The sequence below is a fragment of the Astatotilapia calliptera genome, chromosome 15 (genome assembly GCF_964374335.1).
Source record: "Astatotilapia calliptera chromosome 15, fAstCal68.1, whole genome shotgun sequence".
NCBI classification, from domain to species: Eukaryota; Metazoa; Chordata; class Actinopteri; order Cichliformes; family Cichlidae; genus Astatotilapia; species Astatotilapia calliptera.
The window spans coordinates 32,198,108-32,270,196 of NC_137436.1; the positions used below are offsets into that span (position 1 = coordinate 32,198,108).

General features: G+C 39.3%; 2 protein-coding genes across 3 annotated transcripts; one reads left to right on the forward strand and one right to left on the reverse strand.

Moving 5' to 3' along the window:
• The first annotated feature begins 31,601 nt into the window (after nt 1–31,601).
• Nucleotides 31,602–37,246, forward strand: LOC113007128 (uncharacterized). 2 transcript variants are annotated; one of them, XM_026143563.2, is made up of 9 exons: nt 31,602–32,542; nt 32,740–32,889; nt 33,772–34,446; nt 34,565–34,658; nt 34,961–35,078; nt 35,217–35,440; nt 35,570–35,741; nt 35,917–36,044; nt 36,533–37,246. In XM_026143563.2, exons 3-9 carry the CDS (start codon nt 34,430–34,432, stop codon nt 36,848–36,850), a joined length of 1,071 nt encoding a protein of 356 aa, XP_025999348.1. In that variant the 5' UTR covers nt 31,602–32,542; nt 32,740–32,889; nt 33,772–34,429; the 3' UTR covers nt 36,851–37,246. The 2 variants fall into 2 exon arrangements, with proteins under 2 accessions (XP_025999348.1, XP_080146199.1); XM_080290073.1 differs by lacking the exon at nt 31,602–32,542 and having other exon boundaries at nt 32,618–32,889.
• A 14,066-nt stretch (nt 37,247–51,312) lies between these two features.
• LOC113006959 (uncharacterized) lies at nt 51,313–53,260 on the reverse strand. Its single transcript, XM_080289391.1, has 6 exons — nt 53,167–53,260; nt 52,936–53,047; nt 52,532–52,620; nt 52,247–52,419; nt 51,906–52,083; nt 51,313–51,524 (listed from the first exon to the last, which is right to left on the reverse strand). The coding sequence occupies exons 1-6, from the start codon at nt 53,258–53,260 to the stop codon at nt 51,388–51,390; spliced, it is 783 nt and encodes a 260-aa protein (XP_080145517.1). The 3' UTR covers nt 51,313–51,387.
• Between the last annotated feature and the right edge of the window lie 18,829 nt (nt 53,261–72,089).

Here is a 72,089-nt window from a genome sequence, read left to right on the forward strand (position 1 = left end):
CACCAAACTCATTCACACAAAGAAGAGGTGGAGAGAGTGACAATTGTGGTGAAATTAGCAGAAGCTGCTTAGAATTGTGCTGATAAGAGGTGAAAAAGCTAAACATTTGGCAGAAAAGAGGTGAATCAGAAGAATTTCTGCTGAAAAGAGGCAAAGAAGCAAAAAGATGAGCTGAAAAGAGGTGTAGAAGCAGAAGTACTTGCTGAAGATGGCTGTATGTGTAATGACACACTGGAGAGCAGTGACACACAAGAAAGCAGAGCACATGCAAGCAGGGAACATGTGTAGCAACTGTCACAGGTAGGATTCAAACCTCTGCCACCGGGTCTCACGGCAGATGCCCTACCCTCTGAGCCAAATGAGTTCTGGTCACATGATGAGAGGGACAATGTGCACTGTGGAGCAGAAGCTCAAATTAGCAGAAAAGAGGTGAAGAGGAAGAAGTTTGTTGTGAAATGAGGTAAAGAAACTGAAATTTGTGCTTAAAACAAGTGAAAAAGCTGAACTCTGAAATCCTGCTAAAACAGCAGAAGAGGCTGACATTTTTCAGCTACTCATTGAGCCAAACTGGTTCTCACGTAACTGAAAAAAGGTGGAAAAGCTTACAATTCTAATGAAAACAGCAGAAGAGGCTGAGATTTGTGCTGATAAGAGGTGAAAATGCTGAACCAATCAGAGGTACTGCTTCTGTCTGCTTCATCAGGCTGTGTACTTGTATGTATTTCTGCCATAGACTGTTAACAAGAATGTGAGGTCCATATTAGAAAAGCTGCTAAAATCATAAAACTTTGCAGAATTGTAATAAATTATCAATATGAATTACCGGTCTGTGATAGTGTATAAATTTGTACTCAAAAACTAGGTGGGATAGAAGCATAATTCTTGCACTGGGTGAATCAGCGGACTTTGGTGTACTTTGACTACGATTTACATAGCTCTTTGTATCTCCGTCGCGGAGACATGACGAGAGAAGAAATGGCTTAATTTTCGGAGTTTGAAAAATGAGAGGAGGACAGATTTCCACCCCTGAAACATGTTTTTGCAGAAACACTGTAATTCCGCTGAAATAGTATGAAAGAGCAGTAATACTATGATTTGGCAGAAATACTACTTTTTAGCACAAATACTATTGTACAGAATGGTGTACGTCAGTTTAATGCTGGGTGGTGCTGCAATAGTAACTATCCTCGGTCAGAAGGAGAGGCTGACATCCAGGGATTAGATTACCACAGGTGGAGTTTATTGGCGGTCAGATGGATGGTACAGGGAGGCATGGCATACAGTAGGAGGATGTGGAGAGGTGATATGGTGTGGTTTCTATGATTAAGAACACTGGCAACAAATTCCTCCACTACAAATCAGTCTGATACCACTTCTTACAGGGTTCACGTTTACTAAGGCACTACCCAAAAGGCGCCACAAGAGGGCACTCCAACACAAGAGATGACCTATTTACACTGTAAACACCCCCTACTTAGCCACTACATACTACAGTGATATTATAGTATACAAATTCACACAAATACTATGATTTGGCAGAAATACTATGACTTAGTAGTAATACTATAACATAACAGTTCAATGTTCTTGCACAAATACCACAATATGGCAGAAATACTATGTTTTAGCATAAATACTGTGATTTGGTATAAATACTACGATTTGGCACACATACTATATTCCGCAGATACACTATAACATAACAGATATTCTACGACTTAGTAGTAATACTATAACATAACAGAATTATTAATTGGGCACAAATACCACAATTTGGCAAAAATACTATGATTTGGCACAAATACAATGACATGGCAAAAATACTATGATTGGGTACAAATACTATGATTTGGCAATAATACTGCATTTTAACACAACTACTGAGATTTGATTGAAATACTATGATTTTGAAGAAATACTATTACTCCATACAAATACGATGCTTTGGGACAAATACTATGTTTTGGTTCCAATACTATGATGTGCAACAAATACTATGATTTGGCACAAGTACTATGATTTAGTACAAATACTATGATTTGGCAGAAATACTATGCCTTAGTAGTAATACTATAACATAAGGGATATACTATGGTTTTGCAGACATACTATGTTTTTGCACAAATACCATGATTTGGCACAAATGCTATGATTTAGCAGAAATACTATGAATGGGTACAAATACTATGATTTTGCAATAATACTGCGTTTTAACAACAACTACTGAGATTTGATTGAAATACTATGATTTAGAAGAAATACTATGACTCCATACAAATACGATGCTTTGGCACAAATACTATGATTTGGCACAAGTACTATCATTTAGTACAAATAATGTGATTGGGCAGAAGTACTATGTTTCAGTACAAATACTATGATTTGGCAGGAATACTCTGATTTAGCAGAAATACTATGTTTTAACATAAATACTATCTTTTGGCAGAAATTCCTGCTAAAAAGGACTATTTCTGCTTTTTAGCAGAAATACTGTAATTTGGCATAAATACTATAATTTGGTATAAATACTGTGATTTGGCACATATAATATATTCAGCACATATACTATAACATAACAGAAATATTATGATTTGGCCCCAAAACCATGATTTTGCACAAATACCATGATTTGGCAAATATACTATGATTTTTCAAAAAATACTATGATTTAGCAGAAGTACTAAGATGTAGTAGAAGTACTTTGCTTTAGCAGAAATACTATGATTGAGGAGTAATACCTAAACATAGGAGAAATATTGATACACAGACACACATACACAGACAGTAAAGGGAACAGGAGCTGTTGAGAGTCTGGGCTTGGTATATGTAGGTCAGTTAAATTAGCTGCACCTGCTGTAGTCAGCCCTTACACACGCAGACATAGAGAGAGGTGACATAGAGAGAGGTGTGAGTTTTCTTCAGTGTATTTCTGACATTCAGGATTCCCCTCGAACAAATGGCCATAATTTCCTAACCGTAGAGGCTAGAACGGTCATTCAGACATTGTTTTGTTCAGAAGAGATGGGGGAATCTTCAGGTCTTCATAATTCAGAGATAAAATATAAATTATTAAAGATATATGACTTGTAATACACTGTAACTGAGTAGAGGCGAAGCAAAAACTGCCTTGACTTGCTCTCAAACAACCTTTGGTAACTCTAAATCTATATGGAGCATCAAAATCATTCTTTCACCGTAAGAAACAGCAGGCTTTGGTGAACAGTCATGGAAATTTTCAGGGCTCTGTGGAAATCCATCAAAAAGATATGATGAGAGAAAATAGTGACTCATTTCCAGAATTTGAAATCTGATGAAATCTGAGCGAGGGACAAATTTCCTACCCTCAAACAAGTCCAACTCATCTCAGAACGGTAATAGGTGAGAAAATAATTCTTGAATTGTGAGCATCAGGAGTGTCTGAAGATATACCGGGACAAGCCTCATGTCTTAACTTCGCTTCGTTAAGGAGATATGACAATTTGAAAATGCCTCTCATTAGAGAAATCCAGCGGTGATTTTGAACAAACTCTCCATTGAGTTTATATGGAGAGTTTTCTGACTTTGTGTTACTCTGAGGAGATTTGCAAAATAACTATGAGTCCCACAACAATGATAGGGACATTTTCTGAAAGCCAGCAAAAATACCTACGTTTTGGTGTATAATCTGTGGGGCTTGAGTGGAAATTGAGCGAGTAGCAAGAAGTTGTTTGGACATGAAGAGAAAATTCAAACAGTTTCACTGTCCCCTCTGAGTTAATTGCATAGCAACCATAGCAACGCATGTATTTTCTGAAAAATCACAATTTTGCAACTGAAGACTTAAAGAGAGATAAGATGAAAACAGTAGAAGATCTGAAAAAGCTGAATCATACAGGAATAGCCCAATCATTTGAGAACGTTTTAAAGTTTGAATGGAGTTTCTAGGTGAAAGTATGAGGCAGTAGTTAAGTTTCAAAGACAAGAAAGTTTTAGCAGAATTGTGGAAGTTTCCCATTCATTTCAATGGGACAAATTAAAGGAAAAAAGTGTAATATTTTAAAAAGTATAATAGTAATAAACACCAAAAGTCATAGCCGGCATAAGCAGAAAGAGCAGAACAGTTTAGAGTTTGAACGGTGAAAATAGCACAAAAATTGTGGAAGTAGATCCACGGCGAAAAGTGTACGGAAACACCCGGAATAATAAAGAATAAAGAGAAACAGGAACTCAATAGTGTGGATGCCTATTAAGGCATCCACACAACTACTGCCTCATACTTTCACCTAGAAACTCCATTCAAACTTTAAAACGTTCTCAAATGATTGGGCTATTCCTGTATGATTCAGCTTTTTCAGATCTTCTACTGTTTTCATCTTATCTCTCTTTAAGTCTTCAGTTGCAAAATTGTGATTTTTCAGAAAATACATGCGTTGCTATGGTTGCTATGCAATTAACTCAGAGGGGACAGTGAAACTGTTTGAATTTTCTCTTCATGTCCAAACAACTTCCTGCTACTCGCTCAATTTCCACTCAAGCCCCACAGATTATACACCAAAACGTAGGTATTTTTGCTGGCTTTCAGAAAATGTCCCTATCATTGTTGTGGGACTCATAGTTATTTTGCAAATCTCCTCAGAGTAACACAAAGTCAGAAAACTCTCCATATAAACTCAATGGAGAGTTTGTTCAAAATCACCGCTGGTTTTCTCTAATGAGAGGCATTTTGAAATTGTCATATCTTCTTAACGAAGCGAAGTTAAGACATGAGGCTTGTCCCGGTATATCTTCAGACACTCCTGATGCTCACAATTCAAGAATTATTTTCTCACCTATTACCGTTCTGAGATGAGTTAGACTTGTTTGAGGGTAGGAAATTTGTCCCTCGCTCAGATTTCATCAGATTTCAAATTCTGGAAATGAGTCACTTTTTTCTCTCATCATATCTTTTTGATGGATTTCCACAGAGCCCTGAAAATTTCCATGACTGTACACCAAAGCCTGCTGTTTCTTACGGTGAAAGAATGATTTTGATGCTCCATATAGATTTAGAGTTACCAAAGGTTGTTTGAGAGCAAGTCAAGGCAGTTTTTGCTTCGCCTCTACTCAGTTACAGTGTATTACAAGTCATATATCTTTAATAATTTATATTTTATCTCTGAATTATGAAGACCTGAAGATTCCCCCATCTCTTCTGAACAAAACAATGTCTGAATGACCGTTCTAGCCTCTACGGTTAGGAAATTATGGCCATTTGTTCGAGGGGAATCCTGAATGTCAGAAATACACTGAAGAAAACTCACACCTCTCTCTGTGTCTGCGTGTGTAAGGGCTGACTACAGCAGGTGCAGCTAATTTAACTGACCTACATATACCAAGCCCAGACTCTCAACAGCTCCTGTTCCCTTTACTGTCTGTGTATGTGTGTCTGTGTATCAATATTTCTCCTATGTTTAGGTATTACTCCTCAATCATAGTATTTCTGCTAAAGCAAAGTACTTCTGCTAAATCATAGTATTTTTTGAAAAATCATAGTATATTTGCCAAATCATGGTATTTGTGCAAAATCATGGTTTTGGGGCCAAATCATAATATTTCTGTTATGTTATAGTATATGTGCTGAATATATTATATGTGCCAAATCACAGTATTTATACCAAATTATAGTATTTATGCCAAATTACAGTATTTCTGCTAAAAAGCAGAAATAGTCCTTTTTAGCAGGAATTTCTGCCAAAAGATAGTATTTATGTTAAAACATAGTATTTCTGCTAAATCAGAGTATTCCTGCCAAATCATAGTATTTGTACTGAAACATAGTACTTCTGCCCAATCACATTATTTGTACTAAATGATAGTACTTGTGCCAAATCATAGTATTTGTGCCAAAGCATCGTATTTGTATGGAGTCATAGTATTTCAATCAAATCTCAGTAGTTGTTGTTAAAACGCAGTATTATTGCCAAATCATAGTATTTGTACCCAATCTTAGTATTTCTGCTAAATCATAGCATTTGTTCCAAATCATGGTATTTGTGCAGAAAACTTGGTTTGTCTGCAAAACCATAGTATATCTCTTATGTTATAGTATTACTACTAAGGCATAGTATTTCTGCCAAATCATAGTATTTGTACTAAATCATAGTACTTGTGTCAAATCATAGTATTTGTTGCACATCATAGTATTGGAACCCGAACATAGTATTTGTCCCAAAGCATCGTATTTGTATGGAGTAATAGTATTTCTTCAAAATCATAGTATTTCAATCAAATCTCAGTAGTTGTGTTAAAATGCAGTATTATTGCCAAATCATAGTATTTGTACCCAATCATAGTATTTTTGCCATGTCATTGTATTTGTGCCAAATCATAGTATTTTTGCCAAATTGTGGTATTTGTGCCCAATTAATAATTCTGTTATGTTATAATATTACTACTAAGTCGTAGAATATCTGTTATGTTATAGTGTATCTGCGGAATATAGTATTTGTGCCAAATCGTAGTATTTATACCAAATCACAGTATTTATGCTAAAACATAGTATTTCTGCCATATTGTGGCATTTGTGCAAGAACATTGAACTGTTATGTTATAGTATTACTACTAAGTCATAGTATTTCTGCCAAATCATAGTATTTGTGTGAATTTGTATACTGTAATATCACTGTAGTATGTAGTGGCTAAGTAGGGGGTGTTTACAGTGTAAATAGGTCATCTCTTGTGTTGGAGTGCCCTCTTGTGGCGCCTTTTGGGTAGTGCCTTAGTAAACGTGAACCCTGTAAGAAGTGGTATCAGACTGATTTGTAGTGGAGGAATTTGTTGCCAGTGTTCTTAATCATAGAAACCACACCATATCACCTCTCCACATCCTCCTACTGTATGCCATGCCTCCCTGTACCATCCATCTGACCGCCAATAAACTCCACCTGTGGTAATCTAATCCCTGGATGTCAGCCTCTCCTTCTGACCGAGGATAGTTACTATTGCAGCACCACCCAGCATTAAACTGACGTACACCATTCTGTACAATAGTATTTGTGCTAAAAAGTAGTATTTCTGCCAAATCATAGTATTACTGCTCTTTCATACTATTTCAGCGGAATTACAGTGTTTCTGCAAAAACATGTTTCAGGGGTGGAAATCTGTCCTCCTCTCATTTTTCAAACTCCGAAAATTAAGCCATTTCTTCTCTCGTCATGTCTCCGCGACGGAGATACAAAGAGCTATGTAAATCGTAGTCAAAGTACACCAAAGTCCGCTGATTCACCCAGTGCAAGAATTATGCTTCTATCCCACCTAGTTTTTGAGTACAAATTTATACACTATCACAGACCGGTAATTCATATTGATAATTTATTACAATTCTGCAAAGTTTTATGATTTTAGCAGCTTTTCTAATATGGACCTCACATTCTTGTTAACAGTCTATGGCAGAAATACATACAAGTACACAGCCTGATGAAGCAGACAGAAGCAGTACCTCTGATTGGTTCAGCATTTTCACCTCTTATCAGCACAAATCTCAGCCTCTTCTGCTGTTTTCATTAGAATTGTAAGCTTTTCCACCTTTTTTCAGTTACGTGAGAACCAGTTTGGCTCAATGAGTAGCTGAAAAATGTCAGCCTCTTCTGCTGTTTTAGCAGGATTTCAGAGTTCAGCTTTTTCACTTGTTTTAAGCACAAATTTCAGTTTCTTTACCTCATTTCACAACAAAGTTCTTCCTCTTCACCTCTTTTCTGCTAATTTGAGCTTCTGCTCCACAGTGCACATTGTCCCTCTCATCATATCTTTGCTTGTGACCAGAACTCATTTGGCTCAGAGGGTAGGGCATCTGCCGTGAGACCCGGTGGCAGAGGTTTGAATCCTACCTGTGACAGTTGCTACACATGTTCCCTGCTTGCATGCGCTCTGCTTTCTTGTGTGTCACTGCTCTCCAGTGTGTCATTACACATACAGCCATCTTCAGCAAGTACTTCTGCTTCTACACCTCTTTTCAGCTCATCTTTTTGCTTCTTTGCCTCTTTTCAGCAGAAATTCTTCTGATTCACCTCTTTTCTGCCAGATGTTTAGCTTTTTCACCTCTTATCAGCACAATTCTAAGCAGCTTCTGCTAATTTCACCACAATTGTCACTCTCTCCACCTCTTCTTTGTGTGAATGAGTTTGGTGCAGTGAGGTGAATTGCCGCCTTTAGACCAGAAGGGCCAGGTTTGAATCCTGCTCTGGGCAATGTTTTTTTTTTTTTTTCAACTTTTTCAGCTTTTTTCAGCAGACATCTTCAGCATTAAGGCATCCACACAGCATTTTCGCAGGAAATGCAAATTTTTCTAGTTCTTTATCCTTTATTATTCTTCAAGTTGCCACTTTCTTTGCCGCTTAACTACTCCCTCAGTTTTCAGCCGTTTTTCACCATTCAAACTCTAAACTGTTCAGCTCTTTCTCCTGATGCCTGCTATGACTTTTGGTAGTCATAACTTTTATACTTTTTCAGATATTAAGCTTTTTATGTCATTTTTTGGCCCATTTTGCTGAATAGGACCACATTATCAGTGTGATCACAAGTTTTGCTTGCTTGGCTAAGCCATGTTTTAGCTCAGTGAGATAAGCAGCCGTTCTCAGAGTAGGAGGCCCGGGTTCAAATCCAGGTTGTGGCAACATTTCTTTCACTTAACAGTTAAACTTTTTTAACTCTTTTCAACACAAATTTCAGCTTTTTCACCGCTTATCAGCACAGTTTTCAGTTTTTTCTGCTGTTTTCAGCACAAATCCAAGCTTTTTAAGCTGTTTTCAGCAAAAAACCTCTTTTCAGCAGATTTCTGCTCATTCAACTCTTTTCAGCAGAAATTCTGCTCATTCAACTCTTTTCAGCAGAAATTCTTCTTATTCACCTCTTATCAGCACAATTCTCAGCCTCTTCTGCTCATTTCAGCACAATTATCAGTCTCTCCACCTCTTCTTTGTCAGAAAGATGTTGTCGCAGTGAGATGAGAACCTGCTTTGAGTACCAGAAGGGCCAGGTTTGAATCCTGCTCAGAGCAACATTTTTTGCTTTTTTTTTTTCAATTTTTTCAGCTTTTTTCAGCAGATATCTTCAGCGTTAAGGCATCCACACAGCATTTTCGCAGGAAATGCAAATTTTTCTAGTTGACCTTTGCTTCAAAGTAAATAAATGCACTGTTATTAAACCAGTTCTAACTACTAACTACTTTAGCTATCTTTGTTTCCTAAAATAGACAGAGTCACAATTTATATTGATCCAAACTTATTTAAACAAAGGTCTGAGACAAATTAAAAACTAGATGTTGCAGTACTTGGCTCATTCTTCTTCTCCTTAGTGGGCCTCACCACCACTGGTGCAGGGCCATTAGCTTGCAGCTACTTTTTCAAAATTTGAAGCAGAGCATCTTAGCAGCTGACATTTAAGATTACCTTTGGACAAAATAATGCAAATGCTTACACACTGCCATAGAGCTGCCTGACCTGACTGACAAAACCACAGAACTGGATACCCACCTCTATGGATCTAAGAGGGTGTCAGGGGAAGGCAAAACATTGTGAATGTCCCTATTTTTTCTTTTGTGAAGGTATCAAAATTTTAACACTTAAAATTTTAACACACTTAAAAAATGAAATATCTCATTAATGAATAGCAAGTATGTTTATTGTATCACTGAAAAAGCAAGATTCAGGTTTTCATTTGTCTTACATAGGCCAAGTTCAGAAGCAAGTGGTCCTGTGTATTAAAAGTGGACCAAGCACATGGAGAAAGCAATATTTTTGAAGCAATCATACTCTTGTCATTCACTCAATCAATCATTCACTCAGGGAAAAAATTCTCTCTACCTTTCTCTTTGCTGTTAACATGCAGAGTGTGGGGAAAAAACACAAATAAGTGTTTTGTGTTTTGTCAGGCTAGATTTTGAATTCCATCACAGATTACTCTGCTTGTGTTCATCCTTGTTAGGAAGTAGGGAAAAAAAATGAAGATTTTTACAAATGAAAGGTGACACCTGTCTATAATGAGATAGAGAGAGAGATGAGTGATGAGTAATAAATGATTGCCACAGTATCCAATTTCCCAAACAAGCTTATATGGATGCATCATGAGAAAAGCAATGGCTGGGTTTTATTTCTAGCCAGCGCATGACTGATATGCATGGCTTACTTTTGTAATTGTCTAGGTGCATTGGACCCAAAGACGGACATAGCAATCTTTTCAGCCTAATAATGTAGTATTTGCTAAAATGGCTTCAGAAGTGAATTATCACTTTGGTCTCTGGCACAGGGATTCAGTCCTCTCTAGAGATGAACATTGTAGTCACTTTACTTCTAATGCATCATGGAAGGCACTAAATAGTACGGACATATAATACATTCTCAGAATGTGAGACAGCATGATGAAGGGCAACCTCCTGTTTAAGCCGACCGTCCTGTAAGTAGAAGGTCACTTTTACCTCTCTGGGGAAATGGGTACAGCTACATGTGTCTCTCTGGGACCTGTGATTGAACAAATTCCTAATTATTTTGTGCAGTAATGGCATTGAAAGCCCTCTACAGTCCAGCATGGGTGTCATCACTAGTGTAGCAGTGGTGTTTTTGAACCACATAAAGAGCAACTTTGCTGGGGCACCTTATCACATCTATTCAAATGAATTAGGTTGTTCACTTAAAGTGAAACACTTGCCAATATGTGCCCTAAATCGTCTCAATGGTTGGAGATTCCATAGGCTCCCTCTCCAGTGTCTTTTAAATTTTGACACAATGAATTGTGCAAATGGGGATAAAGGGGTTGTGGACTTGTTTGTGGACATGAAAAATGACTTGTATGCAGTCTCAAAACAGACTTGGGAGTAAAGTTAAAAAAAAATGTTAAAATCTAACATTTAGAATTCCACAGCCAGAGTCATTATTGTTGCTGTTTATACCTCTGATGTCTACTTCGATCAGAGTAATGCTCCATATGTAGAAAAAGCAAAAGTCATGACAAAGTGGGTTCATGAGTGCAAGAGTGAGTTCAGTGGCCTTTGTTGACCTTCCCAAATCTGAATCAGTAGAAAATGACATTGACTGAAACCAGCTCACTGAATGAACAATGGGCTGTGAGGTCAGTTCCTTGATCATTAATATGCAAATTGTCATGACCATTGATCAACGACCACTGATCAAAGGCCATTGATCAATGAACATGAGTACCATTCACAGAGAGTTGGGGAATGGTTGCTATCACACCCACACCCACAATGTTGTTAAACACATCATTTATCAGCAATGAAAACAATAATATGCTCACTATGCTTCCTTGTGGCGTTCCATTTTCTATTGGCAAACTTCCTGAATAGCTCAGTCTTCCAACCAAAATAAAATCCTTAATCCATCTGAACAGTCGACTATTTATACCCATTTCCCTAATTTTAATTATTAGACCTTCTTTCCACATCATATCATATGCTTATTCTGTCTTTGTAAACGGAGTATTCAATGCATCATTTGTGTTGTCTACTTGCTGCAGTATCCCCCTATTTTCTGCAATTGTCATTTCTCTTCCCCTTTGACCTTCTTTACTAATATTATTTAAGCTGTGAATTTCATTTATCACTATCCCGGGTCTCTGACCCAGCATTTTGTTTACATTTTGAATTTTTAAGTTAGCCCTTTAATTATGTGGTATAATAGGATTATTTTTTGGTTGCCCTAAGTTTAGTTTAGTTCAGTTATGTTTCACTTTGGTCTTCTGTGTTAGTCTGTCATGTTTCTTGTCTTCTTGTCCATGTTGTCAAGTTCACATTGTCATGTCTGTGTTCCATGCTGTTTCCTGTTTTATTGTGAAAGTCCCTGTCCTATGTGCACTGTGTCTAGTTTTTCTTCCCCTTGTCTCGTTAGGTCTGATTTGTCCTAGCTGTGTTCCCACCTGTTCTCCATCCCCTCATTATCCCTCTGTGTACTTAAGTCCTCTGTCCTCCTATGTTCAATGTCAGGTTGTCTGTTGTCCTTTGTGCCACGTTTCCAGGTTCCAGGTATCTTTGGATCCACGTCAGGTTTCATGTTTTTTTTTTTTTTTTTTTTTTTTAAGTTTATCTTTAGTTTCCCCAGTTTAGGTCATTGTTTAGCTTCGCCTCTGCCTTGTGTTTTGTAATGTTTTACCAGCCTTAATAAACGGCTCACTTTCTTTAAATATTCAAGTTTTCGTCCTCGTTCCATCGTGTCTGCATTATGGGTGCTCTTTGTCACTCCATATAGTCTGCCTCTGCCAGACTGTGATATCACTGCTATAACTTTGACATCATTTAATACTGGATACCCATATTTATCCAGTATTATACCCAAAACACCATTTCTGCACACCTCTTGTACCATGCCTCTCTATTTTCAGTTCTGTCTCAGTCCATGCCAGATAGTGGTCACTCCCCATCATTATCTCTTTGACTACCTGCCATGAACAAACACCCGCCAATGAATCTGATACTAATGTGAGATCAATTGGTGATTATGTACCATCCCTAGTACTGATTCTTGTACTGCTTCCATCATTTAGGCATAGCAAATTTTTAACTTCCATTAACTCTTCAATTACTGCTTCATTTTGGTCTTTGTAATCTCCCCATAATGTTCTATGAGCATTAAAGTCCCACACCAAATTACTTTCCCCCCTAAGTGTACCCCAAGTTCTTGATGCTTCCATTTTCTGTCCAAGTTTCAACTACAGTATACTCCAACTGTGTTCCTTCTCCCAAAGCGCTATACTAAATTATTTGTTTCATAAATATAACACAACCTCCTCCTCTACCCTTCCTTCTACCACTTCAAACACTCTCATACCCTTTAATAACAAAGTCCAAACTCAACAAAACTCATGCACCCTATTTTAACAGAGGAACCTGGAAGAAACGGTTCTTGGAATTCCAGCATTACAGACAGTCTATCAACTCTTTCCCCACTGACTGTTCTCAGCAGTCTTTTAATCCTGCTGACATCACTGCCAGAAATACTTTGTGTGATTTTTTTTTCTAGATCTCCCTCTACTGGTACCTTTGATTACTCCCCACACCACCTTAAACTCCCCCAATGTTTTCCTTTCTCTGACACACTTTTTGCAAGTACTCTCACAATTTAACACTTTATTTTTCTGCGCTTCCGTCTTAATGGCTATGAACAAACTTCCATCTCTTAGTACTTTAGCTAGTGTTACATCTCCAAACTTCTTTTTCAGCTGTCTCGATAAAACTATCAGGCTTAATTGCACTCCCTTATCCTCCAGCGTAAATCTCTATATTATTTTAAACTCTTCTCTGACAATCTTTTTCTGAATTACACCCCCGTCATCTGAGATATTCCCCTATAAACTTTGTTTGCTACTCTGAGTTCCTAACATACTCCCATCCTCTCTTACTCTTCTTCCTCTACCTGACCCTGTCCTATAACCGGCTTCCAGTCTCCTAAATCCATGTCATCATCGTCCTCTACCTGTGTGCCATTCTAGTCCAGTCACACACCAACTTATGCCAATCGCCAAAATCCGTGATCCAAATCTGTATTCCAAAGCCAAAACTAAACAATCCACTCAAACAGTCTTCCGATAATCCACAAAACCTCCACGTGCTGCTTCCACCCGACAACTGCCAACCACTTCACAGCAGGCCTAGCTGGCTAGGAAGCTGCCCTTTTGTAATGATCCATGGCAGGGGATTGGCTTACAGTGTCGAGATCAGCCAATACACATGTGCCAATTAACTGTGAATGGGCCAATAGGTGGAAGTTTGACACCTGAAAAACAAGAGCAACAGAAAAACAGCAGTGCCACTCATCGTGGCATGTAACACCCTAAAATGTTGATACCGCAAAGTACTCATGTGGGTATAATTTCCTTTTGCTTTCCCCCCCTTTAATATACACCACCTTGTATGTGTTATATTTCTTTATGAAGGATGTAGACATTAAATGCCAGTGCACTTAGAAATAATAAACAATCCACTATTCCTTTGGATTCCTTGGAACAGCAGCCATTCAGGTCTCATCAGCTTAAGTTTTGTTTGTATGAAATTATTTCAGGAACATTACTGCTTAGTTTCTTTTATTACTTTCCACTAGTCTGACTCTGTCCTCAGGGGTAAGAGCTGGCAGAAAGAGCCTACTCTAGATTATGTTTGTCCTTTAAAATTGATAAGTGAATCAAAAGAGTATTACATATTAATAATTAATTTCACAATGTGAGGTAGAAAAAAAGGGTCCTGGATCAAACTTGCTTAAGTGAAACAGAATGCCTCAGCAAAAATGCAGCAGTGCAGCTCTGGCATGCTAATAGAATGATTTAAGAAATCACCAACTGCAAATAAAGTGATCCTCGCTGAACTCCACTCTGCTTACTTGTCACCTAATGGCCCAATACATCAGTTAATAAGGACTATCACAGCTGCATAGAGCCTTATCCAACAAACATTACAAAAAAACCCCAAACATGTCAGGACCAAAGTCAGAATGTGAGGTGGACCCAAAAACAGACTCAAAACGGAGGCTCAAAATTATGTGAACAAGAACTTTATTTACAGTGACGCTGTGACAACAATATTTGCAAGTGTTAAAGCTAGAAATGAGGCTAAGGCAAATGAACGTCAACTATGAAATATCAGATTACGTGAGTATGATGCTATGAACATGAACTGGGAAACACTATGAACATGAACTATGGAACTAGAAAAAGTTGCATTTCCTGCGAAAATGCAGTGTGAATGCCGTGTAGTGGAATCTGTTTAAACAGCTGAAGAAGTAGAACTATCTGCTGAAAACCGGTGAAGAGGCAGAAATTTTTGCTGAAAAGCCAAAAACTCGGCTGAAAAGTGGTGTAGAAGCTGAAATTTGTACCGAAAAGAGGTGAAAAAGTTGAACTGTCTGCTGAAAAGAAATGTTGCCATGAGCAGGGTTCGAACTGGGTCCTCCTGGTCTCAAGGCTACTGATCTCACTGAGCCAAACTGGATCTCAGGTAACTGAAAAGAGGTGAAAAAGCTGGAAATTCCGCTAAAAAGAGGTGAACTTTTGAACTTTCTGCTGAAAAGAGGTGAACTTGTTGAATGTTCTGCTAAAAAGAGATGAAAAAAACAGAAAATTCAGCTGAAAACAGGCCAAGAACCTGAAAATTCTGCTGAAAAGCGGTAAAGAAGAAGAACTTTCTACTGAAAAGGGGTAAAGAAGCAGAACATTGCGCTGAAAAGAGGTAATGAAGCTAAAGTTTAAGCTGAAAACAGCTGAAGAATCTGGAATTTTTGCTGAAAAGGGGTGAAGAAGCTGAAATTTGTGTTGAAAAGAGTTTAAAAAGTTTAACTGTTAACTGAAAGAAATGTTGCTATAAGCGGGATTCGAACCCAGGCCTTCCGCTCAGAGAATGGCTCCATATCTCACTGAGCTAGGTTGTGATCAGATCTGCCCAGAGGAGGGAGAGGTGAACTGTATGCCTCTTCTGTGTTGGCGTACAGTGAGTCCAGTGTTCTATTGTCTCTGGTTGGGCATGTTACATACTGGGTGAAGGTGGGCAGTGTGGAGTCCAGTGAGACATGATTAAAGTCCCCTGATATTAGGAGAAGGGCTCTCAGAGATTGCGTTTGCAGTCTGCTGACTACGGAGTGGAGAGAGTCATAGGCTGTATCCGCGTTGGCCGAGGGGGGGGGGGCATACGCTGTTATCGCAATAACTTGCCAGAATTCCCTGGCGATGTAGTACGGATGCATGCTAATGGCTAACAGCTCAATGTCTCTGCTGCAGAGTTGTTCTTTCACAGTGATGTGCCCAGGGTTACACCATCTGTCGTTCACAAAGACTGCCAGTCCCCCTCATTTCCTCTTACTGCTTTCTTTCATCCTGTCCGCCCACAGCAGCTGGAATCCAGGTAGCATCACACTCGTGTCCGGAGTTAGCGGTGTTAGCCAGGACTCCGTTAGCATCATGATGCTATATTGCCGGTACTCCCTCTGTGACCAGGTTAGCGACATGAGCTCATCCATCTTATTGGGCAGCGATCTTACATTTCCAGTGATCACAGAAGGAATAGATGGCCTGTAACGTCTCCTTCTCAGGCGACGGCGCTCCCTCCCAGCACGACACCCCGTCTTTTCCTCCTCAGCTTGCTGGGAATGTCGTGCCTGTCCGGCAGCCACACCGCTGCGGGACACAGAGCTAACAGCTGATCCCTACTTTAAACAAAGGATCTATGCACTGGGTCCCCAAATACGGGTGAAAAAAGTGGAAAAAAACAGAGAAAAACGACCAAGACTAGCACAAAACCGTAGTCCATGATTGTAGAATGTAATTGCTAAAACTTTAGTTACAAAAAAATTAAGAGAAAATAAAGAGATAAGAAAGAAGCTCAGAATGAGCGGAGCTGCTGTAACAGGCTGCCACACATGGGGGGCGCCGGATAAGTCTGCTATTGAATACCAGGTTCAAGTTCTCTCTAGGATATTGTAGACAAGGCAGAACGAGGGCATGTGCAAGATGCAAAATGTGCAAATATAATATAATTTAGATGTTTATGAGCAGCTATGTGACTGGGGTGTGCAAATAAGCATATTGTTTGCAGGTCCAGTTTATAGTGCATTTGTGGAAGTCTTGTGAAGTTGTTTTTGAGTCTTTTGGTGAGTATTGTAAGGTGTTTGTAAAATTGTGTGTTTATCAGTCCTTTGTCTGAGTTGAGGGCCCTGACTGCTTGGGGGGGAAAGCTCTTGCAGTGTCTGGCCATTACAGTTTTGATGCTGCGAAACCGTCTACCAGACGGAAGAAGGGAGAACAGTGCATGTGAAGGGTGGAAAGTGTCCTTCACTATGTTGTTCACATGTTGGATGATGTGTTTGTCGTAGAGTTGGGAGATGGGTGGGAGAGGGCCTCCAATAATCCTCTCTGCTGTTCTCACTATCCGCTGCAGAGACTTCTTTTCAGTGAAAGTGCAGTTCCCGTACCAGATAGTGATGTAGCAGCAGAGGACGCTCTCAGTGGTTCCCTGGTAAGATTTATGTGAGGATGGGAGGAGGGAGACTGGCTTTCTTCAGTTTCCCAAGAAATTGAAGACATTGGGTGTCACAACGGGACTGAACGGACTCACGCGCAGGCTCTAGGTCTTGAAAGCACAAGAGTCTTTATTATGATACACCAGGTGATTATTTACAAAAGTGAGGGGAAAGCCGGGCTCCGGGGGTCCACACACGAACGGGAAAGACGCCGATAGTCACACACACACACACACACACTCCGTCCACTCCTCTTCACACTCCACTCACTCGGGTAACACAGGGGTAGGTCCAGGGAATCTGTACACAGAGACACGAAGGGATAGTAAGGCAAATCGCTGTGAAAACACTTTAGAAGTAATTGAGCTGGGGTTACACTGACGAGGGTCGGCAACGGTCCAGCGACGAGAAACACAGAGCTGCCATCTTATAAAGGAGCTGGATCACTCGTGATGAGCCACAGGTGCGTGGGCCAAGGGCAGGAGCCCACAGGTGAGGGAGGAGGGAAAGAGGGGAAGGGAGAGAGCAGGAACAAATAAAAAAAAAGAATACAAAACATATGTAGCCATACTGAGCCGACTGGGTAGGCACAGGGACCCTGACAGTGGGCTTTCTTCATGATGGTGGGTGTTCAGGTTCCAGGAGAGGTCATCTGATATTTGCTGAGACAGGTTGTTATTCTGACACTAGTCCACCAGGTGTTGTTATTTCTCTCTGCATTCAGACTCATCATTGTTGGTGATGAGACCCACCACTTATGTTATCTGCAAACTTGATGATGTGATTTGACCTTTACTGTGAAGTACAGGCATGTGTTAGCAGGGTGAACAGCAGTGGACTAAGGACACAGCCCTGCAGTGAGCCTGTACTCAGTCCTTAGACTTAAAGCCAGAGTCTCTGATTTTCACCAGGTTGGAACCAGGGTTTATGGTTTGCACAGGTGATGACGGTCTTTGAGACAGTGACATCCTCAATGCATTTGCTGATGTAGCTGGTCACTGAGGTTGTGTACTCCTCCAGGTCCACGGTGTGGACAGAGGGGCCGATGGCGTGATTCTGTCAGCCTGCCGCAGGGCAGCTGTGGCTACACCTGTAGCTTGCCTCCACCAGTGTGTGAATGTAAGAGTGAATGAATAGTGGAACTGTAAAGCGCTTTAAGGGTCTCGAAAAGCGCTATATAAATGCAATCCATTTTTATTATTGTTAACAGGTATGGCCCCCTCTGGCCACATTCTCACCTCTCTGAATGTTGTTCTAATCCGTTTGTTGATGGGTCTGTAGACTGGGGTGAGAAGTATGGAGATGTGGTACAATTGTCCGATGTGGGGGAGGGATGAAGCCTTGTATGTGTAAGGGGCTACTATGTAAGGGTGAAGAAGTGCACAGGCTGCCCTGAACGACTAAAGTGTGGTGGGATCTGAGTCCGTGAAGTGTCATACTTATGTATTACAATTAAAATACTTCATGTTCTATACTGTATGGTGACTTCAGGTATTGATAAATATATTTTATACACTGCTGTACTTTACCTAAGCCTAACTATAACAATTAACTCTTAACTTTTTGAAAACAGTAAGGTAATAAACAACACATTTGCTAAGGTAATCTGTATTTCCTCAATTTTAGATGGTTCCAAAGTATAAAAATAAACATATTGACTTCACCAGATTGAAATGTGATATGCACAAACTAGAGGTGGGTGGATCAATTCAAATATTGGTGGTATCAGTACAGTGACTAGTATTAGTATCCTACCGATACTAACACAACAAGATCAATACTTTGTTTCTATCCTCTAAGTTTAGTATGTAGCCAAATGAATTACGTTAAATTAAATATATTTAACTAAAAATATATATCTCAGTCATACACTATGAAAAATGTCTGAACCTTTTTGTGTTGACTGTCATATCTATTTTATTTATAGCCTATAGCAAATTTAAACAAAGGAAGGTAAACTAGGGAGGCATATTTATATTCCAGCTCTCCCAAAAATCTGTTTCAAAATACATAAAAAGCTGAAAGGTGTGATTTGTTGTATTAACTAATTATTGTGGAAAGTAAAAATCACCAATTATGTCGTCATGAAAATTTGTTCCTAATTGATGCAATTGCAAATTGATCATGAAACATTCTCTCCCCTACGTAAGCTGCCTTTATAGGCTAAAGGTATCTGTATCATTATTGGTATCTGCAATACTGGCCTGTGTTTACTTGATATTAGATTAATAGAAAACAAACTGCAACAGCACACAGCACTAACTCAACTGAAAAACATACTGCTGGACCTTTAATGCACCGTCTTGAATGTGTCTTTATGTAAATAAAGTACATTACATAAATTTCAGTGTAATATTACTGTAACCACTGTTGCTACCATGGTATTACTTGGCTGTTGCTACCATGGTATTACTTGGCTATTAACTGATTATTACTTTGATAAATGAATAGTAATAACTAAAATAATTATTGTTTCCACCTTCTTTCACTACTATTACTACTTTATTTCTATTATTTCTATTAGCTGTAATTGAAAGTGCAACCAAATAATTTTTATTTTTTAAAGCAATTAGGAAGTTGCGAAAGTGAAGCTAGTGTTTGAAGTTACTGTTAAGGCTTTGAACTTCACTCATAAATTGTGCAACAGAGCCAGGAAGTCTGTCCTTTACAGTCAGCCTTTGACAGCTGATGTTTCCCAAAATCACTCTGCAGAAACATCACTGATCATTTCAATCTCTCAAAACATTGAAAAAGATTTGTTGTTAAAAAGACTGTCACTTATATTTCATAGTTTAAGGACAGCAATTACTTTTCAATATATTTTTATCTACATTTACTGACAAAAAAAGAGTATATTATATACATTGCTTATACTTAGCATTTTTAAAAACAACGAATATTGGATTGGAATGTAAACATAAATGAAGTTTAAATACTTTATTTATGACGAGTACCACAGAACCTTGGCAATGACACTGTGGTCCCTGTGGAAAACCTGTTAAACTTTTGTGCATATTTGTAAGTGAATGACTCTCCTGTGAGTGTGCGTGCCAGCAAGGATCAACAAACCCAGATTTCAGTATAGCAGTGTTCCAAATGTTGTTGTTTTTTTGGTCTAACATTGGATGGTTATCTGTAGTTTTCCTCCTCAGGTGAATTGGTAGGAAGATCTCGCCTTGTCTCCACCCTTGAATTGTTCTTTATGCAAGTCAACTGCTTATCAGAAGGCAGTTTGACCAGGTGGGATGAAATAGGCTCTCAGAAGGCCCAGAAGCCCTATTTCATAGAGCACAATCTTTCCTTGCTACCTCTCAGGGTAACTAGGGTCTCAGGGAAATCCCAGGTTAGCCTCTACAGTCTGTCTCTAGGCATTGGTATAAGATTGAGCTATCCTGGGAGGCTTTTATCATCTCCAGTTCCTATATTAATTATCAGTGCTGGGGACAGGCACCCCTTTGGTGGTAACAGATATTTAATACAGGGAGTTTCCTACAGGAGAGATCTCTATTCTCCTTTGCAATGAAGGCAATCAGGGAGATGATAGGCCATAGGCAGCTGGGTCCTACACACCTTATTTCCTCATTCCCAAGAAGGTGTTTTGGACTTAAGGGGCCTCAACAGATATCTAAGACCTTTGCCATGCAAAATCTTGATTGTGGTGAGAAACTGCGCGAGAAGATACACACATCCATCCACATCATCTATGTAGGTTGTCAGTCATCTTTTGTAATCTAATATATATTTGGAACCCCACCCTAAGAAGTGTGGATAAACAGATGTCCCCCAGAACCAGCAGTAACCCCGGGATGCAGTGGGCCCAGCTCTGAACTACCAGCAACCCCAGCCCCAGGTAGGGTACAGGAAAAATCAGTACAGAATGTCTGGATATCTACTGTATACCTTCCCTTCCTTTTTTCTCCTTCAGTCCCTCCTGCATATGGTCAAAGTGGCTCCAAACTGCCCCCATACCATTTTGTTATTAGAAATTTCTTCAGTCACCCTTGGGAGTGATTAGAGCACTTGAATTCAGTGATTTGGATGGGTGAGTGCATACTTTTGACAAATATAGTGTACCTTCTTTTGACCCAGGCCCACAGGACAACAGACCAGCTGTTTGTCTACTATAGAGCTAATTGCTCAGGTAACCAGTCACTAAGACAACACTCTCTCGCTGAGGTCATCCAAAAGGCATATGAAATGGCAGTGAGGTTAACCCTTGCCAGGGTGTATGTGGTCTCTCCACCTTATTGGTTTCATGGCGAAGTGCTTCTCTCTCAGAATTCTGTGCAGTGGCCTCCTTGACTAAACAAGTCTATTTCATCAGGTTCTACTGCATGAATCTGGCATCCAATAGTTCATTTGGTGAATGTATGATGATCTTAGTGCAGCAGGACACCCTGAGGACCATGCCTTTGAGGTCATTGCAGTTCAGATTGCTAGGAGAGATTTCATCTTTTAATATGAGACTTGTAAGTCATTGGGCTCTGGAGCTCTAATGCTCTGGAGGGGCCTCTAGATGTGTGGGGCCTGGATCTCCTCCATGCCTGCTTCATGTCCTAGTGGGCAGGGCTATGGCTCCCCACACCTTCTATTAGACACTTACATGGAGAAACCTTGTGAATACAAGCGCGCTTACACACACTTATGTGCACATGGGTGTTCACACCTGAGTACCTGTTTGTACACACTATCTTGGTTGGCTGCTGCCTCGAAACATATCATGCCTTATAAGTACTGTTTTCTGCTCAGTAGCATTCAATACTTATTATTTACTGTTACTTATGCTTATGTTGGTTGTTGCTGTGGATTTCCTATCGTGTTGTTCTCTTTCTGCTTGTCTTTTTTTGTTTTCCAGCAGGTTAACTCTGTCTCTTTTCTCCTCTATTTTTCTTTCCGTCTCCTTCTGTTGAGCCTCTTACCAACTTCTCTTTCCTTCCTCTTTCTCGTTCCTATCTGCCAGTCCTGTCCGTTTCGATTGTAATAATTTAAAAGTAAAAAAATAAATAAATAATAAAGATTGAACAAACTATGACAGTCAAGTGGTCCTGTATGGTAAAATCCGTAATGATCTGCTTGGGAAAGGACAGGCAAAAAAATTGAAAAACAATAGCGATTAGTGTGCTGCCAACTAATATGTGGAATATGTAGCATGGACAGTCAACCAACGATTTATTCTGGTTTGAATGTTTATAATAATACAGCATTTGCCAGTGTAATTCAGTGAATTCATATTTGGAGGTTTACTGTAATGGTAAAAAATTGACTTAATTTATGTGCACCAGAATATTATTTTTTAATCAGTTATGTTTATGGAACAACATATTAGGTGTTTGATTAAATCAAGAGGGTCATAGTTGAGGTGAGTGCATCCATACAATGTTTTGTTTTTTTTGTTGTTGTTTTTTTGCATACGTAAATGAAATTCTTGCAGTTTGATATTGACTCTTATCCAGAAAAAAAAAACGTCTGAATTTGATGTGTGGCTATTTTACCTGACATCCTTTTTGTAGAGACTGTTGTCTCTTACCACATACTAATTTCCTTTGACTTGAAGTTGACTCACATTGAGAAGGGAAGCTTATTTATACCAGTGTACTTTCTATTTATTTTTTTAATTACCAGTGACATTTGCAATGAAATAAAAAGGGAGAACTGAGTCCACTAGCAAAACATGTTGCTCCTATTTGAAATTGTACTTTTTTTGTGCTATGCAACCCCTCAGAACTATTTGTATGTGACAAAACAGTCTTATCTGGCACCCTAGAAATTAGAGCAGGTATTTCCAGTGACAGACAAATGTTATAGGAATTCTTTTTAAAAGCAGAAATAAAATTCCTGATTGAGTGAGCTAATTTGAAACTGCAAGTAATGTCGTTGCTGAGGTTTACTGTTTTTCTTTCCCCTCTCTGCCCTCACAAGTGAAGATACATCTCAATTTCTCAGCAAGGCAGTGATTCATCATACTTCAGTCATTCTCTGAGACTGGGATGCAGGAAGTCATGCACATGCAGTGTGTTGGAAGAGTAGGTGGCAAGAGAGAGAAAGTGAGAGAGCAGGGTCAACTGGAGGTTATGGCTGCGGTTGAATGAAACTCTTAGCACAGTGAGTAAAGCTTTACCACGGAGCAGCATGAGGTACAAGTAGTACAATAAATTAAAGGAGTGCTTGGCAGGCAAGTAGCTGAACAGTTAAACAGTCATGTTTCATGTTATAGATAAAGAGTGTAAAGAAATTCTGTCTTTTTCCATAAATGTCTCAGGGGTGAAAATTTTGTCATTACATGGAAAGAAAAGCAATGCTAGTTCTTAAAACTAGTTCTCCTTTTGGGTAGCATGTATTTATGCTTGTCTACAAAAATAAATGCTTATCCCTTCTTTCTCCAAAAAGTGACAAAATAACAAAGGAATTTCAGTGTTACTAAAAGAAAAAGCCTAAAATTCCTTCAAATGCTTTGATACACAGGCTTACATCTAGTGTTGGGGCTTTTACTCAAACAAAAAAATCTGAACATAAGTGTTGCATCTTCAAAAAAACCAAATTAGGAATCAATGATCCACACACAGGGAATACAGTTGCTTCTTATTTACTGAACCTTGTGTCACATGTTACAGGTATAACTTTTTACACCAGCCTAACTTACAGCCCTCTCTACTTCTACATTCTTACATTTACCTCAGCTTTTGGAACAGCCTCGCATTGGTGGTTCAGTGGTAGAGCTTTTGCCTGCCACGCGGGAGACACGGGTTCGTTTCCCGGCCAATGCTCAGAATTGCAAGAAATTCTTATTATGTATTATACCTTTTATCATTTAAAACTACACATTTTATCTGAAATGTGACTGCAATGAGAAAAAAGTATAATTGCATAAAAAATACACTGAAAAAACTGGGAGCACTGGACTATCAGAGAATAATGCAAAATCAGTAAAGGGACAGCTAGGAGTTATAAACCATTCTGAATTTCACCTGCTTTGGTGAAAATAAAAGTGGCAACAGATGCTGTGGAGGGGCAAAGAAAACCACCAAAAAGTAAATGGTTTGTAGGTGGTACCTCTTTATCGATGATGACAAATTTTTCTCTAGTTTTGATTTTTGTTAGTAATGTTGTGACTACACAGCAAATCCAGCATGTCCAAATTAACACTGTCGGATTTGATTTCAACACTATTAAAGTGTCTATATGGGTCCACACCACAGAGTGTTAATTTAACTCTTTTTGGAGAGTTGGTACGTTAACTCTGATTTAGTGTTAAACACCAAATCTTTCTGGAGTTGATAATTTAACACTTGGTGTTAAGAGTTTATATATTAACTCTCAAAGAGTATTTTAGTTTAACTACGTGAGAGTTATCTTCTAATTAATTCTAAAAAGCGGGAATTTTACTGTTCTGAACTTCTAGAAATTTCTTTTGGAAATAAACATTTACTAAAAAGACGCAATGGTTTTTGAAAAACATTTATTCTGAACTGTGCACCACAATTTCAAAGCATTTTCTGAAAGCTGTAACAGTGTACATGTTCTCACTTTCATTAGAATTTTGTTTATCAAAAGGTCTGACATAGATGAGCTGGTAAATGCAAATAACAGCATTCTCATCACTTATTTCTTCAATACAATATGCATGTCCTTCATTCATCACTTTGTGGAACTTCAACGCACTTCTGCTCTCCCCCATATTCCATCTTCACAAGCATATCCTATGTGGAGATTGAATAAAAATTAGTTGATTAATGGCACAAATAATCCAGTAATCAATTGCAGCACAGTAAAAAAAAGGAATCCGTTTTGAGCCATTACTTGTGTAAAGTATTTTCCCATAAGACAAGGACACAGGCAACAGGTAATACTGAACTAAATGTAAAACCTCAACCTTTTTCATTTTTACCTAAACCGTGTGCACAAAACTCTGGAGGGATCTAAATGCTAATGTAGAACCCAGTCAGGACGTCTGCTAATGCTGTTTGCTCGTTTTTTTTTTTTTTATGGGAGATCGTTTTCAGGCTTCAAGTAGCACCATTATACCAATATTTCACATTCTAGACATTGTTTTAGGTGTATTTGACCAAAAGTTTGACTGAAAATTCACATGCAAGCTTTTTTTCAAGGCTGTGGTATTTGCCCGCAAACAATACCTTTCAGCTAGCTAAAACAGAATATTATTCCATCTCCGAGCAACATGGCTAATGCCTTTCACACAGCTTTGTTTCAACTCCAAAGAGCCACAGAAGTAAAAGCTCATAATAATAATTGAAACAATCTTTGAAAAAATGACTTACCAAGCATAGTAAACAACTCAAATATGTAGAGCAAAATGTTCTGAAACGGCTTCACTTCAGCTTCGATTGGAGCCTATGGTGCTGGGGGCGGAGTCTGTGAATTTACTCTGTTGGTGTCGTAGCCCCTCTAGGAGTTCAGAGTTAAGAGGTCAAGAGTTAATGTTTCCATTGTAACACCCCCAGATTTGAAATAGAAACACTCATTTTTAACACTCGATTTTAACTACTATCATTTTACACCTCAGAGTTACATTAAAAGAATGTGACTCTGCTTAGAGTAAAATTAACTCTACTTTTGCAAGAAGACTACTAACACCAAAACATTTAACACTTTTGAATTTGCTGTGTACTAGTAGTAATAAACTGTAAGATCATTAGGGTCAGACTTTCTTTAGTTATGGGTTATGTTATGTGATATTAGACCTATTGTCAGATATGGAGATGGAGTTGTCACGATTCATGCCACGGGCACGAGCACTGTGTGGGATTTGGGGAGAATCGCCATGGGAGACACAGTGCGAAGATTGCCAAGAGGAAACGGTGACTATGTCACCAGTGCTCCTCACCACCAACATGGTCTCGAGTACCTCCAGGGTATGAGGACGCTTAGCCTCCAGAGCTAACTACGGAGGAAATTTGTTCACAGACGATTTATGAAGTTGCAGACTCTGTTTGTATGACTCAGGCAGCTAATTCTGAGACTGATTATGCTGCCGAATTGCCTTGCTCTAAGGTAAAATATTATACCTGTGCTCTCTCAAATGTGGTTTGTGTTTCTGAATTTCCTGATCTTGAGACTGGTTTGTGTCTGTCTGTGGCAGGGATAGTTTCAGAGATGTTGGTGTGTGCTGCTAACCTGGTCTTCCCAGAGACTGAAACTCTGACCAGGGCCTCTCCAAAGATTAAGGACAAGAGCTAAGTTTATTCTGGACCCCCAATGGACCCTGAATCTAGGCAGCATTCGGCCATGTCAGCTGTCAGACTGTGCCTCTTTTGTTGTCTTAGGCCCCATTAGCATTGGTCTGGGGACTGGGGGACTCAGGGCACATGTCTTTATCTTGGGCTAGGATTTATCTTGGGGTGGCAGTCCTCACGTGTCGCCCTGCCTGTGTGTCTGTGTAGGCATACTCTGCTGTCGTGTGTTTTGTCTTGGCTCCTCTCCAAGTCCTCTGTTTCCCTGTTTATCTGTATAGGTGTTTGGACGTGTGTATGTGTTTCCTGAAGGACTGGTTTACAAGTGTCATCAGGCTGAGGAGGCTGCTGGAGGCAGCCACACCTGCGGCTCATCAGCCATCACCAAGTTGCAGCTGATACTTTCATTGCCAGCTTCTCTATTTAACTGTGTGGCTGAGCTTCAGTCGACGCTGGATTGTTGAGTTCGCTTGTCAGCCCCAGTTAGCTAGTGAAAACTTTGTGTGTGTGTTGCTTGCCAGTTTGACTGATGTGTTTTTTCCCACTTGGTGTTGGGAGTTTGTCACGGGAGCAAAGCCACTGTACAGATTTGAAATTGTAGTTGTCATGATTCATGCAACCCATCTCTGTGTCTAAGAGGTGAGAGGAATTTAGGACTTGAAACTGACATTTGACAACAGAAAATATATTGTAAATTTTGTATTTTGCTCAAGTTAGTGGTTTAGGTTGAGAGAAAAAGAGGAAAGGAAAAGTAGATGGAGATACTGTATGTTTTGGGGGTGGGGGTTTCCCAGTGAAGAGGTCTACATGAACAATGATTTGTTTCAGGAAGTTTTTCATCCTCTATTTGATTTCAACTGAAAAATAATTAAGTAGGGGGTTAAGCTTTGCTGATGAACTGTCCCTATGTCATGTAACCCAAACTCAGCTTAAAACTAAAAAGTCCATGTGGTGAATTGTACAAACACTAAAAAAGGAACTCCAAAAAATGTGGTAAATGGTTCATGGAGTAGTTCTTATATAGTACTTTTGTACTACTACTAAGTGCTATATCCCTACCTCTCTCTACTGAGCTACAGACACCCCATTTGACACAGAGAATTTCATTTTTTTAGGTCTAAGAGGGACCCACAATATATATTAAAATTCAAGAGTATTTTTAAATCTATAAATAAAAGTATTTTCCCTTAAATTCCTGCCCCGAAATCCAGATCCAGGTTCCCTACAAAAATTAAACACTTTTGAAGTTGGCCTCCTCCACCTGTGGTACACAGGAAAACGGAGAGAGTAATTTTTCCAGAGTCAACATCATTTTCATCTAAAAGAGTAGTTATTGCACGTTTTGGAACCTAATCACTTCAATTGGCCGCTAGAGTTGGAGCCAAAAGACAGAGGAAATTCTATCGGAGTAATATAGAAAGACCACGCCCATTTTCGCTTCTTAAGTTTCGTTTCTGCCGCCATTTTCTTATCCCGCAGTGGAACGGAGGCGACTGTCAGCATAAGCCAGGTAAGTGAGCAAAGTGCTAAATAATGATTTTATATAGAATAAAATGTGGAGTTTTTGTTTATGTGAAGGGTAATGCATGTATTATATTACAGCTTCTGAGTTTGTGGGTCTTACATGCTACATAATTGCCAAGGTTTATGCTAATGTTAGCTTCCAACAAAATTAATGTTGTTCGACCACTCAGACAGCTATATTTCAATAAACTTAATTTAGCATTGCTGAATAGCTGTTTTAGGTAGTATAATTGACCAGGGAAGTGTGTTTTTAACAAATCCTGTGCACCAATGTTTTATCCAAAATGGTAGGTGAGCACATGTTTTTTACTCAGAATTGAATTGTGTGCATGGTTGCAGTCTGTAGCCCCTAGTGTATTAGATTAGCATTATACAAACTTCCTATTGCTGCAATGTAGAGCTTTCTATTACTTATGTGTTTTTTTTACATGCTTTTTCATCATCATCATCATCAACTTTATTTATAAAGCACTTTAAAACAACCACAGCTGACACAAAGTGCTGTACATTGGAACTGTAAAATAAAATTACATGAGATATAAATAAAAAACAAATAAAAGAAGAGTGAAATCATTAATTAAATAACTACTGCATTAAAAAAGAAACTAAGTCTCACTGAGGTTAAAAGCCAAGGAATAAAAGTGGGTTTTAAGACGTGATTTAAAAGTGGACAGTGAAGGGGCCTCTCTAACATGCATGGGCAAATTATTCCATAATTTTGGAGCCACAATAGAGAAGGCCCTGTCCCCTCTGAGCTTCCTCCTGGATCTCGGTACCTCCAGGAGCAGCTGGTCAGCTGACCTGAGAGACCGACAGGGTATGTGGGGATGAAGAAGCTCAGAGAGGTAAGGCGGGGCAAGACTGTGTAGACATTTAAAAACAAACATAAGAATTTTAAAATTAACTCTAAAAGACACAGGCAGCCAGTGCAGAGAGGCCAGCACGGGGTTTATATGCTCTCTTTTTCGAGTTCCTGTTAGGAGTCGTGCAGCCGCATTTTGAACCAGCTGCAGACGTGAGAGCAATGACTGACTGACCCCCACATAAAGTGAGTTACAGTAGTCCAGGCGGGAAGAAATAAAAGCATGGATCACTGTTTCAAGGTGCTGCCTCGAAAGAAAAGATTTTAGTCTTGCCAGTCGCCTTAAATGATAAAAACTGGACTTCACCACTGCTCTGATTTGGTTGTCCAATTTAAAATCACTGTCCAACTTAAAACCAAGGTCAGTAACAACAGATTTAAAATAGACTTCCAGGGATCCTAAAACAACAGAGGAGGACTCACAGGGACCACTGGGTCCAAACACCAACACTTCTGTTTTCTTTTTATTAAAATTTAAAAGGTTTCGAGCCAACCAAGCTTTAATGTCATCTAGACATGTCAAGAGAGGTTTTATGGAGATGGCATCCTTGCGTTTTAGTGTCAAATAAATTTGGCAGTCATCGGCATAACAGTGAAATGAGATCCCATGCCTTCTAAGGATAGAACCCAGAGGCAGTAGATACAGAGAAAAGAGCAGTGGCCCTAAAATTGAGCCCTGTGGGACACCACATGACAGAGGAGCAGAAGACGATTCGTAACCGAGAAGGCTGACAGAGAAAGTTCTATCTGACAAATAAGACCTAAACCAATTGAGTGCAGTGCCACCAATACCCACTACATCATGTAATCGAGAAATTAAAATATTGTGGTCTACTGTGTCAAAGGCAGCAGTTAGGTCAAGCAAGACAAGAACAACATGGTTACCAGAATCACATGCCAGAAGGAGGTCATTAAAAACCCTTAATAATGCAGATTCTGTGCTGTGAAGGGTTTTAAAACCTGACTGAAAAACCTCAAAGATTCCATTTTCATCTAGAAAATCTTTCAGTTGACTAAAAACAATTTTCTCTAAAACCTTGGAGACTAAAGGCAGCTTGGAAATAGGCCTATAGTTCGCTAAAACTGTGTGATCAAGGCCAGGTTTCTTAAGCAGTGGCTGTACTACTGCATGTTTGAAATTTGCAGGAACCACACCAGAAGACAGACTGCTGTTAATAATGTCAAGGACATACTGTTGTATACTAGGAAAAATTTCTTTAAAGAATTGTGGAGGGACAGGATCCCGTGGGAACCTGTGGGCTTAATATGGCGAACCACATCCTCTAAAGAGGAGAGCGTCACAAGCTCAAACTGAGTGAAAACAGCAGCGCAAGGGACAGAGACTGAGGGGTCAGAGTCAGGAGCTGTGATAAGAGCCCTGATGGTGACAACCTTTTCAATAAAAAAGTTCAGAAAATCATTGCAAATCTCAGGAGAAACTTCCAAACAGACATTCAAAGGAGTATTAAGAACAGTGTCAATGGTCCTAAATAACACACGTGGGTTATGACAGTTGGAAGAAATAATATTTACAAAATATTCCCTTTTTGCCTCTTTAACAGTGTTCTGGTAGCGATGCCAGCAGTCTTTGAGAATTTGAAATGATACATGCAGTTTATCCTTTTTCCACTTCCGTTCTGCTCGACGACATTCCCTCTTAACAGCACGACTGCTCTCATTAAACCAAGGCTCAGGTTTAGCCTTAAGCTGCCTGGTTTTTAAAGGAGCCACAGAGTCCATGATTTTTTGACAGCAAGAATTAAACCAGGAATGTAGGTCTTCTGTGTCAGAGGAAACAAAGTCAGAAGGCCCGCCGAGCTGATTAAAAGCAGCAGAAAACTGCGCAGCAGTGGCGGGGTTAATAACCCGACAGCACCGAGTAGCAGCGCCAGGTTTAACTGCGGTATATGTCAAACCAACGTTGAATAACACAGGCATATGATCTGAGAGTGCACAGTCACAAATCTCCAAGTCAGTGACAGGCAGACCATATGACAGAACATTTCATCAGAACAGAGCATCGTGAGATTGTAAGACATACCGTATTTTCACGACCATAAGGCGCACTGTGCTAAAAGGCGCAGTCTCAGTTATGTGTGCCCTTACTGTATTTAACACACACATAAGGCACACTGGACCATAGGGCGCATACAAGTACCGTATGCGTATTTAAAAATAAAGCGGGAGCAAACCTGAGTTCGGTACCTTACTCACATTTTTATTACCAGTAATCGTCATCATCAACAACACACAAGCATACAAGTGTGCGTATTTAAAAATAAAGCAGGAGCAAAACAAAGTTTGGTACTCACATTTTTATCATCAATCAAACCCATCGAAGTCCTCATCCTCTGTGTCTGAATTGAACAGCTGCGCTAAATCTCCATCAAACATGCCAGGTTCACTGTCTTCACCGTCAGAGTCACTTTCCGTGCCGTGCGGCTCCTCGGAAACGATGCCGGCTTTTGCGAAAGCTCGAACAACAGTGCCAGCAGACATGTTAGCCCAAGCATCTACAATCCATTGGCAAATTGTGGCGTAACTCGCCCGGCGCTGCCTTCCACTCTTAGTGAAACTGTGGTCTCCACCGGTCATCCATCGCTCCCAGGCCGCTCGCAGCCTTACTTTGAACGGGCGGTTCACACCGATGTCCAGCGGTTGGAGTTCCTTTGTCAGGCCTCCCGGAATGACAGCAAGCTCACAGTTCATTTGCTTCACAAGTTTTTTCACATCTGCTGTGAGATGGGCACGCATAGAGTCACAGATCAACAGCAATGGTGATGCGTGGAAAAAACCACCTGGTCTCCTTACATACACCTCCCTCAGCCAGTCTTTCATCATTTCCTCATCCATCCAGCCCTTTTCATTTGCCTTAATGATGATTTCTGCTGGAAACTTCTCTTTAGGCAAAGTCTTTCGCTTAAAAATCACCATAGGCGGCAGTTTCTGTCCATTAGCATGGCAGCCAAGCACAACAGTAAAAGAAGGCTTGTCATACCCCGTTGTGCGTATCGCTACCGTGCTGGTCCCCTTCTTCTCCACAGTGTGACTCACCGGGATGTCAAAAGTGAGCGGGACCTCGTCCATGTTTGTGATGTGGCTGGGTTGGATGTTTTTGTCGCCAATGTGTTTGCTGCAGTAGGAGCGGAAGATGGCCAGCTTTTCCTTATAATCCGCTGGAAGTTGCTGCGCTACCGTAGTCCTGGTCCGGATGGAAAAATGGCACCGTTTCATAAAACGAAAGCACCAAGACGGACCTCCTTGGAAATGTTCAATGTTCATCTCTTCAGCTAGTGAAACTGCTTTCAGCCGAATGGTGACCGTCGAAACGCTTCTCCCGCTCGCTCTTTGCTCGATGATCCACCGCTCGAGTCTTTCCTCCAACTCGAGCCACCTCGCCTTATGTCTGCGGAAACTCAGCTGCGTTTTCTTGACCTGCCGGAGCTTGTTTTCCAGCTTCCTCCATTTGCGAACCATCGATTCGTTAATCTTAAATTCTCTCGCCGCTGCTCGATTTCCATGTTCCTCCGCGTAGCTGATGGCCTTCAGTTTAAACTGTGCTTCGTAAGCGTGTCTCTTTGCCATTTTCAGGGTTGTTAAAACAACGATGTCCTGCATAATGCACATACCTGTTCTTTTATACAGGTATGTGCGATTGTCCCGGTATATACGATCAACGCCCACACTTCACCCTTTAACGTTCTCATGGTGTTCTCTACTACGTCCTCCTTACAACACATAGGGCGCACCGCGCTATAGGGCACGCCGCACTTTTTGAAGAAAATCTAAGACTTTTAAGTGCGCCTTATGGTCGTGAAAATACGGTACAAGGAATATATGTGTGTGTTTTGTTCAATTTTGCAAGTATTTGTAATAAATCTGATTATTTAACAATATCCTTTTCATATCATGAAGGATGCAAGCTGTGCGTGTAAAGTATAGAGAACAACAAAAGTACATCTGTTTTGAGGGCCAACTGACCTACACATCGTTTTTGGAATGTGGTGAGTAAAAAAATCAAAGTTTCCAGTGTGTTTCATAGCTTGTGTGAATCAGTCAAGCTTTGGGGATGGTGCTGTAATAGCTGCTATACCAAATGTTTAGGCTTTTTTTCTGGTTCAGTTTATGTAATTTCACTTTTTTTTTTGCCTTGTTCTGGTATTAATTTCAAATGTATAATGCAATTTTATAATGTTCACAGTTGCCAAGAAGTTCAACATTCCAAACTTGGACTTCAAAGTTTTTGATGACTCAAAGACTGAAGTTGATGAGGATGTTTTTGATTTCCTTATGAAAAAACAAAACCTTGGTGTGCTAGAGATTTGTCAAGCAGAAGGTCCAAATCCAGATGGTAAGTATCTTGGAATGTCATCATCATCGTCATTTTTAAACTTTTAATTGACCGGGTAGTGGGGAGAGAAACCACAGTCCAGTTTATTTCCTTGTTGCAAGTTGAGAGGGTGTGAGCAGTTACGTAAGCACAGTCAGTTGTCCTATCAAATTACTTGGTCCAAATATTAAGATTGGCCAAACTTTTTTCAGGATCCCACGGAAATGGAATAATGATGAGTTTCTATCCCTGATGGAATTTTTAACAGTTTAATGTCCCATCAGCTTGGTAACAGCATTTTAACTTAAGCAAAGAAAAATCTAACATCTGCAGAAAGGTAAATGTCACTAGAATCACTCAATCACTGACCCACTGTGTCATTCATGCTTTAAGTCCTGGCTAGTAGAACATGTTCTGTGTAAGGCAAGCTAATAAATTTACTGAATTGTTTTCAAATAATCCTATATTTTGCTGGGTACTACAATGTTTATGATTGTGTAAATAACACTAACCATCATACAAACTTAAACAAGAAGGCAAGAAGACATGAAACACTAAACATATAAAGGCTAATTTACATCATGGAGCCCTGCTCTCAAAAACTGACATGGATTTAACTATTTCTGAAGCTGGACTAAAGAAATAACTGCTAAACATTTAAAAAGATTTTCTGTTTGTTATGGAATGTGATGTCATGTGGTTGGTTGTGACTAATAAACTTAAATTAGTTTGTGTTATCGATTCTGTCACTCATTGGCTAAAACAGGAACATCAAGGCACTACAACTAAAAATCTTCAACACTGCTCACTCATAAAGCACTTTACAAACCCAGCTACATGAACCTCATTGTTGCAGTCAGGGGCAGCACAAAAGTGACCTCTATAATTTTTATGATTTGATAGATTCTTCTGCAAGCACCTCCTTTACCAGTTCCAGTGGAAAAATTGAAGTGGACTCTGATGACACCATATTATTGGAACACAGTCCTACAACAAGACGGAGAGCTGACGACACTTCTCTTGCCCGAATAAGCTATGTAGTTTGCTGTATACCCTTTCAGAAAGTTGACACAAATTTGAATATATTATATGTATTATTATCACTGTCATAAAAGCACAAGATTCTGCTGTCTTTCCTTCAGCACAGGTCTGCAAATTGTAGACCAGATCGGCAACATAAAAAGTTAGTGTGCTTGAGAGACAGACAAATTTAAGGGTAATTATTTATGCTTTTTAACAGAACTTTAGGTGGCTTTGAAGCACAGTGATCATGAATATCTAATGAACCTCAATTCTATACTAAAACATACTTTAAAAAATAACATGTATTCGTGACTATAGACCTTTGATTTGATCTAGAACGAACCTGAAAGCTTTTTTAGTATCACAAGAAAATATTTATGATATATTGATTATATATTATTATATCGCTCTATTTTACTGTAACTTCGATGGTTGAAGATGTTCTAAAGAACAAACCAGGAGGAGAGAGGATCATCAATGAGTATGCCCGGACAAAAAGCCTAACGGATAGCAGACGGTCAAGATATTAGTTGCACATATGACAAGTGAACATGGGTATGCTGACATAGTTATTTCATAAGTATATATATGATAAATTCATTTATCATTTATTCATTCATTTATTTTCTTAGAGGTGGTATTTAGACTTTCAACTTTGTGTTTGTCTGTGTAGGACAAGTCCTTCAAGACATGTTAAAGAGAAATATGCAAAGGGTATCATCACGTTGTTCCCATACCTGGCTGATCCTAGGAGCAGGCTGGGCTATGTAAGTACAAAAAAGAATAAGTTCAAATAATTTACTTTTCACTCGTGAATGTAAGACATTTTTCAGGCATGAAATATATGTAGAATTTACTTAACAGTTTGGCTCTGGATTGAGTAAAGCTGAAGATGTTTTTCTTTTCGCAGGACTTTCCTCTGTGCTGCCTTTTCTTAACTCTCATTATTTAAATCCCTTTAGAGTTCAGCGCTCCAGTCCCGAGCAAGGGAGCTCAATTGCTGCAATTTTCAGATTGAAAGTGTAAATATATTTTAACATGTTAATTAAAATATTTCATTTAATTTTAGGAGCATTTTTACAATGCAGAAGATGGGAGTGGGTATCTGGCTTGGAGATTGAAGTTTATCCAAAAGGAAGCTTCTAATGGACAAAACAAGACTCCCAGAATGTCAAAAACGCAAATGGGTATGTGATATAGTTAGTAGTTATAATTCAAGTCTCACTCATCTGGAGACTAAACTGCATGCATGAAAATTCTAGCTGAGTTCTCAAGCCTTGTAGGACACGGTGTCACTTTTTTGTCTTATTCATATCCACTGTTAGGGGGCCCAACATCTGATAGAGACTGTTTCAGAGAAGACAACTGCCTAATGACAGACAGCTTGTGTTCTGAGGCTATTGCACTGATGAAACATACAGCTGATGAAGGAATTGTTATGATGAAGATGAAGCAGACCTTCAACTATTGCCAAAATATGATTCATGATCCAGTGAAGTCATCTGATATCTTTTTGGACTTCCCAAGATTCCTGGATATAGGAGGATTAGTATGTTTATCTTACCTTCAACTTCCCTCACTGTTACATTTATAAGTTGAGGTGCATCTGAGAAAAAAGTGAGCATAAAAGTTGTTTGATACAAGGAGTTTCAAAAACTTAATTTCATCTCTTCTGCAGATTGAACAAGATTTTACTTTGATGTTCGATGAAGCCACCTCTGTGAAGTTCCTGGAGAAGTGGCCCACTATCTACAAGCAGAAAGTCCTCAAACAAAGCCGTAGTCTCACGCAATCAGATGACCTTCAGTACCTTGTGCAAAATGCTGAATGCACAATAGAAGTGGAAAATGGTGAGATAAAATAAATGGAATTTTATTGTTGTGTTTTAATTGGAGCATTTGAAAGTGTAACACCGTCACCTGCTGTCGCTTTTTTTTTCAAAACTTTATAATGTAAGTGTTAACACAGTTGCAGATAACGTGTTTTGGCAGCTAATTATTGTTTCCAATTTACTTATGTTTCCAGGATGGGACAGTGACATGTCATCCATTTTGATCCTTGTACACCTGTTACCACCATCACCTCATGGCCGCAAGAGACCAGGAAAGCTGTCAGCCAGACAAGCCTGTGACCATCTTGTCAAGTTTGTCAAGGTAAAGTTACAGTAAAGGAAACATAACTAGTTATATTTACATTGATAACAATATTTCAGATGAACTAAAAGGTGTATGTTTAAATACAACTATGAATTTAGTCATTACCAAGAGATGTATACAGCTCAGTCAAGCAGCCTTTATGTCTTCCACAACCATATGTAGGCTGTATTTGCAACATCACACATTTCTTTTATCACTTGAGTAAAGTACACAAACAACAAGTCATTCCAAACTTTAAGTTCATTGTAAATAGAAATGCTACAATTTCAACAAATTAACTGTCATGGTAATTAACATATTTATATAGATTATATCTGCATATAGATTTTTGTAGATATACAGATAACAGATACTAGTTTTGACAAGCTAGTAGTTAAAATTGAACTAGTTTTGTCTGTTTTGTATCTGTCCTTAATTCTGTCAGCTTCTTGTTTTTTAACCGAAGTCTTATCATGTTGGAACGTTTATCTGTCTTTGTGTCACAGACGGGAACTAGCATCCAGGGGCATCTCGATGGCATCACAGAGAGCCTTCAACCATACCTTCTTGCAGTGGGCACTCAGAGGAATGTGATTCACAAGTACTTCATTGTGATAGACAAACATGCAGTCCCTTGTAAGTCACCAGGCTCTCTTGCTTGTTTTAATGAGCTTTTCAAAGCTCACTTTGTCTTTGGTACGTCATATGACCACGATCTGGTCAATATGTACAACTTCCTGCAGACCACCATTTACGAGATAGATGTTGATACAACCCAAGTGAATCCTAGGGTTGCAGAGTTGAGGGCTCGGATGCTGCGTTGAATTTTTTTTTTCTACTAAGAGTGTTGAGCTGGAATGTTTTGTTTCATTTGCAAGAGGTCCCAGACAAATGCTAATTCCTTGATAAAGCATTTCAAAGTGATCCATGGACTCTGTTCTGGTAAGACTCTTCGTCTTAAATGTGGCCAGTTTGGTTGTGCTCAAGTTTATGGCACATTTTCTGGGTTCAAGTTTTGTGTACAAGAGATGGACCTCATGTAATTTGTGTTGAAGAGCTTTTCTGTTGTAAAGCATTTGATTTACAGGTGTCATACAGTGATAGTGATTCCAGTTTTTATATTGTACCATACTGTTTCCTGTGAACAATAAAGGTGGCTGTTAAAATATAAATAATTTCTGATTTATTTATTGTACCTTGCAGTGAATGATAATACATAGAGGGCGAAATAAAGTCACATATTTTTCTTCTTTTAATTCTATTTAGAGTAAAATTTAGTTGTATGTAAAATTTAAATTCTATTTGGAGTGAAAATGTTGTTCTATTTGAAATAAATTAGAATTCAATTCTGAGTAAAATTCTGCTCTATTTAGAATAAAATACTATGTAGAGTAAAATTCTGTTCTACTCAGAGTAAAATTAGGGTGGAGTTGTTTTTATTTTATACTAAACTGAGTAAATTATCATCATGTGTATTAAAATATTTGCAGTGAATAGAGTAGATTTAACTCTGAAAGTTTAACTCTACCGTAAGAGTAAACTTTACTCCATTTAGACTGGGACCAAATACTGTCTTTTTTAGAGTAAATTTTTTTTCAATTTGAGTAAAATTTACTCAGTGAATTTTACTGTGTAAAAATTTCCATACAAACCTTTTTGAGTAACCCTTTCCTTAGAGGCTCTATTGGAAATTAATTTCTTTAACATGTATTTAATTTCCATACAAACATCCATCTATCGACCCATCCATCCATGAGTCTGTAAAACATTTATTAAAATGGTGGAATGTGTATATTTATTAATCTATAAGGTAAACAGCGCAGGCAGTAAAGATGTTTTTCCAATTATGTTACCTGCCATTTTAACTGTCTTTCATGTTATTATACTGCACTTCTCAGTAACCCAGAATCAGGGTTTGAATCAACTTGCTTGTGAACAATAAAGTCTGCAAATGCATATAGGCAGCACATGGTGCCTGGAGTTTTTAATTAGTGTTTCATGTGTTATGCTTCTCATCTCATCAATTAATTAGGACACCACTCCAGCTGTGGTGTTTCTATTTTCTTAAAATGAGAAAGAATTTTCAGTGAATGTTTGACTTTTAAGCTGTGATAGTGCTAATGAAAACTGAATGCACATATATTTGATGAGAGAGACAATACTAGAGTCTTTTTTTGTTAACAAGTGTATGAGTGTAGAAAGTTTTCTGTTTTTGACAATGAGATTTCTTACTATCGGCCACATGCATACAGCAGACAGTGTGTGTATCTGGGCTCAAGGACAAATACCTTCTCTGACAGATTTACCTCTTTAATACCTTTCTATTTATCATTCAGTACAGCACTTTTTCATTTGAGGCTGCTTGTTAAATCAGTGTCATCTTCAGATGGGGTCTTTCATCAGTAATTGTAGCACAGGCCTGCCTGAGGAAGAAGCAGATTTTTTTTTTTCTGGTGACAATACATCTACAAAGAGACTGGCTTCACTGATCTCCAACTCAAGCACAGCTGCTATTTGCGTCGTCAGCCACAGCGGACAAGCTGATGATGGTGTTTTTCCAAATTTCTTTGCACAACTGGGTTTGTTCTGTGTGTGTGTGTGTGTGTGTGTGTGTGTGTGTGTGTGTGCGCACATGCCCAGGTTCATCCCACTGTCGACAGTAAAAGATAATAAGCAATAGGTTTACATGATATGCTAAATTAGATCTGTTTGTTCAAGGAACGCATAATTGCTTAATTAAAAAATATTTAGCTGCACTTTGTTGTTTTAGCAAGGAATAATGAATGAGGAAGATGTCTTTATACATTGGACTTGTAAATGGGCTGATTCTTATATAGTGCTTTTCTACTCCCCCAGAGTACTCAAAGCACTCTATACAACATGCCCATTCACACAAGCACTGTCTTCTAAGCTTTTAGTGCTTCCTAGCTAACATTCATACTCCGATGGATGCATCAGAGAGCAACTTGGGGTTAGTTGGCATGCAGACTGGTGGAGCCAGGAATAGTGATGGTAAATTTGATTCATTATACTGAATCGAGTTTTAATCAGTCACTCACCAAAGTGAATTGGGTTTTTTGAGTCATTTGATTCACTGAGTCAGTTGACCAGAGAGTGCAAAAAATTTACATTTTCGCTCAAACTTAATTTGTTTCTCTTTTCATGTAAATCCTACTGCTAAGATGAATGATTCTAAAACAAACAAAACAAAAAAAAAACTATTTTATAGAGCAAAAAAATTTCCAAAATTAAGCAATTTCCTATCAAAATTGCTTAAAAATCTTTTTTTTTGTTTATTTTTATTTTATTAGTATTTTCCTTAAATGTGTCAAATATATATTTTCTCATCTAAATGTCCACTGAGCTGTGAGCCAGGGGGCGGTAATGCGCCTTAACATTGGTTGCCAACCAAGAAAAAGAAGAAGCTGTGAGCCAGGAGGGAGGGGGTGGGTGAGTGAGTAATTCGTTCGCTCTATGATTCAGCACAGGAGCGAGGGGGTGAGCGAGTCCTGAGTGATTCGTTCGCTCTATGATTCAGCACAGGAGGGAGGGGGTTAGTGAGTCCTGAGTGATTCGCTTACGCCTATGATTCAGCACAGGAGGGAGGGGGTTAGTGAGTCTTGAGTGATTCGTTCGCTCTATGATTCAGCACAGGAGGGAGGGGGTTAGTGAGTCCTGAGTGATTTGCTTACGCTTACGATTCAGCACAGGAAGGGAGGGGGTGAGTAGCTCAAATGTGCTGTTAGCATGTTAAGCAGGGCGATGCTACTGTGAACCAAGGAGCTATTTTCTTGATGTGAGCTTCTACTCAAGAGTTTTTTCTTCCAGTTCAGAGCAGAAATGCTTTTGTTAAGAAACTGGCTGTTGTCCCCCCCCCCCCACCACACAATTTTAATTATAAGCTAGATATATTTCTACTAATGGAATTAGTTTGCTAACAGCAACAGGGATGAGTCAGTTGGGCTTGTGAATCATGATTCACGAGTCAGTAAAGTGATTCTCGAGTATTAAACGATTCGTTCACGAATCAAACATCACTAGCCAGGAAGAAAACCACTAATCTTCCAATCAGTAGATGCCCACTTGCCTGTCCTGATGCACAGCATTTTCTTGTTGTGAGTTTTAATTCACGAAGAGTGTAATATTCTTGACCACAGCTCTCTATTTTCCATATTCCCATGTAAATAGTCACCTTTGTATGTGAGATGTGAGAAAATTTAAAATTGAATCCTGTGTTTAAGATCAAATGGGAAAAATATGAGCTACATATACACACATTGTATAACAATATTACTGCAAAGTCCTAAATTACCAGGCCCCATCCTATCTTAGAGTCTTCATAGTATCATATTATCCCAACACTGTGCTCTCAGAATGCATGCTTACTAAACCAGAAACTAGGAACTAGGATTTCGCCAGGAACACGAGGGAGAAACAGAGCACGAAGAGATTGCGTACGTTAACAACGCGACCACAAACAGGGAAACACTGAGGACTAAGGCTACGTCCACACGTACACGGGTATTTTTGAAAACGGAGATTTTCCGTTTAAAAAAAATAAAAAATAAAAAATCCCATCCACACATAAACGCAGAAATGAAGGAAAACGCTGCTAGGAACATGCCAAAGCAACAGGTGGCGATATATTCCTAACCGTGTAGAAATGTTGGCCAATCAGAAGTCTAGAAGCCTTGGTGGGAAATAGTAAACAAGGATGGAGCATAGAAGCAGAAGCGAGTTGTATACAGTGGGGCAAAAAAGTATTTAGTCAGCCACCGATTGTGCAAGTTCCCCCACCTAAAATGATGACAGAGGTCAGTAATTTGCACCAGAGGTACACTTCAACTGTGAGAGACAGAATGTGAAAAAAAAATCCATGAATTCACATGGTAGGATTTGTAAAGAATTTATACGTAAATTAGGGTGGAAAATAAGTATTTGGTCACCTCAAACAAGGAAAATCTCTGGCTCTCACAGACCTGTAACGTCTTCTGTAAGAAGCTTTTCTGTCCCCCACTCGTTACCCGTATGAATGGCACCTGTTTGAACTCATCATCTGTATAAAAGACACCTGTCCACAGCCTCAAACAGTCAGACTCCAAACTCCGCCATGGCCAAGACCAAAGAGCTTTCGAAGGACACCAGGAAAAGTATTGTAGACCTGCACCAGACTGGAAAGAGTGAATCTACAATAGGCAAGCAGCTTGGTGTGAAAAAATCAACTGTGGGAGCAATCATCAGAAAATGGAAGACATACAAGACCACTGATAATCTCCCTTGATCTGGGGCTCCACGCAAGATCTCAACCCGTGGGGTCAAGATGATCATGAGAACGGTGAGCAAAGATCCCAGAACTACATGGGGGGACCTGGTGAATGACCTGCAGAGAGCTGGGACCAAAGTAACAAAGGTCACCATCAGTAACACACTACAACGGCAGGGAATCAAATCCCGCAGTGCCAGACGTGTTCCGCTGCTGAAGCCAGTGCATGTCCAGGCCCGTCTGAAGTTTGCCAGAGAGCACATGGATGATACAGCAGAGGATTGGGAGAATGTCATGTGGTTAGATGAAACCAAAGTAGAACTTTTTGGTATAAACTCAACTCGTTGTGTTTTGGAGGAAGAAGAATACTGAGTTGCCATACCTACTGTGAAGCATGGGGGTGGAAACATGCTATGGGGCTGTTTTTCTGCCAAGGGGACAGGACGACTGATCCGTGTTAAGGACAGAATGAATGGGGCCATGTATCGTGAGATTTTGAGCCAAAACCTCCTTCCATCAGTGAGAACTTTGAAGATGAAACCAGGCTGGGTCTTCCAACATGACAATGATCCAAAACACACCGCCCGGGCAACAAAGGAGTGGCTCCGTAAGAAGCATTTGAAAGTCCTGGAGTGGCCTAGCCAGTCTCCAGACCTCAACCCCATAGAAAATCTGTGGCGGGAGTTGAAAGTCCGTGTTGCTCGGCGACAGCCCCAAAACATCACTGCTCTCGAGAAGATCTACATGGAGGAATGGGCCAAAATACCAGCTACTGTGTGTGCAAACCTGGTAAAGACCTATAGTAAACGTTTGACCTCTGTTATTGCCAACAAAGGTTATGTTACAAAGTATTGAGTTGTATTTTTGTTATTGACCAAATACTTATTTTCCACCCTGATTTACGAATAAATTCTTTACAAATCCTACCATGTGGATTCATGGGTTGTTTTGTTTTCACATTCTGTCTCTCACAGTTGAAGTGTACCTCTGGTGCAAATTACTGACCTCTGTCATCATTTTAGGTGGGGGAACTTGCACAATCGGTGGCTGACTAAATACTTTTTTGCCCCACTGTATGTGGAGGGACAGTAACTGTGTGTGTATATGTAAGCATTTAAAGACTGCAGAGAGTACAATTAACAGTATTGTAGAAATTCATTTCACTGAAACAATAACGTGGCGCACAGTGTGACGTCAAAAAAGGCGCACACCTTTGATGCTGCGTTTTTCTCGTCCACACAAATGCAAAAACTGAGTTTTCAAAAATATCCACCCTGACCGGAGTATTTAAAAAATCTCAGTTTTCAGTGACCGGGGACAAGAGAATAAATACGAGGGCTGAACTAAACCTAAGAACTAGAAATCACAAACCCAGAAGAACCAGAGAGCTAGAAATGCAAAACAGAAACCAAAACACTAGCAATCATAAACCAAGATGAAACCAAAGACTAATAATAATGATACAAAAATCAAAACACTGTGACAATTTTGTTAGGCTGTTGTACATCATGTGTAATTTTTAGTCAAGAAAGATAAAAAAATAGTCAGCAGCCTTTAGTTTCAGTTTACTTTATTTCATTTAAATTCAGATGATGTATGTTTAGATTACAGAAATGTATTTGCATCATTAAAAACACATCAAAATAACTTTGGAGAGATCAAGTGACTGATTTAAATGAAGTCACATGAAGCACTTTGAGTGACACACTCAAGAGTAGGTTGCCTGGTAAATGTGTTAGAGGGCTATGTGTACCATAATAAAATGATTGACACAGGTGCAGAGCAGCTATTTGGTCAAACAGGAGAACAATCAATAGCAACTCTTTGTTTTGCTCAACAAACTGTATCCCAGAGTGGCCCTGCAAAATTTGGTATAATATTTGACATGCTAATACTGTTTCAAGTGATCATCATTTCCCACTAGGAGCACATAAGTAGGTAAACAAATATGAATTATGTGTATACTATAAACATTTTGGAGAGCACTCAGGAGGCTCCAGTGACAATTTATGCATGTGTATGCTGACCGCTCAGCTACTCAGTGTCGTTGGATTTCGTACTGACTTGTCAAAGCTGACTCTGTTGGGACATTTTATAATGATTGACAAACCATAGCTCTGTGCTGTCCTTTGAATAGGGAAACACACAACATTCCTCATTTATGTGCTATTCTTCATCCATATCAATCTACAAAGTGATATTTTCCTGGCATGCATATTCTAATAGAATACCAAACTAATTTAATGCTGGCACAATTTTAAATGGGTGAAGCTAAACTGACTGCCAGTCCTTTTATGTATTTATCAAACCTAACACAACAGTTTAGTATTGAAAGAGCTTTAATGGGTTTTACAAATTCAGCAGAAATTTGCACGTGAAAGCCATTTACATCACAAGTTTGTGATACTATAGAGAATATTTGAATAGTAAAATTACACAAACAAAATGTAAAAAAAAATTCACTTTTGTCTGCCTTCATAAATTTAAACTATACTGCAAAAGACAATTGCCAAACAAACTAAACTAGCCACACGTATTGCATCTAGTTGAGATACTGTGCAAATGAACGAGCACAGCATACATGTATCATGCTTAACTTTTCTGACCCAAATAAATACACCAGACCACTCAGACTATTTGGCATTAAATCATTGAATCTCTGTTTCTTTTTTTCTTGTTTAGAAACATCAAGACCAGGTCATCATCTCATGATGTTGATTTAATTTTTTTCACTGTGTGTTTTTTGAAGATGACTTTTCTGCAAAAACACAATGCGTTACATGACAAGCTTGGATGTGGAAAATTCTGGAATGTTTTTAATATTTTTGTTGTTGCATGGCCTTTTATATATAAATAATAAACAAATCTATATGCAACTGATTAATTTATTTTAATAAGGAAGTTAATGACAAATACATGTAAATTATAACATTACTAATAATTAGTAAATATAATCAATTGTCGTTGACAAAAAACTGCACTAAAGTTTACTGAATTTACAAGCAATGGTTAACAGAATGCATGCAAGACATTGAAAGGTAGTATCTTCTAGTTTTTGAAATGGTGCCTGTTTAAAAAGCGGGTAAAATAAAACTTAACCCTCATTTTTCCTGTGACCTAGTGGATGAAGTTATTAAAAGTTCAGCACTCAAAAAACATAATTTTAGCCGTCCAGCATGTGTAAGGCTGAAATGGAATGTCAGTATTTTAGCAGTGGACTGCAGAGAGTCCAGCTGCTAGCGGGCTGAACGCCCCATCTGGTGGATCGCTTCAAACCCTGGCCTGGCCTCTGTGTGGATATCAGAGTGATGAAAGCTGAAGTAGACTTAGTCATCTAGAACTAATGGACAGGTGGGGAGCATTGGGAGTTGCAGATCCCCTCCTTCCTGAAAAAAACGCTGCTCATCACATCAGCTCAGACACTGCACGCACACACGCACGCACGCACGCACGCACGCACGCACACACCAATTTATATTAGGCCAAGAGAAAAAGAAGTAGGAATAAGAGGTGGGCCAGTAATCAGAGAACACTTCAGCTGCTTAATCAGCATCGCTTGTCTGATGAGGAAGAACACTTCTGGTTTTGTGGATAGAAGCCTTCATTAATCATCCTCAAAAGAAACACCACTCCATAACAACTTGAGTTAAGGGGCTGTTTTTTTCTGCTGCAGTCTGTGCAGAGCAAAGACATTCCAAAAAATTCTGGAAGAAGGGAGAGCACATGAAAAAAGATTTCATACTCTTTTCTAATCAGTCCAGTCAGCTTTGGTCAGCTTCTATGGCAAAGGCTTTTATGTTTCAAGTGAAAACCAGAGATCCACTTATGCTGGTTTGATTGTTTTGTTCACATTCTCTTGCCGTATTTCTAAAGACAACCCTTTAAATTACAATTGTGCCAGTAAAAAATGCACTACTTTTTTACCCTCAGCCTTTTTTAGAAACAAAACAAACACAAAAAACACTTACAACATGCACTTTGACTTATTTGTACGTATCACATCATCAAGGGTGAAATCTGTGAATGTAATTTATTTTGTTTTGTTTTTTGTCCTGTGAATGAGTTTCTACAAGAAATTATATCTTCTGTGATAGTGGCCTTCGGAGAATAAACACATTCAGAAGAATGTGGGTGGTTGAAATTTGAGATTTCATCTGTGACCCTGCAGCCTGAGAAACATTATCTTTCCAGACCATTCACGCATCGAGAGATGCAGTCATCTAATTCAACCAGGAACCAGGATCTAATTAATAACACAGTGTTTTTAATTAAAACCTACACATGAGTAAAACATTCTCACTGACTGTGATTTGCAAAGGACCATGCAAGCCCAACTGAAATAGACCCCAACAATAAGATTGAGTGTCTTTGAATATGAATGAATAATAACCTTTTATATTTTTTCCTCCGGAAATGTGTATAAATTCATTCCTGCCCAACATCATGGACTTTCTCAGTTGTCAGTCTGACATTTTATGTTTTTGCTAAGTACGGTAGTATGGTAGCTGTTTCAGACAAACTTTTTCAATATCTCCAAACTCACCTGCTGTTTTGGCTGAAGATTTCAATGATTAATAAATTCACTCAGAGCTGCAACACTTGTGTGGCTTCACAGAAAAAGCAATCAGATCAGCACTTCACAATGGGAAGAGGCTTCTCCAGGAAATTACATCGTCTACTGAATAGTGTAGAGAGGCATGGCCTCAAATCTGCAGCCACAGGCATATGATGCAGATTGTTATTTACATATTATGAATCTGTTTACATGTGAATTTGTTCAGTTTTATCTATTTTATCTCACTGTGTCATCTTTCATTCTTTGAAAAAGAATGTTCAATAAGAATTGCTAAACCTCAATCACACATCCAGATAAACAACAGACAACTCAATCATTAGGATCTCTTCAGAGCTGATGTCTTTAGCTATCTTACTTTGGGTGATGATGGCGCGGCTGTTCTTGGGGCACAAAAGATGCAGTTTTGTTCTTCTTGGCCACTCAATTATACGCAATGTGTTTTTTGGACATTATAATTCGGAGAGTAGTGAGGAAGGGATATTTATAGCTTATAATTTTAAAGACAAAGGGTTGAAGATTATTTTTACTCTCAGATTTAACTGGTGATTTTGGCACCTTTTTATGTTGCAGGTTAATTAGCCAGACTAAATATTGTAAAAATTATTATTATAGCCTATGAGACATAAAATATACTGATGATTTGTTTGGTACTCTCTACAATCAAAGCAAACGGAGATCATGGTTCTGAGTAAGAAAAGGATAAGGCAGGAAAGGGTAGGAAACACCACAGATGTCTTAAATGTTACTGTGCAGAGGTGGTGAAAGTACACTTAAGTTAAAATACAGATATTGATAAAAAAAAAAAACTTAATTAAAAGAAAAAAACAGGCTATGAAATATAGTCAAAGTAAAAAGTAGTTCTTTGGAGGACACTTCTAACAGCTAGTTTCATACAAAAAAAAAACTGAAACTCACGTGATTAAAAAATGTTGTCTGAATTCAAATTTTATTGGGTTTTTTTAGCGTTGAACTTCTATTATATAGAATTCAATTTTAAATGTTATTGATACAGAGCCAAATCACAAGAACATTGATATTGTAAGGTAGACCCTACAATAACACATACGTATTTAAAAAAAAGTTCTATTTTATCTAGCCTACATTACTGATTGGCAACATAAATACCACACCTGGAATGTGTGGACTTATTTAGATACATTTTTTTAAGAGTATAACCAGGAGGTCAAATAGGACTTGTCAGGTGAGGGGATATGGAATAGTTTTTTCTGTAGTGTGATAAAAAAAAATCATCTGAGCAAATAGTTTCAGTTCATGGGCGCAGTATATTCACCAACCCAGAAGCCACATTCACAAAGAAGCCATCAGACACAAGAGTGTCTGCTTTGGCTGCGCTGCTAGTTTGAAGTGTGCATTGGGACCTAGCAATTACTGTATATCTTTGGCCAAAATGGAGATATTTAAACCTGTCAACAAAAAGCTGCTCAGTCTGCAGAAAACACATGAAACATACTGTCAAAGTGAAGCCACTGATAAGTCAGTACATCCAGTGCACAGCAGAAATATCACATGTAGTTAAATTGGAAAACTGTTGGAAAAAGTCTGCACATCCTCAAGACAGCAAGTCACTGATGTGTAACCAAGATCAACTCTGTCATAGAGACTTTTGATTTATTCATTAAAAAATTAAAAAATATATATATTAAAAAAAGGGAAAATATTTTAAAACAAACTCTGTATAAGCACCGTTTCTATGTAGCAGAAATAGATTATTATAAAATATGAATCAACTAATAGATTGTGGTGTGATTTGGCTATAAATATATATAGGGAATTTGAAGTAAATTTTCAGATCAGACAAATGAGCTGCTTACCATTGGCACATTGTGTTATAAAAAGACAGCCTGCACACCTGCTCCTGTCCACTCCACAGACTGTCTATTCATAGAACCTGTAACATGTAGACCAACTATTACAGTGGAACCTGAACCCACAGTGAGTGAAGCACTGCAGCCAGATGTGTATGGAGGACCACAAGAGCCACACGCATCGAAATAAAAAATTCTGTGCTTAAATAATGAATTGTAGAACAAAATGTGTATTTGTAAATTCATTTTTGAATTCCAATTTAATAAACTGATTTTTAAAATGCTTTTTAAGTCTTCATTTCAAAAACCTTTTTCGAATTGCACTTTAATAAACTGCATTTCAAAATCCATTTCCCTTTCCTGTTCGCTCACGGATTAACATGTGGATTAGCAGTTGTATTAACAACTTCATTTTAAAAATCCTGCTGCTATCCGGTCGTTCAGTGATGACGCGGCGAATCCTACTTCCGGGTCTAAAGTAGTCTGCGTTTAATATGGCTTTTGTGTTGTTAACATGTTTAATGTTATGTATTTTCTTCTATTTGATCTCAAAAAGCTCCTAAAACAGTCAGTGATCACTGTTGACCTCTCTCGGCTTTTATTACCGCTAATCATTTATTTAAGCTCAGTTTTTAAAACCTTAGGATGTAACAGCGAACACCATGAGACCGGACAGTGTGCGCACCGCGGATGACGTCAGTGCGCACACTGTGTCTGAGGAGGATGTGCGGAAGTGCTTCAGGAAGGTGAACGCACGCAAAGCTACTGGTCCGGACGGGATTCCCGGCCGCGTCCTCAGGTCATGCGCGGCTCAGCTGGCTGGAGTGTTCACGCACATCTTCAACCTTTCCCTCTCTCTGTCTGTAGTCCCAGCCTGCTTCAAAATGGCCACCATCGTCCCTGTACCCAAATCCTCCACCATCTCCTCATTGAACGACTGGCGACCTGTAGCCCTGACCCCCATCGTAAGCAAATGCTTCGAGAAGCTGGTCAGGGACTTCATCTGCTCTGCACTACCCGACTCACTGGACCCTCTACAGTTTGCATACCGCCACAACAGGTCCACTGATGATGCCATAGCCCTGACACTACACACTGCCCTGTCACACCTGGAGAAGAGAGACACGTATGTGAGGATGCTGTTTGTAGATTACAGCTCAGCATTCAATACCATCGTTCCCTCGAAGCTGGACAGGAAACTGCAGGATCTAGGACTGAGCAGCTCCCTCTGCAGCTGGATCCTTAGCTTCCTGTCTGACAGACGCCAGGTGGTCAGACTAGGCAGCATCACCTCATCCCCCATCACACTGAACACTGGTGCTCCACAGGGGTGTGTACTGAGCCCTCTCCTGTACTCACTCTACACCTACGACTGCACAGCCACTAACAGCTCCAACATCATTGTGAAGTTTGCGGACGACACTACAGTGGTGGGTCTTATCACCAACGGTGATGAGACGGCTTACAGGGAGAAGGTCAGCGCCCTGACCCATTGGTGTCAAGACAACCATCTCACCCTCAACGTCGCAAAGACAAAGGAGTTGATAGTGGACTTTCGGAGGTGCAGAGAAGTACACACCCCCATCACCATCAACGGCGCTGCTGTGGAGAGAGTGAGCAGCTTCCGGTTCCTTGGAGTACATCTGGCTGAGGATCTTACGTGGTCAGTACACACAAACAAAACAGTGAAGAAGGCGCAGCAGCGCCTCTTCTTTCTCAGGAGACTGAAAAGATTCGGCATGAGCCCCCGCATCCTCAGGACCTTCTATCACTGTGCCATTGAGAGCATCCTCACTGGATGCATCACCACCTGGTATGGCAACAGCACCGCCTACAACGGCAAAGCTCTCCAGCGAGTAGTGCGGTGCTCTGAACGGATAATTGGAGGTGAGCTTCCCTCCCTCCAAGACATCTACAGGAAGCGCTCCCTGAGGAAAGCGGGGAGGATCATCAAGGACTCCAGTCACCCCAGCCATAAACTGTTCAGACTGCTTCCATCAGGAAGGAGGTTCTGCAGCATCCGGTCCCGTACCAGCAGACTGAGAGACAGCTTTTTCCATCAGGCCATCAGACTGCTGAACACGTCATAGACACCTCAGCTTCACTACTGGAACTTCAACATTATGCACTCCACACTGTATATAAATGCCACTTGTTTTGCACATATTCAACTCTGTATATTTAATATATTTTATTATTATTATTATTATTATTATTATTATTATTATTTATTTATTTATTTTTACTATTTAATTTGTAAAAATGTGTATACACACACACACACACACACACACACACACACGTAGGAAAATATTTAGTATACACATCCAGAAATGCATACACTATTATATATTGTACATATATTTATTAGTTTCAGGTTGGCCATTCTTGTATTTTGCTCGTTTGTGTTGTTGTGTTTGCACATCTCTGTTGCTTGTGGGGCTCGCACACAAGAATTTCACTCGCATGTGCTGTGCCAGTGTGCCTGCACATGTGATGTGACAATAAAAGTGATTTGATTTGATTTGATTTGACTACAGCCCAGCCCATGCAGCAGAATGACTAACCTCGTATTGTGGATGGATTATCTCAGTTGTTCTCCTGGCTGAAGTTTGGTCCTTTTACAGCATCCTGCCATGCGATTACATTTGTTCCTGACCACCGAGAACACTCATGTTAACTTTTATCGAGTGGAAAAAAAGTTAGCTTGTTTATATTATGCTAACATAGCTGTGTCGCTAGCGGTCACGTAGCACATCATTATATACCAGCTAGCCCAACTTCAGTAACCCTACAAACGTCACTGCTGTTTAGTTTTCTGTCTTCATTTATGCTGGAAGAGATAGCAGAGCTGTACGTTTTAATTTGTTTCCAAAACCCCGCAGTCAGGACATGCTATATTGTATTTAGATAGAAGCTAGCGAGCTAACTCCCTGCTAACTTCTAACTCCGTTAAATGTCATAAATTCCGTTTTCATGGATGCCTGGATGTTAAACTCAATTGTTACACCTGGTAGAGCAGAACGCTGATCATTTTATTAAAGATGAAAGACTTTAGACAGTTTTTCAACTCTCAGTAATGCCATACCCAGATAGCAAGGAAACATTGAAACACTGTTGAGTCAATATCAGGCTGTGTCATTGAATCAACGTTGAAGTGTGACGTTGACCTAACGTCACTCTTGCACCCTTTTTTAACGTTGAAACAACGTCAGGTTTTGATGTTGAATCAATGTTGAAACCTGACATTGATTCAACGTTGTATTTTCTAATACTGTTGACATTGAAACAATGTCAGATTCTGATATTGAAACACTGTTGAGCTATGGTGTTGATTTTCCACCTCTTTCGCACAGTTGCTTTTTATTAAAACAACAGTTAAATCATGACTGGAAATCTACCTTTCTTTATAGGTATTTTAACCAATACTAAACTACTGCATGTTTCCATCAATACTTAAACCACCTAAACACATAATTGTACTTATTCTTTAAATTGGACACCCTTTATAAAAAAAAACCCCAAATGTCTCACAATGTATCATGTCAATATTAATATCCTAAAATAAGAAAGCATTGCATGTGATGTAACAGAGAAGAAAAAAAAAGGTCAATAGTCATGTTTCGTTTGCTAAATACTTTATTAAAAGACAGTTTCCTATTTACATTTATATGTTTCACAGAAGTTTGTAATTTTTTACTCTGGGATGGGGATGCATGATGTGCGTCCTGCACCACCCAAACGATCTGGGGCGTATCGGAGCCATTTCTGCACTGCTTGCGCAAAGACAAACTCGGACATAGAGTTTGCCCCTAACTGCTGCGTCAGGCCATCTAGGACAAAAATACACACACACACACACACAAACAAAAAAAGTGAATTAGAGCACGTGAATAAGCTCTTGTTAACTGTCTTCAGTGGGGAGAAAGTATGTAAACTCCTAGGCTGATAAACATGAAAGTCACCAGGCGTAAATCTGCAAACTGCCGCATTTGATTCCCAAAGAGCTATGAGCGGAAAAAGTGATAAGTCTTAGCATGGTGTGCCATGTATCCTTTAAAACAAAATAAACATGGGGTCCTCGGGCTGTACAAACTACAACCTGAGGACTAAACAAGCCAAAGACCAAAGACTCCATCTCCAGATTAACCGGACATGAAAGTCTTGTTATTAAGAAAGACAAAGTAATATAGCAAAAAAACAGTAAAACTTACCAAATATGCATTTGCAGAGCGCTGTATCTTTAAATGCCATTTTTTGCTTTGTCTGGTCCTTGGTTTTTTTCCCTGCCCAGTTTAGTACCGAGGCCAGCTCGTTTGTAATGGCATAAGCCATTACACGGCGGACTCGCACCTCCAGTGTGGTCCTTCCAATCAAGGCAAAGCGTCTCACCTATAGACACATTTTAAGAGATGGAATTAGCATGTCTCATGTCTTAAATGTGTATGCAAGTGCTTGTGTGTTTAATCAACAAGCCGTTGTTATGTATTTAAATCACATCTGACAGCTATTACACTTTATAGTTACAAAGTGTATATAACCTTTATATACTTACCATTGCCTTATTTGCCTCTTGTGATTGAAGAGCTGGCTCTGCATTGTTTAGCTCCTCAATGTTGTGCAAGGGCAAATCCAGAGGCAGTACCCCAGCATCTACCGATTCATTGCAGCCGGTATTGCGGATGGCTCTGACCTCCTCACGGAGTTCGTTAACAGCTCTCGTCAGGTCTGACAGAAAAAGATAATTTTTTTTAAGTATTTAAGAATACAGACAACTTGTCAAAAGTTTCCTTGTGTCACACACAGATATGTACAAAGACACTAGACAGTATTTTATTACCTGGTATTTTCACTCGAGGGGCCTGGGGAAACCATTTCTTTGTGGGCTGCTCATCCTCTGAGTCACTATATGTGTACAGGGGATTTGGTCTAAAGAAAAAAAGTTGAAAACGGTCATAAGTAATTACAAATGTGCTTTTGGAATATTTTTTCCTAAAGTTACAGTTTAATTTATAACAACACACACAGGAAACGGAGATGTGCAAGAAGGTACAGTATACAAGGAATTTTTGAAGTGCACAAGTGTACACGGCTTTGCATTTATAAAAAGTTTACAAGCTTCCACTTTTTGGACTATATTATGTGGTGATATTGCAGTATGCAAGCACCACAGATATGTACAAAAGACAAGATCATAAATTCTTAGCAATCAAAGATATGTTTGTGAAATAAAAAAAGTTTTACTTGTGCTTTCTTTTATGACTGGTCTGAGTTTCAGCTTCGGACTGAAAGTCAGACGTATCACAGTGTTCACTTAGATATTTCTGAAGACTGCGTTCTGCTTTGTGAAATGTGTCTGGAAGTACAAACACAATGTATGGCCAGACATAAATTAGGACATGAAAAACTTGTTATTGTTACATTTATACAACACCAATCCAGATGATACCCACCATGGCTTATTAGAAGTCGGACTGGTGCATAGGTGAGCCATGTTGAACCAGGATGAACTCTCCTCTTTACTGCATCGTGGATCCTGAATGTGTCTCACAGAGGATATGGAGGCCATGACAATTTCTCCCCATTTATCCACGAACTAGGGACTATTTCTGTACCACCAGTGCTGAACAATGCACCAGTCTTTCATTTTTATCTTTTTTTTAATTTGGAGTCCTTTTTTGCCCTGTCTAGGATAAACAGGAAACAGATAATTACAATATATTTCATAGTCACTACAAAACTTGATCTATTGATTAAACTAAATAATAAATAATAGCTTAAAATGTATATAGGCAACAATTACAAGCAAACCCGTATATGTAAGCATTTAAACACTGAAGATAATAACATTAACAGTATTTTGTCTAAGTCTGCCATTGTAGGAATTCATGGCACCGAGACAAAAACTTGGCGCACAGTGTGGCGTCAAAATAGGCGCACACCTTTGACGCTGCGTTTTCTCCGTCTTCCTCGTCCACACGTAAATGCTAAACGCAGTTTACGTGTGGACAAAAGGTGCAAACGCAAGTTAGGTGAGCGTGCAGCGTAAAGTTTGAATTGAGTGCGAATCGAAGCGGGTGCTCTCCAATCATTAAAAGTAACAAAGTCATTGAACACATTTATACAGTTACCTTTACGTTTATCAATCATATATCACAGATTTAAAATTTTTTGTAGTACTATGCTAAAAAGCAACTACAGAGCGAAAGTCTGGGTCAAGCGCCGAGGCGACGGCAAGAACAAAGGAACCCTCGAAGCGTTAAAGCTAGCTTTGTAAGGAAATATAACGGAAAAGTATGAAACGAAAATGTTTTCTTTGTTGATAGACTTTGTTTGCAGTGCAATTTATTTGTTGCCGGATTGTAAGAAGAAAGTAGACACAATTTCGGGCTCCCACATTTTATCCGAAACTTTACATTAACAAGTTTGTTTTGTTTTTTTTTACTGTTATTCAAATGCAACCGTGGAAATAACGAATAGAACAAAAGTCATTCATTCTTACCTTATACTAATCGTGGTGCAGGCCAGTGCAGTGCATGAACTTATACCTTCTCCGGTCAATTCCGCTGAGAGTAAATCTAATGTCCCGCTCTACTGTACAAGACAATGGTTACCTGGAGGGATGTACCAATGTGATAGGGGTGCTGCGGAATAGTCCAAGTGGTAGCAGCTTTAATTTCCCGCTCAACCATAAATCGATGGTTTTTCAACGTGATTGTTGTCACCTTGTCAACTATACATAGATCAACAATCAACGATGACAGAACAACAGTGAATCAATGTTATTTCAATGTCAGTGTCAGGTTTCATCAGTATTTCAATGTTGTTTCAACATTGGTTTTGTGTTGACATTTCAATCCTGACGATTCTGATGGTTCAGATGGAAAATCAACATCTGTTCAATGTCTCCTTGCTATCTGGGTAGTGATCGTTTGATATATGGACCTGCAGCGGAGTTTAGACCCAGACACGGCTAGTGACGTCAGACTGAACAACCGGATTCAAATTAGCCACACCGTGGGATGTAAGGAGCTCTCTGATTGGTTGGTCAGACACAGCCTGGATTTTTCTAGCTCATAGCTTCGCCCTCCTAAGAAGCGTGTGCTTGTACAAAGGCTGTTCAGCCTCGGGATTTACACTCGGCTCGACGTGGATATGTGAAGAATGAAGGGACCCTGCAGCGAAACGGAGAGCCCAACCTCTGACTGAGTGCCTGTTTATGCAGTCTGACCACCTGTGAAGGTAACGTGCTAACATGGCTAATGCTAGCATCACCGCACGTAGCCCCGTTATTTTAAGCTCATTTTAGCTTATGAAAATTTTACGTCGCAGCTGTAAGAGCTAGCTATGTGTTTTGTAAGCTGCTGTGCTCTTCACAAACAAAGCTGGAAGCAGCTCAGACTGTTAGTACCAGCACTGAGCCCTGTTACATTTATACAGTGTTAGAGCAACGGCTGCAGCCTACAGCCTTTAAACTAGCGATTAAAATTCTGACAGTAAACTCGTCAGTCCAGACGTTACCACATTACTTTGTGATACTTAAGAGTTAAAACAACTGAGACAGGGTGATTAAAATAACAGCTGTCAGTTCTCACATTTAATATATCAAGACTGGAGATCACACTACTGATTTCAGTTCATTTAATATGTGAGTGCACAGATTCATTCTCAACTGGACATAAATGATGATCAAAGGTTGTATATATGATGAATTCATCAAATCCCAGCCTCTAACACAGTGCGCTGAATCTTAGCTTTGAATGTCCAGTATATTCTAATTAGCGCAATGTAAACATTCACTGAACCTACAGTATCTACACCTGTGTGGCAAATGTGTGGTAAAGATACAGATAATGAAATTTAATTATTAATACAATATAAATTATGAAAAACAAAAGCTGAAATTGATTCAGTTTAGTACTTTTCTCTGTATGCTCTGTGATTATAAAGGCCTTAAATTCTGTGATATATATTGTAAATGATTTTCACAGAGGTCTTAAAGTAGTTTAATCACTGCTGATAGTCTGGTTGTTTATATTTTCACGTTTTTGTGTCTGTAGGGCTGTTTGATGACGGTTTGGACTCCTCTGGGAGATGGGAGCACCTGGACTTCATGCAGGAGAGACTGCCTCAGTGATGATGGACTCTGCAGCCTCTGAATGATTATGAATTATTTTTAAGAAGAGTAAAGTTATTCACATAAAGTTTTTATTCTTCTGTATTTATTCTTTTGTATCATGTGCCATAGTCATACTGAACTATACAGACCTGGTGAATTGGAGAAAAAAAAAATCATATATGAATAAATCATTCAGCTTCAGCAGTATTTCTATTCATCTTATGAATTCCAATCTAATGTCAATTCACTGTTTGAGTTCAGTTTTGGTCTTAAACTCCAGAGAATACCACCTGGTTCTAGCGTTAGCCATGTTAGCACGTTACCTTCACAGGTGGTCAGACTGCATAAACAGGCACTCAGTCAGAGGTTGGGCTCTCCGTTTCGCTGCAGGGTCCCTTCATTCTTCACATATCCACGTCGAGCCGAGTGTAAATCCCGAGGCTGAACAGCCTTTGTACAAGCACACGCTTCTTAGGAGGGCGAAGCTATGAGCTAGAAAAATCCAGGCTGTGTCTGACCAACCAATCAGAGAGCTCCTTACATCCCACGGTGTCGCTAATTTGAATAGTAGCAGGATTTTTAAAATGAAGTTGTTAATCCAACTGCTAATCCTACTGCTAATGCACATGTTAATCCCTGAGCGAACAGGAAAGGGAAATGGATTTTGAAATGCAGTTTATTAAAGTGCAATTCGAAAAAGGTTTTTGAAATGCAGTTTATTAAGGTGCAATTTGAAAAAGATTTTTGAAATGAAGTTTATTAACCCTTTAAAGCCGGTCCATTTTGCGTAACTATTTTTAAATCCCGGTAGCACTTCAACCACGTAAGCTAGAGTCTTATGCCATCAGCTTGTCCTAGGTCCCAGTTCCCTTCCACATATAGCTTTGCAAAAATTGCATAAAAAGCACTTGCAGCAGCAAAAACATAATATTCCAGAAACACGCTTTGCCGATCTGATCAGCCGTTTGTAACACTTCCTACGTCCATTAGCGAGAACTATCGCATGTCCGCCATGACCTGCCCGAAACCGGAAGTGATGTCATTTTGCGGAAATGTATTTTTTTACCATTAGGGCCTTACGAGCCTATACTGGTGTTTTTAAAAGTTATTTTTGACTTTATGACTTTGTGTCATTTCTGGGATGCTTAGGACTCATATTGCACTGCTGGAAATAGTTTATTTTGATGCATATGCTGTTTTTTTGCAAATTTGCATTATAATATTTATTTTCGTTTTTCCTGCAGTATGTGAAAATTGGTGTATTTCAAAAATAAAACTATGAAGACACTCAAAATAAATTTCTTGTGGTGGGAAACTAGTTTGTGCAACTTTTTTGTATTTATAGTTTTGAAGGATAAGCCTCTTAAATTTCTCTAACTAGAAATATATGTTAAAAAAACAAAAACGATTTTAAATTTTTTTGTAGTTCATTGCACAATTTATGTAATTACTATGCACTTAATGCATACATATTATTAAGATTTGGGCTATAATGGTTGTATTGTTGTATATCAACTTGAAATGCTCCCAAAAATGGCACTACAGCATGTAAAAATATAATATAAGCTCTGGCGGACTTGGTTCTATGGTAGGTCTTAAAGGGTTGAAGTGCAATTCGAAAATGTTTTTTGAAATGAAGACTTAAAAAGCATTTTAAAAATCAGTTTATTAAATTGGAATTCAAAAATGAATTTACAAATGCACATTTTATTCTACAATTCATTATTCATTTATTTATTTGTGGTCCTCCATAGATGTGTACTGCTGCGTTTCACTGAGTGTCCATCTGGCAACAGCACAAGCATGTTTTATATTTGTTCACATTTTATAAAGTTTACTCAGTTGACTAAGAAACAATTTTTCTGTTTTCTTCTCAGTGCTGTTAATCATAAATATTATGTAATATTATACAACAGACTAATACTGAATAAATCTTTAAAACTACAAGATTCTAAGGCAAGTTCTGAAGACTGCACTGCACTGCAGTAATCCGGTGACAGTGTCAGTATTGCCACTGCTACACAGCAAACAATGACTGTTGATAATTATTTCAGTAAACATTTTCCAATTGTAAATGAGTAAGGTTTAAAACAACACTTATGTTACGGCCATGGTGTAACTCTGTTTAACGCAGGAACCTGCACTGTCTAAAATATCTAATCACACTGGGACGCTGTCTTCCTTTGGGCTCCGCCTCTAAACAGACAAACGTCAGTTGCGATGAGCCAGCAGTACTGGCAACCTGCCAGAGTGTCATGACTTTATTGTGCAAGTGGCTGCTGCTGCTCATTTACAAACAAATCACAGTATCATCTGCAACACAATGAAAATGTATGCGTTTTTGTGTGCATTTTTTAATAATATTGCTTAAGAGGAACATGTATAATGTAAAAAGTATTAGTCCAAACAGAACCCTGTGGAAATACATTGCTAATTTTGTGTGTGACAGATACTATTCAAACCATCGCAGCACAACTCCAGTAATGCCATTGGTGCGTTCTGATCTCTGTAGTAAAATACTGTGGTCAACGTTATTGAAATGCACTAAAGTCTAACAGCACAACCAGAGAAATGAATCCACTGAAGATTGTTTGTAACCTTCATTCGTGTTGTTTCTGTGCAAAGATCCACTCTAAATCCTGACTGAAGCTCATGAAATGAGCAATTTCTTTGGAAATATGTTTGACAAGAAATGTTTCAAAAATTTTTGAATATTATAACAGATGATTTTGAGGCTAAATTATTAATATTTTAGATTTAAGCATTAATTAATGTTGAAAAGTCTTTGAATAGTCTTATAGGAATGGGGTCTAAAAGATATGTTGGTGGTTTATCGGAAGAAATGTAAAAGTTGACTCAAAAAGGAAGGAAGAGTAAGTAAATAGTAGCACTTGTAAAAGTTTAACTTGAAATAAGCCAGGAGGGAAGCTGTCGGTAGTTTCCTTTTTCTTTTTTTTCTAATGGTTAAAATTTTATCTGTGTAAAAATTAGCAAATTCATTGCTCAGTCTGATTCTTTGTCACCCTGGTCACAGTGCCAAAAAAGAACCTGGAGTTGTTCCTGTTTTCAGTGACGAATAGTAATATATCCGAGCTCTATGGAAGGCTTTTTTTATATAGTAACCACCTGCCTGAAAGCTGAAGTCTCTGTCAACCATTCTACTTTTAAAAACTCCGACTAGGAACTACAAGTACGCCAGCAGTCTGATCTTGGGGCGATATAGGAGTTAGTAACTCACACAAAAGTTACACTGTTTAGGATAACAACATGAAATTGGCATTAACAACTCTCCACCACACTCCCTAAGCCTTTCACACTGTTTTCAAAACAAGTTGAGAACACATATTGTTAATCTAATATTAATATATAAGACTAATTAAGAAGAAGTGTTTACAGAAAGTGTTAAATTGTTTTCAACAAAAATATATTTGGTTGATTGCTGAAAGTGTTTAATTACTGGCATTCAAGACATTCAGAGGCTGCAATGTGTACAGACGTTTTTAAAAATGTACCAAAAGTACTGCATATTAACTGTCATGAACTGATGGATATACGAGAACTGGACCCAAGAGCAGAGTCAATACACATGTTGAACAATTTACAAGGTTTATTTACATAATTTGTCAAAAAAATAAAGTACAGAATTTTCCATCATGGGACAAGAAAGTGATACAAAATCTAGAAACTGAAACAAGAACATGGCTAGAAACCAAACACGTAAACAGGGGACCTAGAGCCGAGAATGGTCGAGGGTGGAGAAATATTTGACAGGGGGAGCACATGGAGAGAGAAGGAATGGGGAGCTCTGTAACAGAGGAGAGAGAGGTTACTGGGCAGAAAGGCAAGAGAATGACCAGAGGTGAGTGTGTACTGCCATGGGGTGTGCTTACTTGCAGCTTGGATATGGTGAGTCCACACCATCTCTGGAGGTGGAGGACACCCCAGTGGGGGAGGAGGCAGCAGGAGAATCTGGTAGAAAGTGAGAACATAAAGCAGCTTTAGATATGGGATGAAGGAACAGAACAAGGAAGCCAAGTTACCACCAGGGGCAGCCACCAGGGGTAGCAGAACGAACTGGTGGTGAGAAGCAAGCTTGTTATCAAGTGATACCCACCCCACTCTCAGGACTACTTTTTAGTTAGCAGATGTATTATGATGGATATCACAGACATTTAGATTCATCCTATCACTAGTAGGGATCATGAACTAGTATCTATCTCCCTGACACAGAAAAGAGTTACACCATGAATTACAAACTGGAGAGTGGATAAATCATTAGTTAAAGAACAAGACTGCATTAATTATTTCAAAAGCCGTAGGGCAATATAATTAGAAGATAATAAACTTCTAGGAATATCAACATGTGTTCCTTGGAAATCAAAAAAAGGGAGCAAAGATGGGCAAAATACCTTACTGTTAGCAAAGAAAATAAAAAAAAAAACCACACGTGAGAACAAAAAAATTAACTTCATTAGAAACTGCCCATACTGCCTCGTGACAAGAACATAAGCTGGAATGAAATGAAACAGCCGATAAAAAGTCATTGTGTGGAAATCTTTGAACTGGCAATAAAGCCAGAAAATATCTTGCTAACCAGTTAAAGCCAAGATATGACTGGAAAAATTACTCATGATATACTGTATAAAATAAATAAATAAATAAATCTTCTAAAAAAATTTGAAGCTTTATACTCATCACAGATATACCAATTGTGGAATCTAATAAAGAATTTCTTAACAGTATAAATCTACCTAAACTAAATTATGAACAGATTGTGGCTTTGAATTCACTTCTTTCAATATCTGAATTCCACTAAGTCCTACAGTATCTTCCAAATCAGAATGTCCATGTTGTTTTCCAGTAAGAATTTTGGCCTATCACCCACTTTCTATCACACATCTCCACACACATCTCCAAAAGTAAATTTCTACCAACATTAGCCTGTTTCTTAAATCAGGCAAATACGCTACCGCTCCTTTTGACTCATAAAAGTAGACCTTAAAACAATTTGCAAAGTCCTTGCCAGAAGACTAAAAGACCTTGCCAGAAAACAGTCACTCCATTTATAATACATTTTGGCCATACAGGTTTCATCAAAGGCTGAGAGTCACCCAATAATACATGCAGATAGACAGATATGTGTAATAGACTAGTGTTTCATTAAGAAATTCAAAACCATAGTTGTCTCTTTAGATACAGAGAAAACATTTGACCAAGTTAATTGAAAATTTCTATTAGCTGATTAAAACACTAAACAAGTCTTTAAATGCACATGTTAGGACAAACAATATTACTTCCCATAGCTTCCTTCAGGCTCGCTTTTTGTCATTTTCGCTGAGGCCCTAGTAGCAGCAATCTGACAAAATATAAATATTAAAGGGATTTAAACTAAAAGAATACAGGTAATACCCCTAAATGCTGATCATGTATTAATTTACCTACCTCTCTTCTGAGGATGATCACACTTATAGATAAGTTCTCATCTTATTAGAATATCAATCCATACCATCAAATGTAGTAAATCAACACTTTTGCCGAAACTTCATTTAATTCCAAGAATTTATATCAAAATATGCACTGTTGCAAAAAACATCTTCAAAAAACGGTAATATTCCAGCAGCTGGGGCGCTAAAATACTACCGTAAAATAAGAGAAATAACTTCCTCATAAAAATACGGTTATTTCCAGTAATGACAATACAGTTTGTTGCGCTAATTTTACATGGGATCTTGCCTTTTCAAGTGATTTTAAACATTAAATTAGGAACATGTTAATGTGATTAAACAATGAAATTATCTATAAATAGGGGAAAAAAATCTTAAAAAAGCAGTAATATTCCGGGGGCTGGGGCGCCAAAATACTACCGTGAAATAACAGAAAATAACTTTCTCATGAAAATACAGTTATTTTCAGTAATGAAAATAGAGTTTGCTGCGCTAATTTTACATGGGATTCTTCCTTTTCCAAGTGCTTTCAGACATTAAATTAGGAACATTTTAACGTGATCAAACAATGAAATTACCTATAAACAAGGTCAATTAATGTGGCAATATGAATCATAATAGGTAAATGTATAGAAATATACAGTCAACAGTTGGTTTAAACAATAATGGATTGCATGCCCTGGGACAGACTGACAGAGGGAAGGCTGCCATATCGCACCATCAGCCCCTCTGGCCATCACCAGTAGGCGGTAGGTGAAGAGTCTTGACCACCGACACAATACCGAGAGTGTCCAAGCCTGGGCTCCAACCGGCAACCTTCTGATCACAAGGCGAACTGCCAACTCTTGAGCCACAATCGCCCTAAATAGCGATGATAATAATACTTATGTGATGTAACACAAGCTTATAGGAATCATGTTATATACTTTTCCATAGCATTACATTTGAATTCAACAGTTCGATCTTTCAAATAACGGACAGATATTTGTGAAATCATCAATCAATCATTCAATCAATCAAAGCTTTATTCGCCACATGCAGGTTGCCCTGAAGTGAAATAGTACCCCCCGACCTTACAGACACAACTCAGACATTACATGGGGATACAAGTCGGAGATCGGTAGCGTTACAGAAAAACACTGAAATATACACCACAATGGGAAAGTACAAGAGGAAAAAGGAGACCTCTACTCATGCTGTGCTTCCATGGTAGGACAGCATGAGAACAGGAAACAAAAAAAAACCTCCTCTGCACAAAAAGCACATAAATGTCCACAGCACAACTTTGTGAAAGACATGACAAGCCACAGGATTGGGTGGGGGTTGAGGAGTAATACGAAGCGAACACAGCAGCCGCCCTGCACAGCGCTACCATTCCAGCGCAGCACACAGACCCGCCACAAACAAGCATTGAAGGCGTTTGGAAAGGGAGGGGGATGAGTGTGTGCTTATCAGTGTAAATGTATGTGTGTGCGTTACCAGAGTTCAGCTGAGACAGTGTCCTCCGCCCTATCAGGCTAAGTAAACAGTCTGCCAGCCAACCCAGGTGGCCTTGCATGGAATGGGAAGAATAGTCAACACACAGTCGTTATCTGGGAGTTTTTGTTTGACTCCAGCCTTGGGCCCGCAGCTGGCGCCTAGGTATCCGCATGTTGATGTTGTTGATTTTTCTTTTATGCAAGCAGCTCAGGAGAATTTCAAAGCTGTACTTTAACACTCCGACACTGGTCTCTCAATCTCCCGTTGGAGAACCGCGAGCCTCCCCATGATGGTATCAAACTTCCGTTCTGTGGTGTTGTCATTCTTTTGATTCTGAGACCCCACAACTGCAGTGAGCCATTCTGCGATGTGATCCAACTTTCGCTCAAGGGTCTCATTTTGAGCAGGCCTCTCCTTGATGTATCCCAATATACGCTCAATGGTGTTATTTTGAGTCTTCACGGCAGCTGTAAGTGTCTTCAAGGTGTTAACAATGCTGCTTTCGTTGTGAGAAGTCGCGCCTCGTCCCATCGTTTCAATTCCAGCGGGCCTTGGGGGGGGTTTGAACAGCCGGTTCCGCTCTCTTAATTCTCCGATAAGCCAGGGCCGAGCCAGCTCCGATCAGCAAGAACCCTGTTATCATGGTTCCGAATAGGTAGATATCTTCAGCGTCCTCGATCGACAGTCCCGCCAGGCACATGATCCTCCATTTCTGCCACTCGTCCATCGTGTATCCGGCAGGGAAAGTCCCTCCAGGGCACTCGGGCTCTCCCGAGCCCAGATTTCTCGTTGAGAAAAGGGTGTCAATAGCATTCAGAGACCAGTTGATCAAATCCATAATTCTCTTTTAGGTTTTAGAGAACGACAGTGAGAGACTGTTCCAGGGAAAGTAATACACACGAGACAGGACAAGGACACAAGAGGCTAAGCAGGGAAGATAAGGGAAAGGAGGAGAGGAGAAAAGTGCGACCGCCTTCACCGAGAGCCAAACGAGATGGCTCTCGGTGATACATTTGTGAATGTATTTTAACAATCTAAATATGCATATGTACAGACAGATACATTTAATAATCATGACAATTATGTTTTATTACATTACAGTAATTTAACATTAATTTACATTTGAAATGTGAAATCACAGTCTTTTTACGTAACTTTAATGATATTCTAGAAGAACAGAACAAAACTGTAAAATGCACAGTAAAATACTTTTATATTAGAATTTTTTCCTACAGTGCTGGCATACCCACGACCTTGTGGTTGTTAGTTCACATTCTTTGGCCAATGCTTAGCGTCATGTTATTATGTGTCCAAACATCCAATGGCATGTAAATGGTAAATGGCCTGCATTTGTATAGCGCTTTTCTAGTCCCTAAGGACCCCAAAGCGCTTCACACTTCACACCCATTCACACACACATTCACACACTGGCGATGGCAAGCTACATTGTAGCCACAGCTGCCCTGGGGCGCACTGTCAGAGGCGAGGCTGCCGGACATTGGCGCCACCGGGCCCTCTGACCACCACCAGTAGGCAAACATTGGGTTAGTATCTTGCCCAAGGATATTTGGCATGCAGCCAGGAAGCAGCCTGGGATCAAACCACCGACCTTCTGATTAGTGGCTGACCTGCTCTGCCACCTGAGCTACAGCCACCCCATGTCACATTGTTTTCATGGCCACACCCTCACCCCAGGTGCAGAGGCCTATTTCTGTAAGATACTTTGACATTACTAGTGTGGAATGACCAACAGTGATTTCTTGACTATCAGCAACTGATGTCCACCATATAGAAAAACTTGTATTCCAATCAACTGAATTTTGAAATGCCTACTTGGGTAACATAATTTTAAATCGCTGTTCCCCTAAATTGTTTTAAAATATTTATAAGTCATTGTTAAACTTTAATGAATTCCCATCCAACTACAAAATGGGAGCGAGATCTTGTTATCAACCCATATCAAGTCTTCTGACACCATCCTTCCATCCATCTTCATCCGCTTTATCCGAGGCCGGGTCACGGGGGCAGCAGCCTAAGCAAATATGCTTATAGACCCTCTAAATCACAAAAAGCCCCATCTAACAACTTATGGAGCACCAAAGTCTCCATGGATATACAATTCAGGAGAAAGAATGTTCCAAATAGGCCTTACACACTCAAACATATGCACCTACCTACTGCACAGGCAATTCGACTGATAACTATATGTATGATATATCGTCTTGTACGCCTGTTCAGATGCGAAGACTTTGTTTAGTAGTTGTATTTCAGCCACATCCAAACCATGAATTTTAGATTAGATTTGGGAAGTTGTGGAAAGCCGGGGTCTCCTTAGTCTTTCCCTTTCTACTTCTGGTTCAATTCAATTTTATTTATACAGAGCCAAATCACAATAATGGTCACCTCAAGGTGCTTTATATTGTAAGGTAGACCATACAATATACACAGAAAAACCCAACAATCATATGACCCTCTATGACCAAGCACTTTGGTACGGAGCCCCGCAAGGGACATGGGAGAAAAAAAAATTAAGATGAACTTTTGCGAGACCTCGCAAATAATTTGGCCGCATCCTCTGGAGACCGCCAGCTCGAAGCCGACCGGGAGGTCGAGGCACGATGTGCTGGGAGTGTGGTGTTAGTCCCGGCTGTAGTCCCGTTAGCTTCGGAATGGTGGGTAACAGACGTCTCCGAAAATGTCGGAGCACTTTTGCAAATATGTGATGTCTTGATAAACCGAGCAGATATTTGAAGTTTACACAGCTACATGCACGCCTAAAAAATATCTTAAAAGTTTATTTTGTGACCCAGAAAGACTAATATTAAAACAAAATAGCTGCCGCCATTGTTAGAAATGAATTGCTGGGCTGCGCTATGAATTCTGGGATAGGTTGGGGAAGGATACACTGACTCGGCCTTCAAATGTGGCCTGCGAAGGATGCAGTCTATTTTGCGAGATCTTGCAAAACTTTTACGAGATCTCGCAAAAGTTCATCTTAATTTTTTTTTCCTCCCATGTCCCTTGCGGGGCTCCATACTTTGCCGACAGTGGGAAGGAAAAATTCCCTTTTAACAGGAAGAAACCTCCAGCAGAACCGGGCTCAAGGAGGGACCGATTGGGTGAGAGAAGGAAGACAGAATGACAGACATGCTGTGGAAGACAGCCAGAGATTAATAACCAGCATGATTCCATGCAGAGAGGTCTATTAACACATAGTGAGTAAGAAAGGTGACTGAAGAAGAAATACTCAATGCATCATGGGAATCCCCCAGCAGCCTTCACCTATTGCAGCTTAACTAAGGGAGGATTCAGGGTCACCTGATCCAGCCCTAACTATATGATTGAGCAAAAAGCAAAGTTTTAAGCCTAATCTTAAAAGTAGAGATAGTATCTGTCCCTCATTATGGGGTGGCTATAATGAGGTGATCAAAGAGGATTGAACCACCAACTTTCTGATAAGTAGGTGACCTGTTCTACCACATGAGCTACCGCCACCCCTCATTAGCTCAGGTGGTAGAACACCTCACCTACTTGTCAGAATGTTGTGATTCAATTCCCTGCTCCAGTCTGCATGCCAAACATCACTGGGCTAGATGCTAGGCCAAAGGTGCACTCAGGTGCACTGGAGTATTAATGTGTGTGAATATTACATTGAAAGCACTTACAATGAAATAGTAAGTAAAAAAGCGCTTGTGTGAAGGAGGCAAGTAAAGTGCCTCAAGTGCTCAGAGAGAGAAGAAAAGCGCTTTATAAGAGCCATTCCATTTTCCACTATGAAGTACATTTACAACGTAGACACTTATACTCACACAATTAGCACAAAATACAGCATTCTCTTTTTCAACTTGTGCTCTGTCCTTATTATTCCTTCCTCCTTATTCTTAGCTTTTCTTTTTTTTTTGCGCCTCCTTTTCTGTTTTTCCTTCTGCCTGCGAGCTCTGGCATTGCTGTATTTGTAGTTTAGTGGTTTGAATCATGTTGTATCTATCTAATAGACTCCAATTTTTTCATGTACCGTAATTGTCGGGCTATAAGCCGCTACTTTTTGCACAAGCTTTGAACCCTGCGGCTTTTAGTCAGGTGCGGCTTTTCTATGGATTGTCCATGATTTTTGATAAGACAATTTGTTTTGTTTGTTCCGCTGTTGTACGGCACTACGTTGCCTGGCGGAAGGGCATGTGATCAGACACACAGTATCGGGGTTCAAGAGTGGTATGTTGGTCACATGTTCATCCGCCAGGCAACATAGTGCCGTAAAAGTAGCGCAAAAAACAAACTTCAAAGTAGCGCTACGCGTTCAGCGGGAGGCGTGGATGACGAGCGGCAATAAATAAAAAGCAAGTTATGCTCAACTCCACCGGTGGAATCTGACAGCGTGGAAAAGTGTGAAGACATCCATGATCACCAATGGATTTCGAAGGGCTGGACTGCTGCATGATGGAGAGGAGGACACCGCCTTCAGAGGGGGATGATCTGATATCCTCGTGTTGGTGTTGTTCCCAGACCATCATGAAAATGTTGTTCTAGGTTCAACATTGCAAGTGACCAATCACATTGTTGTGACGTTATTCTTTTGCGCGCCAAGCCATTCGTGCATTTATGAAATTCCATTGTTGCAAGGACAATATCAATTCTGCTTACTGTTTATTAAAGGGTTATGGTTAGGGTCAAGGTCCGTTGATCGGCGGACAGAGGCGGTTTCACGCAGCTTAGGTACAGTTTTTTGTTTTACGCCGGTTTTTCCCGAAGTCGCAAAAGTATGACGTCACAACATTCTGATTGGTCACTTGCAATGGTGATCCTGGAACAACATTTAGTATGATGATCTGGGAACAACACCAACACAAGGATATCAGATCAACCTTCAGAGGGTGTTCGACTCTGACACTGACAACGAGGATTTGTTTGGTTTTGAAAGTGACAACGAAGGAAAGAAGCTGAGAGTGGATGACGAAGCCACCCTGAGCCTGTTCGTTTCTGACACTGGAGAAGAGGACTTTGGTGGTTTTCGTGCGCAGGAAGAAGAGAAAGATGGTGGTGAATGACTGACTTTTCTTCTTGTTAAAGCCGTGTCACTGCACCTGAGCCTAAAAGGTAGTCCGAATCTATTTTTCTGGTGTGCTGTAGGTTATTGTTATATTCTACATTTGTTACTCATTTATGAAGCACAGTACATGTATACTTGTAATTACCGATACTTGTACATATACCTAAGAAGTTATGCAAATATGTACCCATAACTTGTTTTTCAAAATATTAATAAAAGGGGTGTGTCTCCAAACAGCCATCTCTTTCCTGACAATTCCCTTTGTGCATATTCTCTTACATATGATAAGTCAACATTGAAACACCTGCGGCTTTTAGTCAGGTGCGGCTAATGTATGTACATTTTCCCCTGATTTTAGCTTGTGCGGCTAATATTCAGGTGCGCTTTGTAGTCCGGGAAATACGGTAAATGGGGAGTCTTCTTCACACACACACACACAGGTTCAGTGATATGGACAATTATTTTTACATTACACATGCTTTCCTTTGGCAGTGTCATTCAAAGGCATAGAATACATTTTCATTGCTATTCAAAAGTTACCTAGTTCTGTCTATCCATGAAGCCAGATAACACACTCCAATAAGTTAAACTTCAGGATTGTTGTGAAAACATAAAGACCTGGATAACCTCTTCGCACTGCGCAAAGTAACGTAGAAGGGATGTCTTTTAGAAGTCATTTTTGGACATACAGTTTTGGGCCACTGAATGGGTTGTTTTGTAACACCAGGCGACGTCTTTTTGTCTAAGTCTACTGAACTTCTACTGTTGAGTTCGTAGAATCTCAGTGTATGGGCTATTTATAATCCAGATGTGGTCGTTGTTGACGTCTTTCCAAACTTGGACTCATTTTAGACATATTTTTTATAATTGTGGCGGAGGTGTGGGAGGGGTGGTGGAGCATGCTCGAGGGCCAGTGCCAGGGCGGCCGGCACACCAGCTGCAGCTCATCAAGCGATCACGCTCTTCCTTTTTACAGTGCCTCCAGTTCCAGGAGGAAGGAGTGTGATCTAGTGTGGTGTAGTGTGGTGTGGAGACAGCTAGGAAGCTGTCTGGAATAAACAACAACAACAATAAAAGTTATTCACAAGCACGCTGACTGCTTCTACATGTATAGGCCCTGTAGTCCCATGCTTCCAGAGGGCAGAGTGCACGTTCTGTACAGAAACAGTTATGCGTGAAGGAATACAGAGCGATCACGGACATCTCCAAAATGGCGTCACTCGGTGGCTTTTGAGCTGAAATGTCCTCAGTTCCTCACAGGCAGTTTCAAAAATGTGTGCATCAGCAAAGACTGTCAAACTGATTGTACAAGTGTTTATATATGAACTGGAATAACTTCTCGTACTTTCCATCACAACTTCTCATAGTGCAGTTACCGATCACAACCATATTTACTTCCTCTTACAAAGCTCTTCACAATAAAACAGGATATCAACCTCACCAAGATAAAAATGAACCATACAAAATGCAAATGCTCTTTTAAATTCATTAAACACATTGTACTCCTTTTAAAGGGAGTGATTCTTGTTAAATATAGAAATCTAAACAAAAATTTGTGAATAATCAGGCCCCATCTGAAAGAAACTGATAGCACCTCTTTTGTGGAACCTGCTCCCAGACAGAAACCTTCGGCAGGTCCAGGCTAAGGGAGGGGGTGGCCAGCTGCCATGACGGGCAGACCTGAAGGCTTTCTTCTTCTTTTTATTGAGTTGTTTATATTTAAATCACTTGTTGCTGGTTTTTGGTTTGTTTTTTGCTGATCTAGGATCTGACATGATCTCTAAGGGGATGGGGTTTTGGGAGAATAATGGGAGGGAAGAAGATGCAAAGAAGTGTGTAAGACTGCAACTCTGCTTCCTGGTCCCAACTCTGGATAGTCACATTTTGTTTTTTGGGTCTTAAAGCCATTTCAGCCTCATCTTCACTCAAATATTGACATCATCTCCAAGATCCAATTGTGACACACTTTTTTCGATCTCTCTTTAACCTACAGTAACTTTTTGCAGTGCAAGGAAACTGACTGACACACCTCTGTTTATGCCATGGTGACATTTGCTCATGTGCTTTTGGCTCCATTCATCCTCTTCAGTGGTAAGTGATGTGCTATTTTGTTTGCAGTAGTACAAACTGCATTCACCCATACACACAGCACTTTATTCTATGCACTTTAAATACTTTTATCTCATCATTTATCTGTGTTGATCCGTCCATCAGAGTATGAATATGTGTGGAGGTTAGATAGAAAGCACTTAGGTGTGGGAAAAAAATGGCTTGAATGAGGCATGTTATATAGAGCGCTTTGAGTGCTCAAGTAGAGCAGAGAGGTGCTATAAGAATCACTCCATTTACGATTTACTTGTCAGGGGCAGTTTGGTAGTCATCTCATACAAGATGACAGTGGTCTCATTTTTAGGACGTGGGGGCACAATGGATGGTATAATGAGGACCAAAATGTTGTAAATCATACCTTATGGTCTTCACAATCACTAGCTGTCAACCCAACCGAACAGAAATGGAAGATTTAGCGAGACACTACTTTCCCCCACCATAATCACATCACCAAATGAGGGATTTCTTTTTTTTAAGAAAAAAACTATAATCTATCGTTTCAGTTCAGCGATAGTGAGAGTGTGGCCACCACATATGTGTTTATGGTCCTATATCAAAAAACATGTTCAACAAACTCTGAGCTTAATATAAATTCTCTGTTGAATAACTCTGAGACTAGAAACTTTGAGTTTCCCGCTCCAGATCTGAGTTATGTCATGTGGTGGGGTGTGCTTTGTATCTCACCTGCAGAGAAGAGATGGGGCAGTGGGTTCAGGGGCCAGTGCCAGGGGAGGCTGGCCGACACAACTGGCAGTCATCACTCTAATCAATCCTTCCCTATCTAAGCAGCATGCTGGGACCCAGAAGTGGTATGAAAAATTTGGAGACCAGAGCAGTGGCTGCAGCATAGAGGAAAGCGCACAACTCAAGCAAGCACAAAATGTGTGTGTGAAAAAACAAATTTGAAATGATTTTGCCAGTACAAGCTCAGGCATTATCACAGTTACTACAATTCAATCAACTCTCTGTATGTTCACTTGGAGTTAAGCACGTGCAAGAGTAGAGAATCATCTATGAAGCCCTGAGATTATGATTCACATTGGCAGCGGGAAAATGCAGAGCAGGGCCTCCATTTTAATCCAGTACACCAAGGAACATGAATAGGCATGTGTTAATGCTGACCCTAATATTTATCTTTAAAACCAAGAGGGAAGAAAAGAGTCATTTTAATCAGTTTGGGAATAAAGTCTGATATAAATTATTTATACTGTATATGTATTTATAATGTCCACTGACATGATTTAGGCCTCCCAACTTTAATTATCATTAGACGAAGCGGGAATCCTAATTTTACATTTGATTTTAAATATAATTATTCAGCTACCACCTGAGGGGGACACTACTTCCTGATAGTTTTCATAGTAGTAGTTCTTGATATTAGTCACTGTTATACATTTAGCTTAAAAGAACAACTGTAAATTTAAAGTTTTATCATAAAAGGCAAACATATTAAAATATCTCACTATAGATGAGACATTTTAAAAAAGGAATACAGATCACTAATGTGAAATAAGTCACATCATAAGCTGGGAAATGATCGGGCTGAAGTGGATATGTGCCTGATCCAGACTGAATTCGCAATCCTTTTAAATCAATCAAAATCGTGGTCCATTTTAGATTCGTCCTGCAAATAGACATTCATAACTGATCTGTTACCAAGTCTATTTCTTTAGGGGAATCAAGGGGTTGACCCACTGAGAATGATTTAAGTGATTTCCAGTGAAAAATATGCTGACTCGGAATTTCATACAGTGTACTTTTCAAGATGCTGTTTGACATTTAATGACTGAATCTCAATCTGTGAACAAACATTAACATGAAATGGTAAATTGACTGATATAGCACTTTTCTACTCTCCCAGAGCACTCAAAGCGCTTTATACAACATGCACGCAAGCACTTTCTTATGTGCTTTTTAACTAACATTCAGACTGCGGTGAATGCACCAGAGAGCAACTTGGGGTTAGTATGTTACCCAAGGATATTTGGCATGCAGACTGAGGAAGTCTGAGAGAGAAGTGTGTGTGTAGGCAAAATGCAGAGTGTGTGCGTGAAATAAGGGAGTATTGTTTTTACGTCAAGATTTAGTATAACTAAAGTAGAACGTTACAAACAAACAGATAAAAAGTAAAATGAAGAGAGAAAATAACTGACAATTACATTAATGAATAGAAAACACATACACAAAGTGCCATATGTGA

Bases quoted from the DNA above. Each gene is read 5' to 3' on its own strand.
- LOC113007128 (XM_026143563.2), top strand. The intron at 34,659-34,960 runs GTAAGTACAAAA...ATTTAATTTTAG, and splicing joins CTAGGAGCAGGCTGGGCTAT to GAGCATTTTTACAATGCAGA. The intron at 35,441-35,569 runs GTATGTTTATCT...TCTCTTCTGCAG, and splicing joins TCCTGGATATAGGAGGATTA to ATTGAACAAGATTTTACTTT.
- LOC113006959 (XM_080289391.1), bottom strand. From the start codon at position 53,260: ATGGCCTCCATATCCTCTGTGAGACACATTCAGGATCCACGATGCAGT. The intron at 53,048-53,166 runs GTCCGACTTCTA...TTGTACTTCCAG, and splicing joins CATGGCTCACCTATGCACCA to ACACATTTCACAAAGCAGAA. The intron at 52,084-52,246 runs GTAAGTATATAA...ATGTGTCTATAG, and splicing joins AAGAGGCAAATAAGGCAATG to GTGAGACGCTTTGCCTTGAT.